Here is a 64,607-nt window from a genome sequence, read left to right as displayed (position 1 = left end):
ATGATTAAATACAAGCACGTATACAAATAAATTAAATGAAATACAAATATCTGTTGTGAACGACAGTCTTTCCTGCTGTGACTTCGTATAACATAGTAGCCACACTGATCAATTATGTGGGATGGGTCAAGAGGCAATCAGCCAATCAAAATCAGATAGCTACTGATGCCAATCCTTATTATCATTGAATCAGCCCTCCAGCACCCACAAGAGATCTCCTCCTGACAGCTACAGATGTGTCTGCGTACAGGTCCTACCACAGTCGCAATTTTGTAATGTATTTGGCCTACTCTCGCCTGCCTCTTCCCTCCCTCCATTGCACCTCTTTAAGTGTACTGCGTTGGAAGTTTAAGCTGTGACCAACATGCATACGGATGCACATGCGTGATATGGAAATGAGAGATATGAAAACAGACGGCTGTCCAATTCTATATTAGCCCCCAAGTATCCTTCAACAGAGTAACCCAGGTTCTTAAGAGGCATCAACTCCCTCCTTATACTTCACCACTCACAGAGATTACTCAGATCCACAACTTATCCACATAGATTGATCACCTCAACTCTCCTACAGAGATCAATGTAGCCCAGACACTTTCTCTCTTTAGCCCAGACAAATCCTCTGCCTATAATTTCCACACCATTCCTCTGTTTCCTTTCCTAACAATAACCTGTCCAGAGAAGAACATTAAAGTAACTTTTTACAAATTTAAAGTTAAATTTAAAGCAAAAATAGTGATATTAAAAGCAATTATACAAAGGTTGAGACACAGACAGTGTTACATTGTTTTATTGAAATGCAAGATTCAGTTATTATTATTTTATTATTATTATTATTATTATTATTATCTTTAATTTATAAGGCGCCACAAAGGGTCCACAGCGCCGTAAATGGCATACCAAAAAACAGTGACCCATGACACAACATAATACATAACAAAATATAAAGAACAGAAATATATACACACACACGTAACATGGTAATGCAAATCAAATTATTTCTGGGACAATGAGTGAAAGTGATGGTAGAAATCAGCGAGAAGTAGGCCGAAGCTTAACAAAACAAGGCTAGGGAAGCAGGCCAAGAGGTACAGAGGGTGATGGAATAGTAGAAGGAGCACACAAGGAAAGAGGGCCCTGCTCCTGAGAGCTTACATCCTAAAGGAAAGGGGGAAACACAAATAGGGTGGTACTAACTGGGGGAGAGAGCTGGGACAAGGAAGTTAGGAGGAGGACTGATAGACTTGAATAAAGAAATGAATCTTAAGCGCACGCTTGAAGCCTTTGAGAGTAGATGCTAACCTGATGGAAGGTGGAAGATCGTTCTACAGCTGAGGAGCAGCCCAGGCAAAGTCCTGGAGACGGGAGTGGGAAGAGGTGATCAGTGAAGTAGTGAGGCGGCAGTCAAAGGCAGAGCAGAGGGGTCGATTAGGAGTGTAGGTAGAGATGAGATTGGAGATGTAGGGAGGGGAGGATTGATTAAGAGCTTTAAAGGTGAGGGTGAGGAGTTTAAATTTAATTCTGTAGGCCATGGGGAGCCAATATAGTGACTGTTGGTAGGAGACAGCAGAGATAGAGTGGCGGGAGAGAAAAATGAGGCAGGCAGCAGCATTGAGGATAGACTCAAGAGGGTCAAGGTGAGAATTAGGTAGGCCAGAAAGAAGGAGGGTACCGTAGTCAAGGTGAGAGATTACAAGTAACTGAAGAAGGGTTTTTGTTGTTTCCGTGGTGAGAAAGGGGCGTATCTTGGATATATTCTGAAGGTGGAAGTAGCAGGATTTTGAGAGGAACAGAATGTGAGGTTTGAAGGAGAGGAAGGAATCAAGGATGACCCCAAGGCATTGGATTTGAGGTCGTGTTATTAACAGAAATAGAGAGAGGGGGAGGTGGGAGAGTCCTGTAAGGGGAAAAGATGATAAATTCAGTCTTGGAAATATTGAGTTTATGGAAGCGTTGGGACATCCAAGATGAGATGGCCCAGAGACAGCAGGAGACACGAGACAAAAGGGAAGGAGTGAAGTCAGGGGATGAAAGATAAATTTGGGTATCATCAGCATAGAGGTGGTATTGGAGGCCAAAGAAGTGGATGAGGACACCAAGGGAGGAGGAATAGAGGGAGAAAAGCAGGGGGCCAAGAACGGAGAAAACTGGATTGGAGCAGGTCAAGGAGTGAGTGAGAAGAGAGAAAGAAGGTGAGACGGTTGTAGACAACCCGTTCAAGGAGTTTGGATGCAAAAGAAAGAAACGAATAGGGCGGTAATTAGAGAGAGCGGCGGCGTCAAGGGATGGTTTCTTGAATATGGGGCAGACAAGAGCATGTTTAAAAGAGGAGGGGAAGATTCCAGAGGAGAGGGATAGATTGAGGAGGTGGGCAAGGTGGGAGCAGGCCTCAAGAGGAAGCGAGTGGAGGAGGTAGGAGGGGATTGGGTCCTGTAGGCAAGTGGAGGGGGGTGAGAAAGAGAGAAGGGTATGGACTTAATCTGCAGATATCGAAGTGAAGGAAGAGAAGGAGGGTGAGCTAACAAGTGGGGAGGGGAGAAAGGAGATAGCAGCTGCAGAGGAGGGTGGGAAGGGGGACAGAGTGGGCAGGGAGGGAGGAGAGGGTGGGGTAAGAAGGGACTTCTGGGAGATGTTATGACGTATTGACTCAATCTTGGAGGTAAAGCGGGTAGCAAAGCCGACAGCAGCGAGCATGAGGGGGAATGGGAGAGGAGGGAGTTGAAGGTGGCAAAAAGCAGACGTGGGTTGGAGGATTGGGAAGAAATGAGAGCCTTAAAGAAGGATTGTTTAGAGAGCGATAGGGCCGAACTGTAAGACGCAAGCATGAACTTGAAGTGGAGGAAGTCAGCATGAGTGCGTGACTTTTTCCAGAGCCGTTCTGCACTGCAGGAGCATTTTTGAAGATAGCGGGTAAGTTTTGAGTGCCACAGTTGAGGCAGGGACCAACAAAGCTTGATGGTGACAGCCGGGGCGACAGAGTCTAGTGCAGTGGTAAGAGTGTAATTGTAAAAGGAGACAGCCTCATCGGGGCAAGAAAGAGTTGTGATGGGGGAAAGGAGCGAGCCCAGGGAAGAGAAGAATATAGTAGGATCAACTGTGTCAAGATTACGAAAGTAACCTTGGTGGATGGGGACGGCGAGAGGGGTAGAGAGATGCTAAAAGAGAGGAGATGGTGGTCCGAGAGAGGAAATGGTGAATTAATGAGGTCGGAGACAGTACAGAAGCATGAAAAAATAGATGAAGGGAGTGTCCCCTGCTGTCGGAGGCAGAGGAGGTCCACTGAGGGAGACCAAGGAAGAAGGAGAGGGAGAGAAGTTTGGAGGCAGCAGGATCTGAGGGATTGTCTATAGGGATATTTAAATCCCCCAAGATGAGGGAGGGAAGGTCAGAGGAGAGAAAGTGAGGGAGCCGTGTGGCAAGTGATCAGGGAATTGAGAGACACGACCAGGAGGACGAGAAGCAGAATTAAGAGGGGACTTGTCAACAGACAGGAGACGGGGGCAGGGGAGCAAGAGGTAAGGGAGGAGTGGAGATGGAGCAGATAAGGGGGTTTATAAATGGAAGAGGTAGAAGGAAGGAGTGATGTGAGGGAATAGATTTCCTGTGAGGAAAGAGAGGGAGGTGGTAGGTAGGAACAGACTGACGCTGAGAGAAGAGCAGTGAAGGGGACAAGAGGGAAAGGGAGTGAGTGGGGGAAAGGAGGAGAGAGGGAAAGATGGTGGAGGGGGCAGCGAGTCAGAACAGGGGCACAGAAGAGAAGAGAGGAGTGAAATAGGGAGGGGGATGGGAAGGGAGAGGGGTGGAGTAAGGAGGATGAAGACTATGGAAAGGTTGGACAAGGGAAGCAGGGGTATAGAGGGAAAGGCAGACGTGAGAGAGGAGCAAATCGTGATAAAGCTAGAGAAGGTGTGAAATAGGCAGTTGAAAGCAATACAGAAATCAAGGATGGTGAGGGCTTACAAGTAAAGTGAGGAAATGGTGAGAACAGGTAAGATGAGTAAAGCGAGAGAGTACAGCGGTAGAAGGAGGGAAAAGAGGAAGAAAAGATGTAAAGTATGAGCTAAGGAATAGGAAGCAGTTAGGACAGTAGAGACACCAGATGGGTGTGTTTAGAAAAACAGTTAAATTAGACAGTGACATTAGGCATGATTGGAAGGCAAATGTATAACATAAGGCCTAATATGTAGCAAAAAAATATATATATTTTTTTATTATTATTATTGCAGTACCGTGTTAGCCACAAAAATCTTTGTGATGTTAAATACTTTTGTGTCAAAAAAAGACAAAAGTATTATAGTAGTGATACCTTTATTGGCTAAAATATTATTATGTTTGCTAGCTTTCAGAGCACAGAGGCCCCTTCATCAGGCAAGTTTAAAGTGCTTGATACGTGTGGTTTTGTAAACATGGACAAGTTGCATAATAAAGAGTATCTTTCTGGCTGATCATATCGTAGTATGTATTGACAGCCTGTGACGTGTGCTTGTCACAGACTTTCTATCTGCTGATCTTAAACATAACGCCAGATTGTCCAGCTAGACATTACATTGTCCATATTTATATAACACTACACATATTTCTCATTGTTCTTTCATTCTATAACATGCAATACTTTGGTGTAATCAGAGGCTTAAAAATTTGGGCTTAGGCCCCACAATTTCCACGTGCACTTAAATACATCTCTCTCTGCAATTACCTTACACTCCAATTGTAAAGCGCTACAGAATTTGCTGGCGCTATATAAATAAATATGATGATGATGATGACACTCATTCTGGTGACTAATTTACAATACAAAGTCCATTATGGTGGCTAGTATAGAATACTGAGCACATTCTGTTGCATGCTATCTTGTACTGAACTCCAATTGAATGCCAGAGTTCAGTGAAGGACAGGAAATAGAGCCTATTAGTCCTGCAGGATTTCTATTCTTCATCTTCTCCCTTGTGCACTAATGTTGTTACAGCTATTGTGAAAGAACATTCACCTCTCCAGTGGCCCCTTCAAAGAATATGCCTGTTGTCTATTACTGGCATGGTAGTTCTTATCTGGAAGAACTAGTACAGTTATCAGACTATCACCACCTCCCTTGTCTTACTAATCAGTCCTTGCAGAAGTATTCTACGTACCCAGGAAGATCTAATGCTGCTATTTTTTTTTTTCTAGGTACAGTATTTTCAATTGGGCTAGGTGACTGAATTGATTTAAATGTAACTGAAACACACATTTTACATTGCTAATACTCTATTGGAAGGTCCTTCATAAAGATATGTTAATAACACATAATACACAGAACGTGGCACATCTAGAGGGGTGCTGTACACTATAGTTTGTAAGAACCCTGTCATGTATTGAAGGCATCAGAATCCTATTAGTCTCATGCAATACATATAAAACCCCAACTGTCATTGAAGACATTGTAATTCTTATTGTTGTCTGAATTAATTACCTAACACAAAATGTATATTCATTAAAATAAAGGAATACCATTGATGGTAAGGGAAGATAGCATAACAGTTTAAAAAGCTACAGATAAAGTAAGAGGCTGACTTTTATATATACTATAATAAAGAAATATAAAATACGTTTTCATATAAGGCAAGTATTGTAACAAAATATATTTTGTTACACACAAGAAACAAAAACGACTTTGTTGTTTGTGTCTTTTATTCAGCTGTTAATAAATGCACATATAGGGACTGAGTCATTAAGTAGAGCAAAGAAGAAGAAAAAAAGTTATAACCAGGGCAAAAGCATGTTGCATTGGAGTGGGAGGTAAATTTAAAATGTGGGGACAGATTTATAGTTAGGGTAGGGTATGTCCTAGATCAACTTTAAATTTCAGTGTAAAAAGAAAGCACTAAGGGCCTGAGTCATTAAGGAGAGCAAAGCATAAAGAAGGAGTAACATTTGCACCTGGGCAAAACTATGTTGCATTGGAGGGGGAGGTAAATTTAAAATGTTGGGACAGATTTATACTTGGGGTAGGACATGTCCTAGATCAACTTTAAATTTCAGTGTAATAATAAAGTTAGTAAGTATTTGTGTGCTAGATGAAAAAACAGCCAGTATTTAACTTATGTGCAAAATAATAAACTAATTTGCACAGCTTAAATTGTAACATGGTTTGTCCCAGAGAACATTTACTCTTTTTTTGCCTTAATGACTTAGGCCCTTAGTATTTGTGTGTTAAATAAAAAAACAGCCAACTTGCATGCAAAATAATAAACTAATTTGCACCCCTTGCATTGTAACATGGCTTGTCCCGGAGAACATTTACTCCTTTTTTTGCCTTGCTCTCCTTAATAATTCAGGCCCACAATGTTCTCTTCATTAATGCCAATTGGAGCCATGATAATGAGCTGAAAGATCGACTTGTTCTTTTTTTTTTTTTCTAACATCAATAGTTTTTATTGAAAAACTTTTTTTGTAAACATGTGGTACAGAAAGCAAACAGGGGAATAAGAAATGGGAATAACAATTGGGGAAGAAAAGGAGGGGGGACAGTAATAACTGTATACATATAGAAATGTAGTATAACACCATAGCTACCAAAATCTATGGTCAACAATATTCGATAACAATCACATAATGTCTTACAGTTGTGGTGGTTCATTCAGAGTGAAGGCTAGGAGGTCAGAGTCATTCCTGTATGTGGAACCCTCTCCGTCTGTAATAAATTCATGGTCATTTAATAATAGGCCATGCTGCAGAAGTTGTATATAGCACTCCCGTTGTTTCTATGAGGAAATTAAATTGTACCTTAGTTTAATGATCATCATCATCATCATCATTTATTTATATAGCGCCAACATATTCCGTAGCGCTTTACAATTGGTGACAAACGTAATAAACTAATAAACAAAGTGGGTAAAACAGACAAAGAGGTGAGAAGGCCCTGCTCGCAAGCTTACAATCTATGGGACAATAGGAGATTGACACATGAGGTTAAGTCTACATTTTGCATCTTGGCCCAGCCAGACTGCAAAGGTAAGGTGACTCATAAGCTAAATGATCCTGTCACACAACAATGTTGGTCCGTAGCACTCCCGTTGTTTCTATGAGGAAATTAAATTGTACCTTAGTTTAATGATAAACCATGGATTTTAAGTACATGACTGAGTCTGTCTAATTATTTTTATTTATTTGTTTGTTTTACATGTGTGGACAAGCATTACAAAACCCAATGAAATCTATTCACTTTATTTTCCCGCCATCTGTATGAATTAGAGTGACTGTTTCTCAGTTTACAGTTTAAAGTTGGTGCTTTGAAATAGATTTTTAGGCCTGTATCTATGGTTAAAATACCTATTCGTGTAAATTTACCATTCCTTATTTTAGGTTATGATTACATGTTTTATGTACTTTGATTGGTTACACTTAATGGGCTTGATTCATTAAGGAAAGTTAAGCAAAAGTAAGTAAGGCAAAACCATGTTGCATTGGAGGGGGGGGGGGGGTAAATTTAAAATATGATTTATATTTGAGCTAGGGCATGTCCTAGATCAACTTTAAATTTCAGTGTACAAATAAGCTACCAAGTATTTGTGTTCTACATGAAAAATCATATAGTATTTTCCTTATGTGCAAAATAATAAACTAATTTGCACCCCTTGCATTGCAACATGGTTTTGTCCAGAAATCTTGAGTAAGAAAACTTACTCAATTATTTGCTTAACTTTCCTTAATGAATCAGGCCCAATATGACTTTTGGTAAGTCTCATATGCAGGCAAGTTTAAACTATATTTAAGAGATGTCTGAAGAACATGTTCAGATGGGCTTTTTAAGATTCCATTGTTTTCTGACCAAGAGAGGATAAGCTGAGGTTCACTCACTGAGTTTAACATGGAAGTAAATGGGAACACTGTTCTCTTGTCACACTGTAGCATTTGGATGGCGGAATCGCTATAGTGTAACGAGGGAACAATTCCCAATTCACATCCATGTTTTGCTGACTGAGGGTATCTCAGCTTATCCTCTCTTCAGAATGTAGAGGTTTCCTGGTCAGAAAACTGCTTAGTGTGATTAAAAACTTATGTAACCTTTAAAGATAAAACAATCCACAAGTTGGCATACCTACTGTACCAAAGATGCAATACAAACCTTGATGCCTACCTAAACGTGTTCTTTGAATTCCTCTGTATAGGTTTCATGTTAAATGTTGAGATTCTGTTGATATTAGCAGAAAGTTGGAATGTGCTGTGTTCTATCTCAGATCGGGTTACTTATGACAAACTAGCAGTTTTAGCTGTAGTCAGTTGCCTAATCTGCTCAGTAAAAAAGCCAATACAAAAAAACATCCACCAGTCTGAACTGAATTGATGTTTTTTTTCCTGACAATTTTATGCTCAGAATCTTTGCTCTAGAATAATTTATTATTACTGGTCAATTATTTATTACTACTTACTTATAGCAAGACTGATTGAATCAAATAAAAGTTTCATCTCATTGACAACCTGCCACAAATGGTGCTAGAAGTGGGATAAAGTCATTGGGTGCTAGAATCCTGATGAAAACTCCTGCATGCTATCGTTGTGCATGAGGCCCATGGCCAATTATGTTGGTATACTTTAAGACATAGGTGGAAACATTTACATGACATTTATGTTAAAAGCCTGTGTGTACAGTTGTATTTTCTTTCATGTTACAGGCACAGCTGTATTTAGAATTATGGCATTGTGAATGTAAATATGCCTTATATTAGGAAGCGTGCACCCCACATCCTTAGGCCTCTAAATCTAACATATCCTCATCCTTTAGTATTATAAGAAAAATAGTTGGTAGAGACCAAATAGTAAAAAAGAGAATTAAAAGAGAAAAGTAACAGTAATTCATAAGTCAATAGGGACTCCTCTTATCCTATGAATGGAAAAATAGCTCAACCGGATGCAGGGATAAAAAAAGCTGGGTTTTTTTCTGTTGGTTTAGGTGTTTTGAAACCTACACATCACCAGCGGTTTTACATTCAAGCATCAAACAACCTACGTAAATATGACGGTGTTGAGCATTAAACCGCCAGTCAATGCAATTTTTAGTAAATCTACCCCCAAGTCAACTTACATAGTCTTACACTAAAAAAAAAAAAAAAAAAGTCTGTGCCAATTACCAGAGGCAAAGCCACATCATCCATTAGGCAACCTAGGCTGGTGTCTAAAGCCCAGTGGCCACTGATCCAGTTTTTATGTGGATTTTTTTAAACAAATGATGGGTAAGTGGGCTCAAAACCTGTATTTTGCGTAGAATCTTAATCAGGCTCTGACCAAAGACACAAAGGGTTTACTATCTTACACTGATCCTAACAAACAGAATAATACTCGTGGAAAAAAACAGTGAAGGAAAAGTAATACAGCATGTTGGACAATTGACAAAGCAGACTGAAAACATTACAAATTGTATCCTCTAAAGAAGAAGCAGAGAGTCCAACAAGTGTCTATAAACAAAGAACAACAGTTTAAATCTTCTAGACAAAGGGAAGGCGCAAACTCTTGTCTACTTGACAGTGACCATTTGAAATGATTTGCCAGCTTAGTCCTGTAAATTATAATGTTAAAGCACCAGGATGCTGCAATAGAGAACATATTTATTAACCCCCTTTGTATCCATGAGTATTTTTTAATTTTGTTAACAGAGCATAATGACACACACACACACACACACACACACACACAACGAGCAAAACTGTCACTGCCAGAATACATGAATTTAAGAAGACATTTGTTTGTGCTTTTTTTGTCCTGATTATCATTCGGGAAGAACAGTGCAGACCCAAATTCTAGTATGTGGAGGGGACATAGTCCGGCAGAGGTCAGGGATAGGGTGATATTCCCGGTACAATCTTTGACCAGGATGAGGCTTAATTGGGGACCTTCCATTCTGTCTTTATCCACTTACAGTATTTCCGAGTCTCCTGCAATTACATTTAGCTGCACAGTATAAAGAACATATAATTAACGATAATGAGCTTTGCACACAGCACCTCAGTTATGTACACGGTTCAGCTAAGTTATGATGTTTAGAATTTTATGGCTTTCAAAGCTGTTGAAAGAAATGTTAGTAACTCATGCTGTCACAGAAACACTAAAATCAGCATCTAGCCTTATACATACCCTATAATATATGACATAGCTTTTTCCAGGACAAATATGGCTTTATTGTAATATAGCATATTGAACAATATCCCATCATTTTTATTATACAGATAAAACTTGAAACAAATATGAAAAAATTAATTTATGTGGTCTATAAACAAGCGTGCATATATTTGCTTTTAAAGTGTAATTTTTTTATTCCACATGATACTATGACTGCAAATGCTCCACCTTAGCAGAACAAAAGTGAATCGCCTTACCCTAATGCCATATAGAAAAGAAGATATTTCAATCTAGTCATTTAGAGCTGTTGTGAAATTCTGGAATAATGTACTTTTCTCAATTTCATTGGAAATGTATGTAAAAAAATATATTTTTTTCAGTACTGTTTCATTTCAGTGTTTTTTTGTCTGTGCCATTAATATATATATGCTTTACTTCCTATATACCATAGGGACCAATAACAATGCTATTCATTTTGGTCTACAGTGGTCCAATATGGTACTATATGGTCTTTATTATCGTACTGTCCTTAATATCTGAAATAGGCCCGTATTGGCAGCTGCACACCAAGATATTCATATAGACCAGTGGTGGGCAACAGGTGGCAACATCTGCAGCCCCCCAGTCGGCTTCTCCCAATCATATTCTCTGCACAAAGCAGATTAACGGCAGAACTGAACAGCTGACTTCTGCATCATGTGACCTTTGCACATTGCAGTGAGGTCAGGCAGAATACCTGGAGGCAGTGGGAGTTCAGTGTGCTCTCCCTCCTTTTCCTATGTGGCATGTTTGAGCGCTGGAGGGCCGCATGGTAAGAAAAGTTGCCCAACACTGATATAGAGGTATATTGTAGAACTAAGTCCTCTGGTTATCCAGGTTTTCCTGAATTACACTAAAAGCTGGTGCAAACATTAGATTAAAATTTGCAACCCAAACTTCCATGTAAAAATGTGGTTGCAAACTTATAATACGTCCAACTCAAAATAGCAGTATTTCTCATTCACATATTCTTATGCCTATCTATAGCGTAGATATGCAGTTTGACGGTGTTAGCCATAACTAGAAATGTCTCATTACCCTATTTGTATATAATATAATTTAATTTGTTATAATCAGTGGTGGAAGTGGGGGTGTATACGGTGGTACACCATAACGCCACTTCTCCTACTGCCTTCATTATAAAACTAATTCAGTATATTCCCATTACATTTTTCATAGCACCACTTTTAAATTTCCATACTGCCACTTCTACATTTCCACTTTGGTCACTGGTTATAATTATGTCATATACACAAGAGAGTTTCATGTTATTATTAAATGTGAGAGCTGCATTTTCCATATAAAATGTAATTAAATACAAACACCCACATGTCAGTCGTTTACCGCTTCATAAATCCAATGGAAATATTCTGCAAGATTCCAAATGGAAATAACAAATAAGAAATCTGAATATACGCCCATTACTTGACACAACATAACCCAGCGCTTATGATAGTACTGGAGGAGTCAATCATAAGCTGTCTCATAATCCGTCTCATAATCCTACTGGTCTCATCATTATCATCACATATCTTTACACCAGGCCTCTAATACCCGGAGAAGATTTGCCTTATAGGAAGAGTATCTGAGGATGTATCCAAGTCTAAATAAGGCACATCTGAGGGGCGGGGGGGTGCTACACTTTTGTATACATGTCCTTATGTACTAAACTTTCCCACCCCATTCCGCCTCTATAGCGTAAGGGGCCTTAAGTTTACAATATGCTGATAACTATCTATGGGCACATTTTGGTATGATTGTGCAGTACAGAAATGAGAATCGTTGTGCCTTAAAAAATGACTTGCGTCAAACTGGTAATAAAGTCTCAATGGTTTAATTCAGTGGTCTAATTCCATGCACACAAGACAGTGGGGAAATGCAACCCAACATGTCCAGGGATAATTCTACTATGCTTGGGAATACCCATGTGTGTGCTTTACTCACTGTTCTTGTCCGAGGGCCTGGGAACACTAGTGCTTTTTCGTTAACTATCTACTTCCATATTGCCTTTGTAGAAGCCCTGAATTACCAGGTCCAAGGTCTCTGGGCAAAGTGTGCAGTGAGGCCCTACACCCACAAATTAACAGACTATGCAAGCTGTTCAATGGGACCCTAATACAAATTCAATGGACATTTGAAACTTCGGAGTGGGGAGCGTGGGGTAACTAGTTTTTTGTCCTTCAAGCTCCTATATGGCCTACATTTATAAACCATCCACCCACCATTCATGGTACTTCCGCTAATATGATTGTTCTATTGCCAATCAGTGAGAGTCCCAACACTGGTCCCATATCAATTATTTTATATTTATTTACACTTGCAGTCAGTGGTTCACAGTGGAAATTTAGAAGTGACGGTATGGAAAATGTGATGGGAATGTAAGTAAATGGAATATGATAGTTTTAAAATTAAAGCAGTGGGTGATGTGGCAGTATGGCAGTATGGCATACCATCATACACCCCCCCCACTTCGACCTGGTTGCAGTGATCTGTTCCATTTTTTGCACCTTTGACAGTTTAAAATTGATTAAATAATTTACCTTATTTGTAGCACTCTATTGGACAGTCTGATCCCCCATGGGATGTGTCCTGAGAGAAAGGTACCTAATGGAAGTTTTCATTCTAAATTAAAAATAATATTGATGTATGTATCCCAATGTTGGTACTCTTATTGATTAGCGTTAGGACCACCCTATTGGCGGAGGCTTCTTGAAAGCCGTGGATGGCACACATGTGCATTTGCAACCATACTGCAACTAAGACTTATGCTTTTACATTTTAAAAAAGATGTCCTTAAGCCATAGATAATCTGTGTAGTGCTTTTCAATAAATAATCAAATGTAAACTGAAAAGCACAGAAACCAGTGTGAAGTGGGAATTAAAGCCAATTTCTGAGTCAACAAGTAGAGCGCTTCTTACCTGTGAACTGTAACTGTAATGAATCTGGAGATTAACACTCTCTGTATAAAGTTGAGTTGTTATAGTACACAGCTAGCTTAAAGTGCAGGATAGCTTTAGGCTTTACATTGGGTCTATTTGCTGGCCGGCAGTTGAGTACAGGGGGATCCTGGTTCTGTTTCCCTGAAATACTAGACGTACTTGTACAAATATGGGCAGCACAGTGGCTTAGTGGTTAGCACTTCTGCATCACAGCACTGGGTTCATGAGTTCGATTCCCGACCATGGCCTTATCTGTGAGGAGTTTGTATGTTCTTCCCGTGTTTGCGTGGGTTTCCTCCCGCACTCCAAAAACATACTAGTAGGTTAATTGGCTTCTATCAAAATTGACCCTAGTCTGTGTGTGTGTGTATGTTAGGGAATTTAGACTGTAAGCCCCAATGGGGCAGGGACTGATGTGAGTGAGTTTTCTGTACAGCGCTGCGGAATTAGTGGCGCTATATAAATAACTGATGATGATGATGATGATGATGATATGGACACATTTGCTCTGTGGTTTTCCACTTTTGTGGTTAATGAATGACCTTTAATATGTGTATTTATGAAAAATAAAAAGTCACACTAAATAACGTTCTTCCGTTTAGACCTTTTATTTAGAATAATAAAATACATCTTTTTCAGCCATTGTCATTATAGCAGGAGCCGGGTATGGCGGCCGTTGTCTAAGGAGTACAAAATTAGATTCTGACATGGGCCATACACAAGGATGCTGCAGCATAACGACTGGGTTCTCATCTCCCTTTTAGCCTCTGTGTTAGAGATCTACTGGCACTGCAGCTGGGATTAATCTACACCTTCCATGATGCTAAGAGATTAGCCAAGGGTTCTTGTGAAATAGCAGAAGCTTAAAAGGGATTTTCCACTTCAAATAAAATTTCTAGTAAATCCCCTCCCAAGGAATCCCAACCATTTGCTCCATTTAGCAGGGTTTCATCACTCACATATAGCCAGGCCTCTGCCCATTACCTTTGGCCCTGCTTGGTACTCTTGTGGCAGAAGCAATTATAAATGAAAGCCAGACGTTGACTAGAGGAGTTCCTGCTCCTCCAACTAGCCGTTGGCCTTCATTAACCGCTGAGTCGGATCATTCCTGCTATCAAGAGAACCGAACAGCAGCGAAGACAATCGGCAAAGGCCCGGCTAAATGATAAATACAGAAAATGGTGACGCTCCAGGGGAGACATCCCCACCAAAGTCATATTATAGGAAAGGGATTCACTAGAAATCTTATTTAAAGCGGAAAAGCCCTTTAAAGCTATCCATCCTGCCCACTTATCCAGCACAGCGCTACAAAGATAGCACCAGAATAACCATTATATGGCTGTGTGCAATATTGTGTGTGGCATGCACCAAAATACTTTAATAAAATGCAAAATAATACACACCACAACAAAAGGCATTACACTAAAAATAAGAAAGTAAAATGAAGAGATAGTACTAATTAACCTATAACTGCTGTATAAAAAAAGACAGGAATGGTATTCCCAAATAAAGTGATGGAGAAGTCACATCATAAAACTGACAAGTAGAGATACTGTTTCAATATTTGTTGTATCACTTATTTGAACTGACAATTTTCTATAAAATGCCCTTTTCTTCTTTTTAAGCCATTACTCTGAGAAAAGTAGAAATTTTCCAAGTTTTGGCAAAGTCCTTTATAGGGAAGTGCATTGAATCCTGAGGATCCATAGTGAGTCATTTATTTTTATTCCTGCTGCAGCTTGTTTTTTATTTTTGGTGTGCATTATTTTGCATTATAGCACAGTACGTTCATATAACAACAGAAACAACTTCAACAAAATAGAAAGGATTTTTCTTAAAACGACCATTGCATTATGTAGCCAACATCAGACATAAGAAACGCAGGCTGGCAAAAGAGGAGAATTTAAATAGAATGGGTTATCTACTTTTTTTTTGCTTCCTATCATCTCCCACCTTGGAGATAATAGTGTATTCTATCAATACCTCAATAGTCACCGTCTTCAGATGTTTTGTTGCTCACTGTGATGCCTGGAACACTGCAGAACTCATGGCTGCATAAGAGAATTCCCTGAATATGGCTTATGTTCCCAGTTCGTTTCTGACTCACAGTAATATACTATACTGTGTACGACATCATAGAACATTCTGCTACCACAGGATAGCACATTATTGTAAGCCAATGTCACATGAAGGAGTCTGGGAAATATGGAACCTGGGAACTGTTTAAATGGAGAAATGAGCCATAGTATCTGCAGTGTTCTAACCATCAAAGTCAGCTCTAGAACCCAGAAAGATGTATGTTAAAGAGAGACTATTACATTAAATCTACCTTTAAGACTGCACCCATTATATTTTATTGTTTTTCTATTGTGTTAAAAACTCCCCACACCTGGGGGTAAATGTATCAAGCTGAGAGTTTTCTGGTGGGTTTGAAAAACCAATCAGATTCTAGCTATCATTTATTTAGTACATTCTACAAGGTGATAGCTAGAATCTGATTGGTTGCTATAGGCAACATCTCCACTTTTCAAACCCGCTGGAAAACTCTCAGCTTGATACATTTACCCCCCCGGTGTAAGTGCTTGTCCAATCCCGTATGTAATGACAGGTTAATCTCATTGATGCCAATTATTTTAAACCATATGAGGAATAGATGTAATTAGGCTACAAAGCTGTAGTGTGATTAAGGAAGGAACTCCTTAGCATAACGCAATCTTCCTGTGCTTGGTCCAGCACATAATGCCAAAGTTTTATATATTTATAACAAACAAAAAAACACAGTACTTTTGTTTTTTTACAATAACACTTGTGATGTGAATTATAATAAAAGCAGGCATGGGTAACCTGTGGGACTCCAGCTCCTGTTCAGCTATAACACTCAGAAGTACAGGAGCAGGAGACACAGTTTCCTTAGCTTGCAATAGAGGCATCTTAGGCGTATTCACATAAACAGAACAGCAGGTTGATCACTAGGCACTGTAAAATTATATTACAATGAAGAGGTAAAAATAACCGCTGTCAAACACACACCTTCTTCTACCATCTAAAGCCCCCCAATAGTGTGGTCATAGGGTTATTAAAAGAAGCACCAGGTACAATCCAAAATGTACAGAATTCACAAAAATAAAGGACAAGAGACTCCTAGGGAGCCACAGTCAGGAGGCCTTCCCCCCGCAGGCTCGGCAACAGGCCTTCCGGTAGTACCAGTGTGAGCACAGCTTCACCTTCAAAACCAGGGAACAGTTAGCAGTTGCCTTGTCTTCACAGCTTTCATCTGGATGGACAGAAGAAGACAACAGGTATCAGAGCAGTGGTGAGCAAAAGAGATTAATTCAGTTGTAAAGGCAATTTGACAACTGGCAATTAAACACAGTCACTGTGAGTAGCGTCCGCTGAGTGTATTATTCTCTATCAATGTGTGCCCTGACAACTAACACTGTGTGCCCTGACAACTAACACTGTGTGCCCTGACAACTAATACTGTGTGCCCTGACAACTAACACTGTGTGCCCTGACAACTAACACTGTGTGTACTGACCCCCACCAATGTGTGCCCTGACAACTAACACTGTGTGCCCTGACAACTAACACTGTGTGCCCTGACAACTAACACTGTGTGCCCTGACAACTAATACTGTGTGCCCTGACAACTAACACTGTGTGCCCTGACAACTAACACTGTGTGTCCTGACAACTAACACTGTGTGTACTGACCCCCACCAATGTGTGCCCTGACAACTAACACTGTGTGTACTGACCCCCACTGCTGTATGTACTAACCCCCACCACTGTGTGTCCTGACAACCAACACTGTGTGTACTGACCCCCATTGCTGTATGTACTGACCCCCACCACTGTATTCTGACCCCCACAGCTGTGTCCTGACCCCCATAGCTGTGTGTACTGACCCCCACCGTTGTGTGTACTGACCCCATCGCTCTGTGTGCTGACCCCCACCGTTGTTTGTACTGACCCCTACCGCTGTGTGCACTGACCCCCATCGCTGTGTGCCCTGACCCCCACCGCTCTGTGTACTGACCCCACCGCTCTGTGTCCTGACCCCCACTGCTGTGTGTCCTGACCCCCACCGCTGTGTGTACTGACCCCCACCGCTGTGTGTACTGACCCCCACCGCTGTGTGTCCTGACGCCCACCGCTGTGTGTACTGACGCCCACTGCTGTGTGTACTGACCCCCACCGCTGTGTGTACTGACCCCCACCGCTGTGTGTCCTGACCCCCACCGCTGTGTGCCCTGACCCCCACCGCTGTGTGCCCTGACCCCCATCGCTGTGTGCTGACCCCCACTGCTGTGTGTACTGACCCCCACCGCTGTGTGTACTGACCCCCACCGCTGTGTGTCCTGACGCCCACCGCTGTGTGTACTGACCGCCACTGCTGTGTGTACTGACCCCACCGCTGTGTGTCCTGACCCCCACCAATGTGTGTACTGACCCCCGCTGCTGTGTGTACTGACCCCTATCGCTGTGATTCCTGACCCCCATCGCTGTGTGTACTGATCCACATTGCTGTGTGTACTGATCCACATTGCGGTGTGTCCTGACCCCCACCGCTGTGTGCCCTGACCCCCATCGCTGTGTGCTGACCCCCACTGCTGTGTGTACTGACCCCCACCGCTGTGTGTCCTGACGCCCACCGCTGTGTGTACTGACCGCCACTGCTGTGTGTACTGACCCCACCGCTGTGTCCTGACCCCCACCACTGTGTGTACTGACCCCCGCTGCTGTGTGTACTGACTCCACCGCTGTGTGTCCTGACCCCCACCACTGTGTGTACTGACCCCCGCTGCTGTGTGTACTGACCCCTATCGCTGTGATTCCTGACCCCCATCGCTGTGTGTACTGATCCACATTGCTGTGTGTACTGATCCACATTGCGGTGTGTACAGACCCCCATCGCTGTGTGTACTTTCAACCAAGACTGGGACATATTCATGAAGCACAAAAATGACAAGACACAGTGCAAAGTACTCTTCGGGGCGCTGTACATCTCAATTTCCACTAAAGCGCAAGTGTATGTGAAACAAGACAGCAAAGGAGATGACGTTAGGAGGTGCTGGGACGTGTGAGGGTGCACCCTGCTAAGAGTAGCTTCACCACTGCATATAATTTTGTTCAGCAGTGCGTAAATGAGTTTTCATTGTATTGAACAAGACTATTCAAATGATATACGGGGTAGAGAGGTTGTATTTTTCGGGATTTTCCTTTACTTGCAGAGGAGGCCATTGCCATTTCCATTTCCACTCTGCAAAAACGCTAGAACTTTGTACCGAGCTCAGAACTGGTGGACATTTGGTCCTGCCCTATGCATTAAATTAGACATATTTTGCACCTTCCAGATGCACTCAGCAGAGAAGAAAATTTTCTAAACTCATTTTGCCCAATCTAGAAAAAAGAAAAAAAAAAAAACAGCTTCAGAGCAACAAAAATGCCACAAGTAACAGTAAAAGTCCCAATGTCTCCTTACCGTCATGATAACATTAAGCTATAACTGAGGCTAAACTGAGCAGTAGAAGAATGTATATATGGGTTCCTCGTATGTCCCCCAAACATTGAATAAATAACCAAACTGGTTATAAACCACTGGGTGTATGGGCCCAAAATCAACTGGAAATGAACATATGGTACATAAGAGACTGATCAAAAGGCAATCTGAACTAACGGAAAATGTGGTCACCTGATGACCGCTATCTGAAGTATGTGCAATCCTCAGCCAACAGCAATAATGTGGCCCTATGTGATCCAGCCAATCAGAGTGAGCCCTGAATTATAGGAAATATTCATTTTGATCATTTATGCATTGATCCAGTTGCCCCACACACGCCTCACCAGCAGGGGAGGGCTGGCAAATTTTAGCTCGGGGGGCATGACCCAATTTAGCAGCCTATTTTAATGGAAAAAAAATGCAGGTGGCCCAGTGACCCAGCCCAGGTAGCCCACTATGGGACCGGCCCAGGCGGCAGCTACCCCCTTCCTCCCAGCCCAGCCTGCCCCTGCCTAGGACCTTCCTGTGTACTAACAGGTTTTGGCTTAGCCCTCTCTACCTCTTGATGCATCTAGCCTTATTGTGGGTTTTATCTGTTAGATATTATAATTTCCTATTGATTTTTATTTTTATGAGATTATTGTCAGTCCAGTAGCTCTCAAATTGTGAAGTGAGCCTCACTGGTGACACAATATGATAAGAGATATAGGAGATTTAAATGTAGTTAACCCACCAAACATATTTTGTTATGTTGTTTAAGGAGAATATGGGTCCAATGCCTTTCCAATAATGCAAAGAACAATCATAAATTGTTCACTTCATGGTGCCATAATTCTGTCAAGAATCTGACTTGAATCAATAATTAAACAGGCCAACTAGCAGCGACGTATTCTTAACCTCATTTACATATCACACTGTATATAAAGTAGACAATCAGCAGTGCCCCACCCCGCTTGCTAAATATAGCGTTTTATGTCTACATTTTGACTGTCAATATTACAACCCTGTCTGCATTTTACACGTCAACATTTTACTATGTTGGTATTTTGACTGTCGACCTTATGGTGTAGACATTTACATGTCGACTTTACATACCCAACCAGCTACAGTAAGGCTACAAATAAAAGGTAGCTGGGTAAAAAGTCTACAATGTGCTATCTGGCCTAGTCTACTATAATTCTGAAATTAAAACTGGGACACCCATGCGACCTGAAGCTTGCACAGACCATAAAATCGTCAGCATGTTTCTCTTTTATAGGTAGGAGAATCTATTTTGCTCAAGCCTTGTATGCTGATCTAAAGCAGCTTGGAGCACATGAGACAATAAACCACAATGCAATGTGGTGACTTGCCTTTATCAAGTGTGATTATATCCATGTGAAACAACTGTTTTCCAGAGGTCTCTACTCTTGTTGTCACCTGTTCTGTGATAGTGCTAAAGGAACTATCAACTGCAATATGGTGAGCGTCACAACTACTCTCCTGTAATACATTACTGTTAGGGTAAGACATTTGTTAAGATATTTTAAAAACCACAAGCACCATTCGGTCACAATTTCTTCAATTTCAATCTTTCAGTCTGACAAATTGAGCAGGAAGAGAGTGTGATAAGCCAAGTGATGTATGCCAAAAATGGGGCTGCAAACAGTCCAGATTTCGGGTTATATATACTTGACAACAAATGTGCTAATCACAGGCCTGAGATATTTGACAGAGCAATCCAAACTAAAACAGATATAGAGGGAGAGACATACAATCTGGTCTCTCTGCAGCCTAAGTTTTCCAGAATCACTTTTCGCTAACTACAAAACCTCTGTACATGTTTTATTTTCTCTGGGGTCTGTCAGATCAGTATGTTTAGATGTTTCCTCCTCGCACAATCTGTGTACAAACTGTTTATGTTTTACTCATGGCGTGAGTGGCGAGGAGCAATCAAGTCTGTTTACAGTTTCATTGTTTTCCTTCCAAATCTGCGTGGGCGCACCTTAACACACATGTTTTGTGTTCCACTTCAGACTTATCCAATTACTTTAGGTTTACAGTTCACCAAGTTTATTCATGTTTTATACTGTACTTTTTATGTAACAGCTGTAATATGAATTCTGGTGACATGAAAATGGTTTCTAAGAGCTGTGATGAGTACGTTGACCTATTTCTATTATTTTTGTACATACGGGGTCATCCCTAAAGGAAGCAGCTTTGACAATTTAGGCAGGACCCTGGGAGTGGTGACAATAAGTGTATTTGATCTTCATTTCATATAGCACACTTTCTATGTATCAGTTTGACAGGAGCCTCACATCTCTAGTCGGTGCTGTTGGGGAACTCTGCTCTTTTCACAATCTAACCCTCAGTCTGTGGCTTCCCTCCATTCCTCTGCTCCCATCGTGACACTGCCCTGTCACATGAAGCCCTGTCCTCACCGGGGCAATGTCTCTCACCAGATCAGCACATTCATCTCAGGCTAGTGTGAGCAGTCTGATTACCCGATGGTCTATGGGTTATTCTATTTACACCTGCTTTTACCCTGGGTACACAGATGAAAAGGAGATGAACATTAATACAAATAGGGGGGCTCAGACCCTAGTCAAATGCACCACAGTAACAATCTAATGATTATGGGGTACAGTTTTGGGCCCAAACTCACTTGAACATAGGACAACTTGAGAAGGGCAAAGACAGGCAAGTCCTTATAAGGGGAATGGAATGGAAGTTATAAAAAATAGATTTATTTCCTTTGGAATCAAAGGGTCATTAGAGGCAACATAATTAAAATGTATGAATGCATTCAATACAAATAATTGTCTAAAAAACTTTTCATACCAAAGTCATTTAGAAGACAAGGGGTTATTAATAGCAAAGTGAAGAAAACTGGCATTACTATCAACATAGGAAGGGGTTCTTTACTGTAAGGGTGGTGGTTAAGATGTGAAACCCCTTACTACATGAGGTGGTGATGGAATAGTTGCTAAAATAATTTAAAATGGATGAATGCCTGTCATACAGCAAATAGTATTTGTAGTAAAATTAGTAGAGACCATTATGGGGAAGATTGATGCAGGGAATTATCTGCTATGAGGATACCTGTAAGGCTAGATTGCCAACTGTCAGGGACTTGCCTTTCTCTGGATCAACACATTAATGTAACTGTATAAAAGGTGTGTTCTCAAATAAGGCCCCACCATATTATACAGTTGAGCCAATGCTACTGGTCATGTGACCCTCGCTATCAGTGGATGCGCTTGGTCACTATTTTCCCTCATATCCCTACAGGTGCTGGCGGTCACTGCTGAGGCCAGTGAGGACTTCAAATGGCAGAAACAGTCACTCAGTGTGAGTTTGAATGATTAGTAGTAATGCCGGCTACTATTCAGGTCTGGGGATTGAAATGCCTGTTGTTGGGTGTATTGTAGTGGTGGACAAGCATATACAATGAAAAGTAGTAAACAAGTAAAGTAAAAATAAAACTATGTAATTATTGTGTCAAAATGTGGGTCTGTTAGTGTGTGGTTTATTTCAGTGTATGTCTCTGTGCTATAAGTTTGCATGTCAATGTGCTGCCCCATTATTTTATAAGTGTTTTTAGTAAATTTAAACTTAAGTATTATAAGAAATTAAGTAATCCCATTACGGATATTAGAAATATCTTCAAATCCCATTATCTTTAGAGAAACAGGTGACTTTTATATGATCATATAACTCCTCAGTGACCTTTAATATACTAATAACCTACTGGAGTGGGTTCATTATCCCATATATAACAGACAAATGACATTAATATATGTAGAAATACTATATATGCAGAAATACTGTATATCCTTATCAGGGCCAGATTTACCGCTAGGCAACCTAGGCACCTGCCTAGGGCCTAGTGGCTCTCGGGGGGCACAGCTGGGGGAAACAGGAGCAATTTTTTAAAAAAAAATAAAAAAAAAATCGGCCCCTCCCCCGACTCGGGGGGGGGTGCCGCGAGTCGGGGGAGGGGGGAGTCGGGTGCTGCGAATCGGGGGAGGGGGTGTCGGGTGCCGTGAATTGGGTCCCGGCAGCCTCTTCTCCTCTCAGTGTCTCAGTGATAGAGAGAGGGGGAGAGGCTGCCGGGACCCGACGAGCGATCACGTGACCTTTTTTTTTTTTTTTTTTTTAAATCTGGACTGACCGAGGAGGAGCAGCGCGCTGGAGAAGAAAGGCAATAGAAAGGTAAGTAAAACAACGGAGGGACAGAGGTGGTGATGGTGAAGGGGCACAGAGGTGGTGATGGTGATTGGCACAGAAGTGGTGATGGTGAAGGGCACAGATGTGGTGATGGTGATTGGCACAGATGTGGTGATGGTGATTGGCACAGAAGTGGTGATGGTGAAGAGGCACAGAGGTGGTGATGGTGAAGAGGCACAGAGGTGGTGATGGTAAAGGGGCACAGAGGTGGTGATGGTGATTGGCACAGAAGTGGTGATGGTGAAGGGCACAGCTGTGGTGATGGTGAAGAGGCACAGAGGTGGTGATGGTGAAGAGGCACAGAGGTGGTGATGGTGAAGAGGCACAGAGGTGGTGATGGTGATTGGCACAGAAGTGGTGATGGTGAAGGGCACAGAGGTGGTGATGGGCACAGAGTTGGTGATGGGCACAGAGGTGGTGATGGTAATGGGCACAGAGGTGGTGATGGTGAAGGGCACAGAGGTGGTGATGGTGAAGGGCACAGAGGTGATGGGGAAAGGGCACATGTGATATTGTGAAGGGGCAAAAGTGACAATGAAGGGGCACAGTGTGATGATAGAGGGACAAAAGTGACAAGAGCACATACTTGGATTTATGCGTATTATTTTTGCAAACAACTTAAGTAAGTATTTCTGCCCTGACTTCAATATTTATTAAGTTGTTTTGACCCAACTACTTAAAAAAACGGGACTGCTTGGAAATTATTTAGGGGTGCCTTTTTCTGCAGCAGGGTGGCCTTGCTCTTTTCACATGTTAGGTACGCCCCCAAAGATGCAAGCCACGCCCTCACCTCCTTTGGCGACGCAGCGGCGGCACATGCTTTCATATCTACTTAACTATAGGGGTATATGGTAGGCATGCGGCGGCACATGCTTTCACTTCTACGTAACTATAGGGGTATATGGTAGGCATGCGGCGGCACATGCTTTCACTTCTACGTAACTATAGGGGTATATGGTAGGCATGCGGCGGCACATGCTTTCACTTCTACGTAACTATAGGGGTATATGGTAGGCATGCGGCGGCACATGCTTTCACTTCTACGTAACTATGGGGGTATATGGTAGGCATGCGGCGGCACATGCTTTCACTTCTACGTAACTATAGGGGTATATGGTAGGCTGCAAAAATATAGTGCTATGGATTGTTTCAGGGAGGGGGCCCAAAAACAGTATCCTGCCTAGGGCCCTATGAGGTCTAAATCCGGCTCTGATCCTTATATTTGGTGAGTAGTGATGTCATCTCTCCCACATACGTATTGTAAGAAATGAAATATCTGGATATTGATAACATGAATATTAGAAGTCCCAAAAGAGTTCTGTGATCTGTATTAATAGCACTTGTCCTGAATCTTGGTGCCTTTAAATGGTCACGAAACCCATCTGAAACTTCTAATATGCTTATATTTATCATTATTCCTTATATAATATGCAAGCTGCTAATAAACGCATACAATCTTGTAAATATCATCTATATAAATGGAGAGTTCTAAAATCCTCACATTGTTGATCATTAGGAAAATGTGTATATACAAAGAATGACTGTCCCCAACTGTACATTATTACGGATAGCAGAAGTCACCTTGTGTGTCTAGTCTACAAGCACCTACAGTATTGGATACATTATCCAACATCTAATCAGTGAGTAATGACATCACCAGTTCTAAGAAGGAAGTTGTATGGCATTGTTTTAGTATACAAAATAACATTTTTTTATAACTCAAATTTTTATTAAATCAGCATGGGTGACAGCAAACATACAAAAGATAGCAGGTAAATAATACAAAATAAAAAAAGACAATCACTGTCACAATACATGTTAGTAATTACTGTTCATAGCAACATATGGTACAAAACTGAAGACACAGGCAATATCCTTATTATTAAAAAGGGTAATGGGTGGAAAGGGGTAGGTAGGTGGGTGGGTGGGAAGCTGGGGGGGGGGTTCGTCTGTGATAGTGAGATAATACAGGTCGGTGTCTCAGACATCAGAGGGAGTAACTTTATCTGTAGGACTAATATAAGCAGAAGTATCTGGCACGGACGAGTCAACCTATAGGAGGGTAAGTTTTGGGGGCATTACTGGTGTAACCAGGGGACCCAGATTTGGTAAAACTTGTCGTCTTTATCTTGCAGGCAGAAAGTGATTTTTTCCATGCTAGCAATGAACCAGACATATGATTTTAGAGAGGAGACACGGGGAGGTGCTGCACTTTTCCAGGATTTGGCTATCAGGCACCTAGCAGCCGCCAGAACATTCGAAGCCAATTTTGCAGAGTGAACGTCAGCGTCTTGTATAGGATAACAGAGGAGAAAGGACCAAGGATCCTTCTGGATAGGGAATTGAGGAAGGGAGGAAAGGAGTGTAGCTACTTTATCCCAGAAGGAGGACATGACAGGGCAAGACCACCAGATATGAAAGAGGGTACCCTTATGTCTGCATTCCCGCCAGCAGGCAGGGGAGGCAGTTGGGTACATTTTAGCAAGTCTGTCAGGTGTAAGATACATCTGTAGAGAATCTTGTATACATTCTCTTTAATTAAAATGGAGATGGAACTAGAAGCTACATTTGATCTGATGGTCTCCCAGCAGTCCTCCTCCAGGGGGTGGGGGGCAAATCCCTCTCCCACTCTCTCTCGTGGCTACTCCCGGAGATCAGCAATTTGTCTAGAAGTAAATTATAGATTGAGGAGATCATGCCTCTCTGAAGCGGTGAGGAGAGACAGAGAGTCTCAAAGGAGGAGATCAATGTAGGTGAATTGCCTGACAGGAGAGAGAGGCTAAAATGTATGAATTGTAAGTATTGATAGAATGGTGGGTTTAGTTCGGGGTATTTGGAGCGAAGAGCGTCAAAGGTTCTAAGTCCTCCTTGATCTAAAAGATCGCCATCAAATCGGATCAATATAACATTTTTAAATCATTCTTAAATACTAATTTCAGCTGGGACATTACTCCCCTCCCAACTCTACATCTGTTCACAAACTTTAACCCCACAACCCGCAGTGCAACATGGTTTGGCCAAGATGCGTAATTACACCATCTAGTTGGCTTTGCTCCTAATTCGACATGAGAGCCCGAAATGTGTAACTAGTAACACTTGAGCAAATATATTATCCATAGAGAGATTTTCATGTCCACATAACTCATAGAGACACAATCAGATGATCTCCCTTAAAATGACAGTATATACATTTCTTACCCGGGGCCTCGGTGGGGCACGGTTGAAGCTGGCAGGCCTGTCTACTTTCTGGTTTAGTAGATTGATCACATCCCTGGCTCAGATCTTCGCCCTGATAACATTTCACTTCTCTAATCTGATGTCCAGAACCGCAGGTCTTACTGCACTGTGTAAGAGACAAAACAGGTGGGAAATACACATCAAAGGATAAACAACAGCCATTCACCTGCAAGCGCACTAGCGAACTTAGGATACTGTTAAACTCTGGCACATGTTTACCATATATATATCCATTGTGAGAGGACTGCATTGCATTGGAGACGTGTAAGACTTGAGTTACACACATCTATTATGTTCCTGTATGTGCAAAAACATGTATTAGTAGAGGGACAAGGCTATGTGCTGCGGAAAGCATGGCCAGGATTGTACCTTGGTAAGGCAGCCGGAGCACCCAGTAAAAAGAGGCGAGATGTGCATTTGATCCCAACCACCACCACGACAGCGCTGCCCCCTGGTGGAATTTCCAATGCCATCCATTAGTCTCCTACGCATGAATAGCACAACGAAAGAGCTTTTTATGCGCTTTTTGAGTATACTAAATGCAAAGTTAGCAAATGACTCACATTGAAAGATTTGTTGGATATAATTCAATCACAGTGACAAATGGAAACCAGTATCAATTCATGTTGTCTCCTAGGCCCCAAAAGCTAAATTGTTAGCAGACTTGGGCAAGGAAATTGTGGCTAACATATTTTATATTAAATTATCTATGTTATATGCATTGTATAAAAATGTAAATAAACTAATAATAAATGGCAAAAAGAGGACTAATTTATGCAGGGTATGAACTCTCTTTGTAGTGTAACCTTATTTCCTAAAGCACGACCCCTACGGAAATCTATGTGCCACAAAACAAAACAAACTGCTAGCTAAGTGACATATCCATAATTAAAACTTACCCCTTCACCCTTTTGATAGTAAGATATTGAGGTGAGATAGAAAAGTTCAACAATATTATAACATTTACGCTGGAAAAAAAACGGGTCAATTTTCTGTCTGTATATTTTTGGAATGTACCAGTTTTCATAAATGTCTTCATATTGTTGTATGTACAAGCAATGTAGCTTTTGCCAACCACAATGTATGGACCAGTTTAATTGTTAACACGAAGACTTAACTCCACTTCTTATGTAAACACACTGTTAACATCATAAGAAAAGATGCATCTCCTAGGAGGATGAATATATCTCATCTGAAAAGGTATTTATGAAAGCAAACCTTTAAATCATTGTCATTTTCTAGGACTGGCAGAAGTATTAAGTGCAATTTTGGCAATTGAGGTTGCAACGGACACTCTCGATTGGTCCGGATGTCTACAATGGTTTAAACTATAATACAATAAGCCTATAACAAGATGTACTTATCTATCAGTACGATTAGAAATAAATGTAGACAGTCGAAGCATCTGGTTATATTGTACAATACTGTACACTAAATTACTAAATAATAAAATAGAAAAGTAGACAGATTAGTGTCAGTTCACATTGTACTTTTTTGCCTCTATGAATACAGAACTAATAAACATTTTGTACAATTGGAGTCATATAAATGTACATGTAAAATATTTTTTAAATAGCAACAACACTCACTGGTCCCCACTCAGTTGATGTCCAGTGATGGTCACAGGGTGGTCCCAAACAGGACTTCTCAGGCGGAGGCTTTAAGCTTTCGTCACAATGGCTGAGTTCTGTAGAGCATTTGATTTCCCTACTCACAACTCCCTCAGATCCGCAAGCAGCCGAACACTTCACCAGACACAGAGGGAGAAAAGTAAGGTGACAGGAGACCGAAGACGGAGGACAGAGGGCATAGGGTAGAACATACAAACAATACATTATGAGCACAAGATACATACAAATTTAAAATAGAGACATTTGGAAAGACTATTATTTCCTTGTGCGCATTTAAAAATGAATATTCCCAACACACTGTTTAGATTTGGCAGTACAAGGATGAAATATTATATAGACCAACTAGTTCCTAACCTTTGTAGGGGATGTATCATTCTTTTATAAGAAGAAATATGACTGGATCCTAGTGAACTCATAGGACCCGATTCAATTCACTTAGGGGCCGATTCAATTCTGCCACGAATAACGCGGCGTTAGCAGTATTACCGACATTACGGTAAAACTGCGCATAATTAGCCTTAATATGGTAAATTCAGCGCTGGGTTTTTACTCGCAGCTCCCTGAGCCACGGGATGAAATCCAGGCTCAAATTACTGTATTAGCGGTAATACTGTTAACGCCGCGTTATTCGCGGCAGAATTGAATTGGCCCCTTAGAGATAGGAGCAAATCAAAAAAGGAGGAAATTTGCTCCTGCATAAACCATGTTGAGGCACAACTGGTGCAAATGCATATTGCAGGGTATATACTGGTTGATTTTGCAAGTAACACACACAATACTGGACAGCTTTATTATTACATTGCAATTTAGAGTTGAAGCAGGACACCTCCCCTCTAAATCTGCCCACACAATTTAAATTTGACCCCCCTCCTAATGGTAAAGGAGACCTATAGCCTGCAATCTCATGAATATTTCTTCAGGTTACAAAATTCCTGCCATCACTGTGTATAAGAGACGATTGTGCTTTAACTACATAGAGACATATGAGTATCCAGTGGGTTAGTAATTGGACTGGCTGTATTACTGCAAGGAAGTGCGTGAGTCCCCTTTTGCTCAATTCTTCAGAATCCCATTGCCCATCACAGAAAAACAAAACAAGCAGATTCACATGAAAAATAAAGGTGAGTGGGGCCTTAGACATACCTCTGACCATTCTGAGAACTCCCACTGAGGTCCACAAGGTTTGTTCTTACATACTTTTCTTTGAGGAGGTCTTGGGAGCTGGGAACCTTCACATTGTTCATCGTACACAGAACTGTCAAGCCCTGGTGCCAGCATTTTCCAGCATCGAACAGAGCGAACCTGGACTCCTTGCCCACAGCTCCTTGAACATTCACTCCAACCACTAGACTCCCATCTCCAAAAAAAACACAAGTATGTCAGGTCAGCACACAGGATCACTCCATGCCAGCCGCATTGCCCCATGCAGATAAGAACAGCACTTTTAGAGATAATCTCCCTTTGCATCTCTTACCTAGGCATGCACTCTCGTCCTGAACAAAATTCCTGAGTAGGCTCTGGCCTTGTCACTGGATCACAGTAAGACTCATCTACTTCTCTGCCATCATAGCGGATACACAGAGCATAGGTAGAACTGATTCCTAAAGGGAAAAACAATGGTTTATGCTTGGAAAAGACATCTAGGGGTAAATGTATCAAGCTGCGAGTTTCCGGAGGGTTTGAAAAGTGGAGATGTTTCCCATAGCAACCAATCAGATTCTAGCTGTCATTTTGTAGAATGTACTAAATAAATAATAACTAGAATTCGATTGGTTGCTATAGGCAACATCTCCACTTTTAAACCCGCCGGAAATTCGCAGCTTGAGTAAATTATGGTATCCAGGTGAGGTGCACAGCCAAGATGGTCCATTTCTAACATCATTACATCTATTTTTATTTCTTTTTTTCTCCAAAACAGTGTTTAGAAGCACAAATGCCTATGGGATCCAAAGAGAGTTTGACTGGATTATTGGTGACTTGGGGTCACCTATAATTAAATAGGTAAATTGTATGTGCTTACAAAGAAGGTTTTATATGGCTGTTAGGCAACCCCAATACTATAATGCACTAAAAGATGGGATGCCTGGTCAAGCTTTGCATGGGGTCGAAGAGTTGTTCTGGATTTTTAGGAGATTGGTAAAAGAGCAGTTCCTCATTACCTGAGCTACAAGTGGAGCTGCACGGTGAATAGGCAGAGACCTTCCAGCGATACATGTCAGCACGGCTGATGTCCTGACCAGATACTGAATCACTGCAAATACATATAGCGTTCAGAGAACAGGAGCTTGTACTCACTGCCTGCAACAGGGGGATGAGTAGATGACTTTCATGTGAACATTATTACCAAACAACAGCAATTCTTTTTGTTTCTAGCAGGTTCTGGGAGTTTCATGGATACCAGTTTTCAAAGTAAAAATGCTGTATACGATCATCAAATATTGATGTGAACAGAAATATTGGTGACATGGAGAAAATAGGATATTTGTACTTACTGTAAAATACCTTTCTCATAGTCCATTGGGGGACACTGCGATACATAGGGGTATAGTAGGTGGTACCAGGAGTTCAGGCCAACTAGGTTAACTAACCACAAGAACACAGTCAACCATACAACATTCAGAGCAAGGGTGGGCGCGCAGTGTCCCCCAATGAACTACGAGAAATGGATTTTATGGTGAGTACAAAAATCCTATTTTCTCTTACGTCCTATTGTGGGACACTGCGATACATAGGGGACATACCAAAGCTGCCCCTAAAGGAGGGACCGCTCTGACACGGCTGCACGCAAAACCTTACGGCCAAAGCTAACATCCCGAGATGCAAAGCCCTGCAACCTGTAAAATTTCACAAAGGTGTGGACAGAAGACCACGTAGCCACTCTGCACAGCTGTTCAGCTGAAGCGCCGAGATGCATCGTATAGGAGGCATCTACCGCCCTGGTTGAGTGACCAGACAAACAGTCTGGCATCGGCCTAGCTGACCTTGTATAAGGCAACTTGATGGTAGAAGTGGTCCAACTAACTAAAGACACCCTCGAGGCAGGCCAACCAGGCCCTGACCTCGTCCAACAATACAAGGATGGATCTAAAGACCGAGGATTCGGAGTGAAAGTAGGAACTATAATTTCTACAATCAAGTGGAAACAAGAAACTATTTTAGGAAAAAGGGAGGGCTTGGTAAGAAGTACCGGCCGGTCCTAATGAAAAACAAGGAAGGGGGAAGACACAAGATAACGCACCCAAATCAGATACTCGCCGAGCCAAAGACACTACCAGTAGAAATGCCACTTTCCAAGTGAGATACCAAAGATTCACAGAATCTAAGGGTTCAAATGGTTCTTGGACCAATGCTTGAAAAATCAGGTTCAAATGCCATGGCTATACTGGGTGTATGAACGGTGGAAGAACATGAAGCCTCCCCTGTAGGAAGGTGTGAACCTCCAGCAGGAAGCAAGCTTGTGCTGGAAATAAATAGACAAGGCGGAAACCTGCAACTTCAAGGAGGCTAAACGCAATCCCTTGTCTAAATCAGCTTGGAGAAAGACAAATAACCTGGAAAGGTTAAAAAGTGATGTGTGAAAATGTTGTGTTTCGCACCAAAGAACATAAGCCTTCTGTAATAGTTGGCCGCAGAAGAGGGCTTCCTAGCTTTGATCATGGTTTTCACCACAGCCACAGAAAACCCTTTAGCGGTCAGAATCATGGTTTCAATAGCTACGCCGTCAAAGCCAGACGATTTAATGAGTTGAAGAGTGAGTAAGTCTGGTTGGAGAGGCAATCGAAACAGAGGTTGTATTGCTATTCCCAGGAGGTCCAAGTACCAAGCTCATACGCAGCCATTCCGGGGTCACCAGAATGGCCGTTACTCGTTCCCTCTTCAACGGCTTGAGAACCCTCGGAAGCATTGGAAGAGGAGGGAATAACTAGAAGAGGTGAAACCTCCACGAAATCACCATGGCGTCCATGAATACTGCTGCGGAATCCTTGGATTTTGCGCAGAAAAAAGGAACTTTGAACAACCCATGATTGCATGGCCTTATTAACTAAGGCTGTGGACACACCACGTCTGAAAATACTACTTCATACGCCGCTGGAGCCAAAACAAAAAATCACATTTCTTGTCCATGGCGTCTTTAAGTGAAACTCCCCTGTGCACTGTCAAGATAGTTGTTCTGGTCAACCTGGCTATGGGAGGGTCTACTTTCGGGAGAGCCTCCTACTTTTCAGAGTCTCCTACCGATAGAGGGTAGAGAGCTTTAAATTTTACCCGGCATCTGAAAACGGCGATCAGGCTTGTTCCTTGCCCCCGCTATCATGCCTTTAATTGGGGGGAAAAAGGCAATAACCTGTTTCCTCTGCCTTCTAAAGAGCGAGAAACCAGCAGCAGGTCAAACTTCTGGGTTAGCAAAACCTAACATTTGTCAAACTCCTAGCACCAAATGCTCCACCCCTTGAACAGTGGATGGGTCGTCCACGCTAACAGAATCCTCATCACCAGAATTTCTGTTAATTTCTCCCTCCTCTTCCGGTGAGAGATCTGAAGTTAAGTCTACCATTCTAGCCTCCTGTGAGATCTGACGCTAATGAGATGGTCTTCGAACACCATTTAAAAGGCGTTCCAGCGAGGAAGTGGCTTTAACTAAACCCTGGGCAGAGGCCGCAAGAGTTTGCGCCAAAGAGGATTCCACCTGGGACACCTCTGCAAAGGGCTGTCCAGATTGTGAGCCTGACTGGTGTGATGCAGAAGTAAAAACGTAAGATTGACCTACCTCACGGTGTGATATTACTCTCCTGAGGTCTGCTAAGGTCGATGTCAACGGATGCAGCCAAGTAGGTTCATTCGCGGGAGCAGACACAGACCGAGTCTGGCTATGGTCCCGAATCTCCGATATCACGGACTGCACACAGGGCCTCCGGGACAGACTGTCCACAAGACAATTTAGAGTTTTGCAAAATTTGCACAATTATAATGCGCAACCGATTTTGCAGCAGTTCCCTTTTTAGAGGTCCCTTTGTCAGTCATGGTGAATATATATATATATATATATATATATATATATATATATATATATATATATAGTATATAGGGATATATAACACCAGATTCTGTTAACACAACACTAAATATATACTCCTTCACAGAGAATATAACAGTGATTTTATCAGTTTTGCAGGAATGTATTTACACATATTAACCAGGGCCCAGGATGTATTTAAATATCTATCTGGTGACCCCCTACTGTTTTAACAGCTTCTGCAAAGTGTACAAATTATATCAGATCCTAAGATGGATATATTTGTAATTCTGGTCAGAAAACTGATCTCCAATCAAAAAAAATTACAGCCTGACGCACACACTTTAAAATCAGACAGTAGCAGAAAACAATGTTACAACACATTTTAAACCTGTCTTGTATGAGGGGCACAGCAGAGATCCGACTGGTAGTGCTGGAAAATGGTGCTGAGAGCTCCGGTGAAGGCGCCAGGAAGTTGGGGGAGGAGTCCAAGACCTCCACTTCCTTTACTTGTGTAATGGCTGTCCCCACGCTTACAACAGAGATAACTCCGTTCTGGCTCCTCTAGTGTGCGTTGCGCCACAGCTGTGCTCTCCGATTCAACAGAGATCTTGCTGTGGCTGCTTCATGTCTCCCTTCAGTCTGGCAATGCTCACTGCCTAGAGGGGAGGCAGACGCCACCGCAGCACCTTTCTGCGGTCGCCGCTGTCAGCTAAATGCGGGGTGGCTGTCTTTTACATTAATGTAATGGCCTGCAATGCTGGGGGAGATATAGTTGTCAAAGCTACTCACCCAGGCTAAGGGACCCGGGGTGGAGGAAGGCCACAGGCTGTCCACCCCCTCCCTTAGCCCAGCAAGGTTTTCATCCCTAATAAAAAGTTAATTAAATAAAAAAATAATAAAGTAAACTCCAGGATAGGAGCCCTGGAAAACATGCCTGACTCCTGAGGGCACTAAAACCTTACTTGCCAACTCTCCCGGAATTCCCACGAGGCTCCCAAATTTCTGGGAGTCCTCGCGGACTCTCGGAAGAGTAGGCAAAGCTCTCGCATTTGCCGAAATTCACAGCAGTGAATGGAGGGGCGGGGCTTAATCGCATCATTAAGCTCCGCCCCTCCATTCAATACTCGCAGACTTAACTGTTTAAGTGCCTGAATTCCTGGTACCACCTACTATACCCCTATGTATCGCAGTGACCCCCAATAGGACGTAAGAGAAAGAAACATATAATTAATACACTGCACAAAGCAGGGAATGCGCCAAAATTTCTCTATTTGCACCCCAACATCAGTTACCCAGTTAACGCGGTCATCTGGATAATTCCTTATGTTGTTTCGAAGACACAAGCTTGTTGGGATGAAAAGTTTATTTTGATCTGGGCCCTAAATCAACATGAATCTGCTGCAAATCACGGTGAATTTAAAACACAATAACCCAGACATATATGGCAAGGAAAGAGAATGAAAACCTATCAGTTTGCATCCAAGTACACTGTGCACAGATGGCGTACCTGCTGAACCCGGGTGCTTGTAGCGGCTGTGTCCCGGGAATAGCTCCAAGATCATCATAAACAGCTGGCAGCATGAGGCTGTCCCTGAGTTGTTCTGCTTCGTGTGTGGACTCTGCTAGGGTCGGACCCCCAGGACTGCCACCGAAGAGAGATTGGCAGAGAGCTGAGTGACTCTGTTGATCACACAGCCTCCATAACTCACTCTGCAGTAATCCCTGAGGAGCATCTGTGCTGGGGTGGAGGCCTGAAACAGGGGAATGAAGTGGTGCTGACAGGTTACACAGTATTTGACATTGCAGATCCAACGCATATGGAGGAGTAATAAACCATTCGCCCCCCCAAAAAAATTCCAAGAAGAGCTCTAACGTTTCTTTTTAAGTTTTCAAAGTGTTCTTTAATAAGACAAATATACCACAGGGACCGACAGATAAACAATATGGTTCCACTAGCAGATGAGTATGCGGGTATATTTGTAATAACATTGTTGTAAGAATTTAGACGTTAATGATCAGTAAGGGAGTTAAGGTCTCACATTTAAAGGGATAGTTTACTGAAAAATTACTAGATTTTAAAATAGTTTTATTTGGCTATTTAATCATAGACATTCTATGATTTTTTTCATTTGACCACTAGATGGCATATTTTTTTTTACTTTTATTTGTTTATAATTAATTTCACCACAAAGTGGAATATCCAGAGAAATAAAGTTATCTGCGCAGAATGACTTATGCCCAAAGGTTTAACATTAATAAGATTATAAATTACACTCAACATTGTTCAGTGTTACCCTAACGTTCCATTACAGCTGTTTTAAAAAGCCAAATATTATCTCCCCAGTATAGTTGAAGCTTCTCCCACATATTATAGACATTGTCCTGATGTAATCTCATACACGTCGAAAAGCTGATATAGGAGTAACTGTGACATGACTGGTTCTGCCTCTATGCATGAAGCAATAGTGTATTCTGCACATTAAGTATGCAAAGCTGTTACTCACATGTGTTATAGTAGTTAGAGCATTCCACTATCGATACCTCTGTGCAACATTCTACTCTAGATGGCACTCTATTGTTCTATGTCTGCTGTTAACAAGGCAAATATTAATTTTATCTCAAGCATGATTATGAGCATTCTAATCTGACCATAAGCCATACATTTCAGCTGTTAGGGAATTTAGACTGTAAGCTCCAATGGGGCAGGGACTGACGTGAATGACAAATATCCTCTGTACAGCGCTGCGGAATTGGTGGCGCTCTATAAACAAATTATGATTCCTGGAAAAGAGGTGATCAAAATTTTAACTGCGAAAGGCACCCTTTAACCTTAAATTAGCTGTGCGTACTCTTCTATATATATGTTAATACATTCGAAAAACCAATCCATCTTCAAGTGTCAATGTACATAGTCAGATCAATAGAAGGCCCATGCAAACAAAACTTTATTACAGTAACTCCTAAACCTTAAAGCAGCAATACAATATAGAAGGGTTTATTCTGTAAGTAGTAAATTAATACCTTTTCAGCACACACTTTATATTTTCCTTAGTTGTCCTCCTACAAATCATTATACCTTTTCAAAATTTCTCTGGAGGGCAGTACAGCATGTCATGTGAAGCAGAGGGTGGAGAAAGAGAAGGAGGATATTACATTGCAGAGCTAATGAAGGGGGGGGGGGGCATCCCAGAGACTCTCTTTCTACTACATCATGTGCCATGTGACAGTGGTTCCCATAGTAGTCACATGACACTTTGAAACCTGTGCAGAATTATAAATCTTTAATAGCTGCCTCAGGAAACAAACCAAAAAAACAAACCAAATCAAACATCAATTATTAGGATTCTTCTTATAGCCTGCAACAGTGATTTATATATATATATATATATATATATATATATATATATATATATATATATATATATATATATATATATATATATAAAAATAAAAATAAAATTCATGTGAATACTGACTTAAGCTTAAGGAGATGTCCACCTACATTTTTTTATATATAAAACCTCCTCCATCTCTTATTTATCCGCACAGCAGGGGATCAATGCCAGCAACCCCGGCAATTTATTTATTTACCGAGATAAAGATTTGTAATATTAAACTTAATAATAGAAGACACACTGGGGTGATTTAGAGTTGCATGTAGGTTTTCAAACCCATGAACGAGCAAATATGCACGGATGCAAGGTAAATATGTCTCTATTTAAACTTGCATTACACTTTGGCACATTTAATTTGCACATCACCAATGCACAAGTTGATACTTGCATTGCAAGCTTAGAACTTGCGCCTCCTTTGTGTAGTCACAAAAAAGCCTAGAAACCATAACTTTAATCCGAAATACATGTGCAAATCAGGGATGCGTGGTTAACTTGGGTTTCCATGCTCTGTGAATGCTCCTGATCCGACTCGCGAAGCACAAGGGGCTGCAAGTGTAAACAGTGCAGGTGAAATTAGTAGTGCCAGCTGCACACATGTGCGTGCAACAAGTTTCATGTGACACGCTAAATTACGTCATACAAATACACTTGTGTCCAACTCTTAAGGAAAGCCTAAGGGCCTGAGTCATTAAGGAGAGCAAAGCATACAAAATAAGTAACTTTGCACTTGGGCAATACCATGTTGCATTGGAGGGGGAGGTAAATATAAAATGTGAGCACAGATATATAGTTGAGGTAGGGCATGTCCTATATCAACTTTAAATTTCAGTGTAAAAATAAAGTATATCAAGTATTTGTGTGCTTTATGGAAAGCAGCCAGTATTTCCTTATTTGCAATATAATAACGTAATTTGCACCCCTTGCATTGTAACATGGTTTGTTCAGGATCAAATTTACTCCCTTTTTTTGCCTTAATTTCCTTAATGACTCAGTACCATTATGTCTATACGCATCTCTGTTTGTATATGATATACATACAAAATGATGTATTAGCGGAGCAGGACCCTTGATCAGGAGAGAACTTACCCTCTGTTTGGTCTTCCTCTACTATCTCATGTTCTTTACTAGATCTCTCTTGATGCAAAAATGAGTTGACGGCTTCTTGAGCATTTCCCCAGTTCCAGGTGTCAGGTGAATCGGGCAAACTGCTGTCAGATCCTCGCTGGACCCCACTTTGTATATTGCTTGGAGCTTGATGGACAGTTTGTATTGGTTCGGAAAGAAAGGGCAGAGGTGCTTCTGGGGCACGAGGTACTGTATATTCAAATGTTATGTGGGGAATCTTTCCATTGAAGTTATAGTACTAAATGCAAATAAAATATAGACTAATTAATATATACTTTTAAAGTACAATTATGTGATGTCCACAGAAGAAAATTTGCTGAAGTGCTACAATTTCAAAATCACAAAGCTTGACCGCAGTATAAAACAAACATATAAATACTAGAGACATTCACTGACCCCCGTGTTTTGGTTTTGGATCTGGATTAACTTTGTGTTTTGGCGAAACCGCCCTCGCATGTTTTGGTTTTTGGATCCCGATTTTTTTCTAAAATCCCTATTTTTATTTTTTTCTAAAATCACATAATTTGGCTCCATTTTTAATCCCTACATTATATATTAACCTCAATAACATTAATTTCCAATCATTTCCAGTCAATTTTTGTCAAGTGACAAGAACACTGCTTACACTCCTGTTTCTGTGTGAGCAATGGCACTGAGCAATGTCACTGGAGACTGGAGAGTGACAAGAACACTGCTACCCCTGTTTCTGTGAGAGCAATGGCGCTGGACGGAGGTACTTATGGAATCCAAAACCCGCGAGATCCGACAACGCAACAATGTTTTGCCTCGATTCAGATCCGAGGACGTGCAAAAGTAACGAGCCGGCTAGCGAGCCTACTCGGATCCCTAAGTTCGGGTGGGCTCAGTTTTCAGAAAACCAAGCCCGAGCATCTCTAATAAATACAGTCATCTACTTATAAACACACATCTAAATATAAAAAAATATATATAAATAAATGCTTTTACACTCTACCATTGCTGGGTTATTAAATAACAAGTTGTTGAGGCCATTACAGCTCTTAACACTGTTCCTGAATACACACATTTTTTTGGGTTGCCACTGACCTGCACTGTTGTTTTTAATAGGGATGTCTACTTTTTATATATTTTTTTTTAATCTCATTATTTTTCAAGTTAAGGCAAGGGAAATAGAACTGCATAATGGAGACGCATAGGAAGAGGATACACACAGATCTAGTGGTGTTGGCGATACACAAATTGATGGATGTCTGACAAGATGCTGTTCAATTTTTCTTTAATCTCTAATCTTTAGAGACCCTTTTCCAACCAATTAATCTCCACTGTCTATGTTGCCAAATAGGGCGTAAACTACACATTTGGGTGAAGTGGGGTAATTTGCTTGTTCAGCAAGGACTGTGAAGACAAGTGACCAGTGAGCTGGTCAGTTCTTCAAAACTCCTCTGCCTTCAATCTATCCCACCAATTGTGTTTAATAGTACCCACATTACAGCTTCCCCTAAAGCAAAAAGAATCTGGTAAAAAAAATATTCATACCTTTTGGAGTCGCATACAATTGGATAAGAATCTTGTACGAAGTTTCACGCACTCCAACACTCACTGAGGGGGATTCTATAAAAGCAGGGGAAGCGGGAACTGGAGGTTAACTGCCATTAAATGGAGGTCAATTAAATCTAAATTGTAGATTAATACCATTAACTTTACCTCCAGTTTACCATCACCTATGGTTACAAACTGGAGGTAAAAGTGGTGGTTTTTAATAGAATATGGAGTTAATTTTCCACAATTTAAAGGACAATTTACCTCCACTTTCTGCCTCCTCCACTTTTTTTAGAACTCCCCCCCATTGACCGGATCCCTACTCAGATGGACTGAATCAAATGATACTTTTGGATGTTATAAGGTACCAGACTGGAGAGTACACAGAGGGGTTGGGGTCTCACACACACACCATGACACTGAGGGACTGGTTGGTTGGCCCCGTTGTAGTCAGATATTCCAGTCCATTGCTCTGCACATTCGGTGGTCGCCGATACTTGACTAACGTCCCAGCGACACGGAAGTTTTGAGGATTGTCCATCATCATGTTGCCATTAATGTAATAATTCCCGGCAGAATCTGCCAGAGCTGAGGAAACAGAAACAATGTTATGAGAATATAGAAAAGGAAAATGAACACGTGTGAAAAAATATTCTGAAAATAATGGATGTAATGTTGTGTAATTAGAATTAAAAATGAAATGTGCAAATATTGTATCTCCTAGAGAAGTAGAAATAGGTAGATGTGTCTGGTTAAATGGATGGTGGCTCTGTCGGCTGCCCGTACTGTCCATGTCCACACAGGAGTTCATACTTCAACCATAACTCACAACATTCTTGATTGAAAAACTGGGACAAGTTAGGCAATGTCATGGAACAGCCCAAACCACGCCCACGCCCCACCCATTTCCCATAAGGCTACACCCTTTATTCTGGCACGTCGTGTCTAGAACTCAAAATAAGTTAAAATAGGCACGGACTGCCAGAAAACAGTGTGTTGCCTTGTGGGAAATGGATGGGGCATGGGCAGATGTGGCGTGGCTTGGGCTTATTCAATAATGGCCTCTTTACCCTTGAATTTGAATGTATTTTTCATTCTGATGCAATGACTTCTGGAGAAATTTCCAGAATACTTGCACCAAAGATAAAACATGAGTTTGAATAAACACACCGCACACACATAATACCACCCAACTGGGACCAGTCAATCCGAAGGAACTCACAAAGTCAGGATCAAACCAAAACGTCCTAGCCACTCATTCTCACCTAGAATATTTTCAGTATTTCTTTTTTCTGTGATCAGTATGTCAAAAGCGCCCACTGGAATTCTTGTGATAAGAGCATATCCTGAAAAACATGAACAAGGGACATGATGGATAGCTATGGCATAAATTAGCAACAAATAACTTTATTTGAATTGTGGACAATTCATATAGATAAATACTAATCCTTTTCCTATAGTTGCTGATCTTGACTCAATGCTATCTGCACATACATGTGATGTGTAAGTTCTATTATTGGGAATTTGCTGCGTGAAAACTCTGCACAACCTTTTATGGCAATGTGCACAATAGACATAGTTAAAATATCTCTCTAATAGCACTATTGAACCATCCCCTTCGTTAATTTCAGCTTTTACTTTTTTCTCATGAAATATTTTTGGTCGAACCTCATTTATATTTAAAACAATTGCATGTGTCACTATCATACATTTGAATGTTTTTATTACACTGTAGAACTGCACCTACGAATGAGGCTTTCCATATAAAGTGTACACAAGTAGTGTCCAACTAATAGTAGAGACCGAGGTCTGATCTCCAAACACTTATTAAACTCAAGTCCTTTGGCATGGGAAAAGGGGCACTTTGGCTCACTGTTAATTTCAGGACCTTGAGGACCTTGTCAAGGTCCTGAAAGGACATCCAGACATTGCGAAGAGGACCTTAATCGGGTTTCCAGCATCAGGATCAGAATGGACAGAAGACTTTACTGCACAGAGGAAACATCTGACAGGGTAAGGCAGAATTGACTATAGCGTTGTTTCTCCTCTGTATATGCTGCACAATTACTCACAATGTTTATCCTCAATTTTTTCAGGTGATTTATATAGGTGCGTCTTATACAGTGGAGCGTCATATACATGGGGAAATACGGTAATATTTGTGTGCTACATGAAAAAACAGACAGTATTTAACTTATGTGCAAAACTAATTTGCACCCCTTGCATTGTAACATGGTTTTGTCCAGGAGACAACTTACTCAATTTATTACTTAACTTTCCTTAATGAATCAGACTCGTAGTCATACCTCATACATTAATTTGTATGTGGAAACTAGTGTAAGTTGTTATTATTACCATTTAACAATCACATCAGTCTCTGCCTCATTGGAGCTTACAATCTAAATGCCCTACCAACACACAGACTAGAGTCCATTTTGACAGAAGCCAATTAACCTACTAGTATGATTTTGGACTGTGAGAGGAAACCGGAGCACCCGGAGGAAACCCACGCAAACACGAGGAGAACATGAAAAATCCTCAAAACTTTTCAAGAATATTTTAGGTTTATTTCATAGACTTATTTTGAGATATTATAGACATATTGCAGAACCCAGAGAAGTGACCATTAGTCATAGTGCAAGAATACTTCTCTTGGGGACTGCTGGGGCAGAATCTAACGGGTTTGCCAGTAAAGGGTAGGGAGTTGATCTATAAAAAAAAACTGGCTTGATTATACAAAAAATATTTAAATTTCAGCATAAAACAAGGAATCCACAATCTCCTTTGACATTTCTGAAAATTATTTATTTTAACTAAACCCACAAAACAAAACATGCTCTGTTTAAACAACACTTTATAATACAATACCTGAGGTAAACGGGTATGTTTATACTTGGGCATGGATAAGTAAATTCTGACAGGAAATAGTACATATTTTCAAAGGTAAGTAGGCATTTATTTTCACTAAATACAATTTTATAAAATATAGTCAACCTGGGTTATTTGTGAATGATTTTGGTTCCCCCCCTTTTCCCCCCCAGAAATTAGCATATTTGAAGTAATTTATAACTGTTAGCACAAAGGCAGCTTTAAAGCTTTAAGGGTTTGGTTCTGCATTTGTACAGTTGTGACTGATTATGTAAAGCCAAAATGGCGTTTTTGTATGACTCCTGCAAACCCAGATAGACCCAGTTGTATAACAGACAGTTTCATCATCACTAGGTGTTATTAGCGTTGTGTCTGGTGGGGAAACAAAATGGTACATGTATATCATAGAAATATATATAAAATAGAAGGTTGATGACCTAACAGACGAGGGTATGTTCGACTATTAAGTGAGGGATCAAAGAGCTTATTCAGAGATCAAACGGCCTGATTTTTTACATATGGTCCAAGATTGCTTTTAAGCAAGATTTGTCATGGGAAACAATTCTTGCATGTAGATGCATGTGTTGCGAGTTGCATACAGATGGATGCAATGAACAAGTTTTATATTTATTTTAAAGCACGTATCTGAGAAAAACACATTATCCTAATCCTAAGTCAGTGGCTTTATATTAATTTGACAGGAAAATGAGCAGAAAAGCTCAAACAGTAAGACCATATTTATTTAAATTAGGAGGCCAGTCTAATGGATGCATGATAGCAATGCTTAGATGCCTTTCTCTAACGCCTGGAGAGCTGCACCACAAACTGGCTCAAAATACGTTTTAGATGAGCAGTATTCATAGACAAATGTTTGAACTAGTTTTCAAACATAAAACACAACCGTAAGTGCAATAAGTGCAAATAAAGATGTACAATTTTGCACTGCACCTGTCAAAAATCCCTGATTATCCAAATTCTGGTGTATATACTTTAAGGACCTCATTTAGAGTCGGACGCAAAATCTGTTTAAGAAGTGTAGGAGTGGGAGTGTGCCGCAGCGTGGTAGGGTATTACGAGTGGCAAGCAACCCCAGTTGCGTCCCACTCTTAATATCCTATCGAGCTGCGAGCAGTTCCTGCAGCTAGCTAAAGCTTGCGCCACCTAATTCCTGCTGCACAGCTTTAGCCCTGTTTTGACGTGTGTTGCGTCTGCGCCTCACTGCGACTAGGATGTATTTACATGGTCACGCCTTCACAATTCCGCGTTCCTCCCATTCTCTTGTAATGAGTTGCAAGCTGTCACAAGTGTTAATTGCGTCCAAGATGCAGGCGGATTTGGTGCTTTCTGCACATGCGTGGTAGTGTTTTTTGGTTAGACGCGCCTAAAACGGACTTTGTGTCCGACTCTAAATGAGATCCTAAATCATTCAAATACGTGGTACATTAATGCCTGTCAGATAGAGGACAGTACTTTGCAGGGGTGTAACTAGACATTTGTGGGCCCTGCAACATACCTCTTGGTACTATGGGTATATTAAACTGATAAACAAATCAGAGCAATGCAGCAGTCAAGGTAAGCTTGGGAGTCCTTGGGAAGTAATGTGTTAATATTATCTCTATTTATATATAGTGAGTGGTAAGGAAGAGAATTTTAGTCAGGGTACTGACACTCCCCGCAGTAACAGGGTCAATATAAATAGGCGACCTGGAAATATGTCAACATGCTGGGGATATGTAAAGAGTTTCCAAGTTTAGAACTGAGCATTTTATGTATTCCACATTTCTGTAATGGAGGAAAAAGAACCTTGTACGATGATACGTTGTTCTGCACTATATTTAGAGAGAGTCAGGCCTTTATTAATGGAACGGCAACTCCAGACCAAGTTCAAAAAATAGACACTCTGGGATTTTCGCCTAAAGGGTTTGTCCACTTTGGAAAAATGTTTCCGCTTTACTAAGAATCTCTTTACAAAATGTATGAAAAGACTCATACAGCAAGACACACAAGTTACAGCAAGGAGATGAATTTACTGTTTTAAAAAGGATGAATGTATTTATTGAATTGGGAGGGGGTATGATTTATCATTTGTTAGGTATGACGTTCTTTATTTTGGAGAAAGTACTTACTGCACTATATCGCTATATGCAAAATAACTTCTCTTTCTTAACAATGGTAATGATTTAGTATCATAAGCAAATTTCGAAACATTTGAAAAAATGTATGATTTAAAAACATGCTAAAAGAGCTAAAGATGGAGTAACACAAACTTGGACAAATCAAGTGCCTGCCTCTCGGTGTGCCTACGTCTGACTATGGCACACTCACATAATAGTACCATGCAGTGGGTGTTGGTACCACTGCGTAATCTGCCACATCATCCTCACTTCTAGCGCTGCCAGTATGCACCGTTTGTGGAAGTGATAACTATACATCCCCTCCCCTTTAACCCAGAATTGGATGGGTTTTAGTCTATACAGACAAGGGGCCTGATTCATTAAGGAACCTAAATTAAGAAGTTTCTTATTTAAGTCTCCTGGACAAAACCATGTTACAATGCAAGGGGTGCAAATTAGTTTTCTGTTTTGCACATAAGTTAAATACTGTCTGTTTTTTCATGTAGCACACAAATACTTGATAGCTTATTTGTACACTGCAATTTAAAGTTGATATTTGTGTGCTACATGAAAAAACAGTCAGTATTTAACTTATGTGCAAAACAGAAAACTTATTTTCACCCCTTGCATTGTAACATGTTTTTTTCCAGTAGACTTAAATAAGAAACTTCTTAATTTAAGTTCCTTAATGAATCAGGCCCAAGATGTCACTGTGAAGAAGTTTATTCAGCTCTTGCATAACTTACCCAATACGCAGTTTCTGAAGCTGCCCGATACCCGGTAACATGTACCCCCATCGCCACCACATACACCACATCGATCCAACGATCTGGCTGAGTGCAGCTTCCCATCACATCCTACTGGCTGCAGATAAAGAGAGATATGTTCACATGAAATGTGATGTTTGAGGTTTGCAGTAAACGAAGTGTAACAGTGTAACTAACTAACTCACTATATAAATTAGTGCTAGCAACCTTTTTAATCAGACATTCAAGCTAAATTGAACATTTTGATATATTACAGCAAAATTCTTTTTATTTTAATCACAAATCAATAACAGTTTGATCAATAGAAATTGCATTATCTCTAAAAAAATCCAACTCAAGTCAGTTAAAGGACCATTAAAACAAAGAAAATAAACCTTTATCTAAAACCGATGCCTGTATTCATCAACAGGGAATCACTGTTTACACTTGCTATCCTAGAAGCTGCCTTCAATGAGTTGACGAGCATGTAATGCCCGGCCTCTTCCCTCTTTTCTGGTGTTTAACCACAGGTGGGGGACTATGCTTTTGATCACTGTTATGAAACAGCCTCAGACCGAAAAGCTTTAGACCAGGCTTGGCTAACCTGTGCAATGCCTGCCTGCCTTTCCAGTTTCTAAACCAAAGGGGTTACATCCTGGGAATAGATACCCAACACTGCAAGAGTCTGATGTGGTATTACAGTGGAATAATCACAGTCTAAAGCAGGCTTGGCTAACCTGTGGCACGCCAGGTATTGTGAAACTACAAGCCCCAGCATGCTTTGCCAATATATAGCAGCTTATTGCTGGAAGGGTATGCTGGGACTTGTAGTTTCACAACACCTGGAGTGCCACAGGTTAGCCAAGCCTGCTTTAAACTGTGATAATTTCACTGTAATACCACATCAGAGTTTTCCAGTGTTGTGTATCCATTCCCAGGATGTAACCCCTTTGGTTTACAAATTTGAAAGACAGGCAGGCATTGCACAGTGCAAGCTTACCAGCCACAGATGCTCACAGGTAGAGCAAGGGGAAATGGTGATGCCAAACTAGGGCCAACCCTGGCTGCTTGGTCATGTAGCTGGGGCAGCAGAAATAAATTTGGAACTAAAAATTTAAATATTAAACTAAATGTTATTTTAAATGTATTTGTTAGTTATATACTAAAATAAAAAGTTCACTGTGTTACTAGCAATAATTATTATGAATTAGGTATGACCAAATTGGGTTTCGGTGACTGTTGAACCCAAAACTTTTGGGCAAAAGAGAAATAAAATGTTACAAAAAAATACAGGTGCTTGTTTTGTTTTTCAATAAGCAGTGTAAAAATAAAAAGTATATGTTACAGTTTTTTTCTTTTTCTCTTATAATTTGAAACATGTTAATCCCATTATAGAAGTCGTCACTTAGCAAACTGGTGCAACAGCTGACGTAAGTAGGTTAATATTAATAGGTCAGTATTTTAATAGGTATGAAATGATTCCTTTAGCATGGTGTTTTATTTTCATGTTTGAATTTAACTTCCTTTGCAAAAGAAACCTAAACATCAAGTTGCTTCATATAAAGAGCTACTGATATAACTGAATATGTATATATATTTCATGAGCCAATCAAAATATACTGTGTTTGCAATGAGGCTTTAATTATATGGAATCACTTTTCTCATGCATGGTATATTACTAATCTTACAAGATGCCTTTCCATTTGGAACAAGCATGTTTTTATGGGGGTACCAGGTTCCTTTAGTAGCCAGACAATCCAGATGTGCTTGAATTCTTAGGCAGATAGTTGCAATAGTTGCCTGTATTTTCTATGCTGTTGCTCTACCTCTGCCAACTCCGTAACCCAAAGCTCAACATCAGCTGTGGCTTCTGGACCAAGCAAATTCATCATCTGCTTGTATAATTCATGAGCAAACAAAGTAATTCCCAAGTCCATTACTCTGCCTGGGGAACCTGCTTGTAGATCTATGTGCTAGGATCTCTTGCTGTTTTCTGCTGTCTGCCACCTGTTGTCAGGAGACACCAAGGTCTGTTCTTTGCCATCAGTAGTCAGGAGACACCAAGGTCTGATCTGTGCCACCAGTTGTCAGGAGGCACCAAGGTCTGCTCTATGCCACCAGTTGTCAGGAGGCATCAAGGTCTGATCTGTGCCACCAGTTGTCAGGAGGCACCAAGTTCTGCTTTATGCCACCAGTTGTCAGGAGGCACCAGGTTTTGCTGTCTGCCACCGATTGTCAGGAGGCACCAAGGTCCGCTCTGTGCCACCAGTTGTCAAGAGGCACCAAGGTCTACTGTATGACAATAGTTCTCAGGAGGCACCAAGGTCTGCTCTATGCCACCAGTTGTCAGGAGGCACCAAGGTCTGCTCTTTGCCATCGATTGTCAGGAGGCACCAAGGACTGCTGTCTGACACCAATTATCAGGAGGCACCAAGGACTGCTGTCTGACACCAATTGTCAGGAGGCAACAAGGACTTCTGTCTGACACCAATTGTCAGGAGGCACCAAGGACTGCTGTCTGACACCAATTGTCAGGAGGCACCAGGGTTTACTGTTTGCCACCAGTTGTCAGAAGCAGCAGCCAGACAATGAGGATAGACTGAACTAATTTACTGACACTCCCAACATAAATAAACATATACAAGGAGATGGCCTCAACATCAATCCCGAATACCCTGTCTTATAGCAAGTATAAATGGTGGTAGTATAAATGGTGGTAGTATAAATGGTGGTAGTATAAACTGGAATCCTGAACTACTCTCTCAGTAGTGAATCAGAAACTTTGATCTCTGGTGATGTCTCAGAGGGTCATTTATATGTAGTTTATGTTGCTCTTCTATTCAGTAGACCCAATCCCTGCTTTTAGGATAATTCTTAAAACAGACCTCTCATTGTTTTTGCTTCTGAAAACCAGAACACTCACTACCAGACTTTTACATAATTACACTAGATATCATTAAACTAAATATTGGCACCTGAGCCGAGCACATTAATTAATTATATGCTGGAATACAAATGTTAATAATAATAATTAACCATAAAGGCCAAAATGCAGAAAGAGAACAAAATCAGTTAAAAAAAATCATAACACAAAGTGCTTTAGACCCTTTATCGCAACCTCCCCCTTTACAGAAATAAGCGAGTTGAAAGGACAACTCAGGCTTTTGGACATTTCAACTACAATCATCCAGTCTATGGGCTCCATTGATCACCCCATAGGAACAGAGAGCAGAAGTGTTCCAGAAAAACTTAAAAAAGGGCTCTGCAGCGAGAAGGATGGGTCTTTTGGAAGCAGACAATCAGAGAAAGTGGGTCTTCTAGTCCCCAAAAAGTTCCATCAAGGGACTCCAACATAATCCAGTCAGCAACAAGGATTGCCCTGGATCAGGATTCCAATTACAAGTTTCAATTCTTTAGACTTAGGTACAATCTCTTCAAGCCCACAAAGCTTGCCTTGTGCCCCAAAGTCCACTTAAGCTCTATAGTTAGGTGCACCTCTAACCAATCCCTCCCAGCCCCTGAACCCATATAAAGCTGCAGTCCACACATTTAGTCCCAATAAAATACATCAGGAGAACCCCACAGTGAATATAGTGATCCAAGCAGTATGAAAATCTTGGGGAAATAGTGCTGGCGAGTTCCCTGCTGTAAAGGAGTCATTCCACAGGCTGAAGGATAGGCGCCAAGGAACAGCTCTCATCTTCCTGGGCAGTAGTAATGGTTTCTGGGTCAGAGCAATGTCCTCCTTCATGGTGATGCTCCTCTGGTGTTCCCAGAGCAGGATCCTAAGTCCTTTAAAGTGAGTTGGAATCCTCCTCGCTGGCATAGAGTTCTTCCCAAGAATTAGCCAGCCCTAACCTTTATTGTATTGTGCATGGTTCTATCTGAGGTGGCATCTGGCTTTGAAGCAGGTGATAGTTCGTTGTTTGGATCATCTGTGTAATCTGCTACACCATGCTTTTGAGGTTGGTGGCAGAAATTGGCTTCTCTTCCTCCCTGAGACCAGCTATCTCAAGGCTGTCTCCTAGCTCACTTTTGGTATCCTTGGATGTATCCTGTCTAGACACACTGACATGTCCACTTTCAGATTCATAGTTCAGTAAGGATATTATCCTATGTATATTACCACTGAATGGAGACTGTAACAGCTAATTGTAGTTCACAGAATAAGTAAGAAACTCTGGGCTGAGAAACTCTGAGATTTGAGCCATAAATTCTGAGACCTTCAGAAGTACCTAAAATCCTTTGACTCAAGGACAAACCCTGATAGATTCCAGATATGATAACAAGATTCAGGCAGTTTAATATAAATGTAAATCTAGAATATAAAACAAGGATTGTACCATTCACAAAATGTATGCATGAAGTATACAGCCCCAGTGATACCTCACATTTGCCGTTGATACAAACTCCCTGATATGTTCTGTCTCTACAGCTTGTTCCATCATGGGCCGGTACCAAGAGCTGTCTCTCCCTGTTAGTACTGGTGCACTGAAGATCACACGGCTTGCTGGAGATACTGGTGTAATCATCTGAGGGAGAAATAAAGCCACAGTTATAGAGGAATCTGAACCCAGGCAGATGATGAACACTGAAACATGCAGCCAAGTTGATGCAGACAAAAGCATTACAAAGCTGACTGACCGCATACAATAACATTAATAGCAGGTCCTGCTAAGATGCATTGCAGAAACTGTGAAGACATCATTTTCCCTGAGTGTAGCTCTTAAATGCTTCTCTACCAAAATGCTCTTATGGCAGTCAAGTCTGAGCGGTTATTTAAACCTGGCCGGGAGAAAGGCGTGTAACTAATGCAGCACCTGAATGGACAGAACCCACAGCCAATCCAACGTCCCTTCAGTTACATCCACAACTCTACTTTCTGTGACCACAGCTGCAAACACATATAGATTCATCTTCAGCAATTTGTGTTATTGCCGTACAATGCGCCTTTTTACTTCTGCGCAAGGGCACAATGCAGTAGTAACAAAACAACTAGTTAGTGGGCATTCCCAGATGTAAAAAAGCACAGTGCACACCGAAAAAAATGCAAATTGCGTTTAACTCAACATGAGGCTCATACTGTGGGTGTTCAGCGGGTATATTTAATAAACTGCAGGTTTGAAAAAGAGGAGATGTTGCCTATAGCAACCAATCAGATTCTAGCTATCATTTTGTAGAATGTACTAAATAAATGATTATTAGAATTTGAACAGTTGCTATAGGCAACATCTCCACTTTTTCAAAAACTCAGTTTAGTAAACATACCTCCAGGAGGGGAGTACTACTGAAATGATGCTATAGAAAAAGAAAGCATTATCCAAGAGTAGATAACCTGTATAATTAATTAAGCTGCAGTTACATCTCAAAATGACATAAACAAAACAAACAATAAAGAGGAAAATTTAAAAATTTACCCAAAAATAAATAAAGAAATAAATTTGTTTACACTGTTTATTTTGTTAACAAAAGATAAATATCAAATATAGTTAACATCAGCAACTCTCTTTAATAGAGTGGTTAAAATGAGACACACACTCTGCATACATACAGATGCATTCTATTACAGCTATAATAAAGTTTTTCTTAAGCTCTGGTTGTAAGATGTCAAAGTAACACACAGCAACTGACCTGGATAGAGTGGCACCCAGCGGTGATACAGTTTCCCAAATGCCTTTGCGTTAAATGCCGAACACTGATACTGTTTGAAGCTTACAGAGCCAGCAGGACAGAGCTGAAGCCAGAGAGAGCAGATCATTAATTTATGGCATGACTAGATATTGACATTACACACAGATAGATGACTTCTAATTCTAATAGCAACTGAATGTTGCTCAGCATGCCCTTACCCAATTATCACAATATCATTTATATGGTGAACTGGGTATTCCACCAATGATACATTTAATTCACCAAGGGAGGTATTCAATTGTCCGCAAGTTTTTTTTTCCCGCAGCATAAAAAAAAAAAAATCTCCCACGGATTTTCAACTGCAATAGCGACCGTTTTTAGTTAGCACAGCGAGAAAACTTGTGCAATTTAATTGAAAAAAAAGGGAACGCTGCCCACGCATGTTAAACATTGTGTTTGCGAGTTTTTAGGGGAGTTTTAATGCAGTCATGTATAACACAAAAAGAAGGTTTTGCATACATTCCCATACATTAGATTGCATTACACATTGATAATATCTACATTACAGTACTTTCTTAAGCATATTTTTTAACTGAACTATTTTTTACCATAGCATCATCTATGCCATGTCAAAACACATTACTACATTCATATCTGTACCAAAAACATCCATGAAATATAATTAATTAGTGATTTTATTTTATTATTTTTTTGTATATATTTATTTTATTTCATTATTTTTTCACAAGAAAATCAACTTTTACATGTTAGGCGTTAGTGATAAACATAAGTTTAACTTTTTTTTCACATTATTACATGATTTCAAATACCATTTTTATTTTTAACACACAAAGAGGTGCGAGATAAAACAGCATATTTGCCTGTTTAACACGCCACGTTAAAAAACAATTGAATAGCTTTTAACGCGGCTGCCTCTCGCACACCCTATACTTTCAATATACCTTCTACTGGACCGCGAGAGAACTGTTTCATGAAAAAAACCTGAGTTTTAAAAATGGAATTGAATCACGGGTAAAATTAACTCGCTCGAAAATGATTAAAAAAAAACAGCGTTAAAATGACTTAATGCGGTCAAAAAAAAAACTCGCTGACAATTGAATACCCCCCCAAGAGTCTTCTGAAATATACAGTAGTCTCAACACAGTTAGCATTTACACAGTTTGATAATGACAAACGGTTAAATGGATCTGGAAATTGATGGAAATTCAGCACAGGTCTATATCACACAATAGAGTTACAACAGAAATCCTGAATCTGCAACAAAGCCTATTGAAGTACTGCATAATGAAAATATACATTATTGGAAAAATAAGGCATTTGAACAATGTTTACCAATGTAACAGAATTGTTGGAAAAGGGGTCAAACCAGGTCAACAGTTCACATAGGCACGTCATAAGCTCTTACACAGAGGCACACCATAAGCTCTTACACATAGGCACACCATAAGCTCTTACACATAGGCACACCATAAGCTCTTACACATAGGCACACCATAAGCTCTTACACATAGGCACACCATAAACTCTTGCACATAGGCACACCATAAGCTCTTACACATAGGAACACCATAAGCTCTTAAACAGAGACACACCATAAGCTCTTACACAGAGGCACACCATAAGCTCTTACACATAGGAATACCATAAGCTCTTACACAGAGGCACACCATAAGCTCTTACACATAGGCACACCATAAGCTCTTACACATAGGCACACCATAAGCTCTTAAACAGAGGCACACCATAAGCTCTTACACATAGGAACACCATAAGCTCTTAAACAGAGGCACACCATAAGCTCTTACACATAGGAACACCATAAGCTCTTACACATAGGCACACCATAAGCTCTTACACATAGCCACACCATAAGCTCTTACACATAGGCACACCATAAGCTCTTACACATAGGCACACCATAAGCTCTTAAACAGAGGCACACCATAAGCTCTTACACAGAGGCACACCATAAGCTCTTACACATAGGCACACCATAAGCTCTTAAACAGAGGCACACCATAAGCTCTTACACATAGGAACACCATAAGCTCTTACACATAGGCACACCATAAGCTCTTACACATAGCCACACCATAAGCTCTTACACATAGGCACACCATAAGCTCTTACACATAGGCACACCATAAGCTCTTACACATAGGAACACCATAAGCTCTTAAACAGAGACACACCATAAGCTCTTACACAGAGGCACACCATAAGCTCTTACACATAGGAATACCATAAGCTCTTACACAGAGGCACACCATAAGCTCTTACACATAGGCACACCATAAGCTCTTACACAGAGGCACACCATAAGCTCTTACACATAGGAACACCATAAGCACTTACACAGAGGCACACCATAAGCTCTTACACAGAGGCATACCATAAGATCTTACACAGAGGCACACCATAAGCTCTTACACAGAGGCACACCATAAGCTCTTACACATAGGAACACCATAAGCTCTTACACATAGGCACACCATAAGCTCTTACACATAGGCACACCATAAGCTCTTACACATAGGCACACCATAAGCTCTTAAACAGAGGCACACCATAAGCTCTTACACAGAGGCACACCATAAGCTCTTACACATAGGCACACCATAAGCTCTTAAACAGAGGCACACCATAAGCTCTTACACATAGGAACACCATAAGCTCTTACACATAGGCACACCATAAGCTCTTACACATAGCCACACCATAAGCTCTTACACATAGGCACACCATAAGCTCTTACACATAGGCACACCATAAGCTCTTAAACAGAGGCACACCATAAGCTCTTACACAGAGGCACACCATAAACTCTTACACATAGGCACGCCATAAGCTCTTAAACAGAGGCACACCATAAGCCCGACTAAACACGACCACTGCCAATAGACTATTCTGCTGCACAGTATGTGCACTGATATCAAATTGTGGGGCAGAGTTACAGGGAATGTGGCTGCAATAAGGCTTGTGGGACACATTCTACCACTTCTCAGCCAATGAAATGTGAGGCCCTTGAAATGTGTTAAGTTGCCCCTTAAGGGTCATTTACTAAACTAACTATGCAATATATGTAAGCACATTTCATTTAGTTTGTGTACATTTATACATTATTTTTACACTATTTGACTGCTGTGTACACACAGTGGTGCACACGCACCGTTTCTTTTTCAAATTCTCTCCGTGCAAATGCTGTTTTGCAACTATTTTCAGGATTGCAGGGCCAGATGTGAATATGAATGTTGGCAAAAATAAAAATCTTGCTTCAAAGTCCTGTCTGCTAGCCCTTAGGACCACCAAGAGTAAGGGTACATCAGTCTACATTTCAAATGTCATATTTCTACTTTTTATTAGAATGGTAGATTTGCACTAATTAATGCACTGCCCCATTTAAATTGTGCCTGGCTAGTGTCTCCCATTAAAGCATTAGCCTAGCTGACAACTGACCCTAAGTTCCATGGACAGTCCTGAAATTTAGAGATTTGTCACTGTAAAATTTTGTCCCTGAAAATGTACCTGATATTCAATACTGATCAACTGCACAATATCATTTCTCTTTTTCTGCCTCTTAGATGCAATTTTTATCAGATACTTATAAGTTGAGATTGTTTGAAAAGGAGTATTTAGGAAGCAGAAAGTATGCTGATATAAGATTCAGTGAGCGTGATATAGTGGGTATTGTAGTGCTCCGGGGTCTGCTGAGATAGTTCTGCTCACTTAGAAACAGAAGCAGTAAAATGCTCAGAACTATGCTTCATCATAGCAGCCTAACTCCACCACTTCTGTCTAAAAACTAGGTACATTTTCAGGGGAAGGGGGCTTTATGGCCACCTCTTAAAAGGGAATATACACTAAGAACCTAATTTAGAGCCGGACGCAATGTGTGTCTAAGACATGGAGGAAGGGAGTGTGCTGCAGCTTGGTAGGGTATTACGAGTGGCATGTAAACCCAGTTGCATCCCACTCGTAATACCCTACCGAGTTGCGAGCAGTTCGTGCAGCTAGCTAACTACTTGCGCCACCTGACGCACATTTTTATCCCTTTTTTGACGCGTGTTGCGTCTGCGTTCAGGATTTACCTACGGGGTCACACCCCCTGTGTCTATATTATCCAAGTTCACGCCTTCACAATTCCGCGTTCCGCCCTTTCCCCTGTAGTAAACCGTAAGCTGTCGTAAGTGTAAATTGCGTCCAAGATGCAGGCGGATATATGGTGCTTGCTGCGCATGCGTGATTGTGGTTTTGTGGTCGATGCGCCTAAAACAGACTTTGCATCCGACTCTAAATGAGGCCCTAAATGCACTATTTTTAATACTTGAAGCTCTTTTACGTATCTAATGCCAGAGCACAATATTTTGTTTTATCATGTGGATGAAATATGAGGCACATGATTATACCTAGCCTGCAGTCAGCAAAGAATGCCCAAATGTAATAAGCTCTTCCAATCAAAACTAGCAAAATGTAGCACTCTGCAGTTACAACCATCCTGACATGTTAAGATAAGCACATTCCGGCATAAATGAGCAAAACATAGGTGAAAATTGGTGCTTTACTCCCCAAGATGCCATTTACGCTGTGTTCAGGAATGTAAGGAGGAGGGGGGTGCACAGCAGGATGGCTACAGACGCTGTTCTGAATATTATGTCATGTACGGCGCTGCAGACCCTTTGTGGAGCCTTATAAATAAAAGATAATAATAAATAATAATGGCTCCAGGTGTCATTGATGTTGACTCTGATGCTGATATGCTGTATTGTCACAGTGGCCTAGTGGTTAGCACTTCTGCCTCACAGCACTGGGGTCATGAGTTCGATTCCCGACCATGGCCTTATCTGTGTGGGGTTTGTATGTTCTCCCTGTGTTTGCGTGGGTTTCCTCCGGGTGCTCCGGTTTCCTCCCACACTCCAAAAACATACTGGTAGGTTAATTGGCTGCTATCAAAATTGACCCTAGTGTCTGTCTGTATCCCTCTCTGTCTGTTTGTCTCCCTCTTTGTCTGTTTGTCTCCCTCTCTGTCTGTCTGTCTGTGTGTGTGTGTGAGTGTGTGTCTATATTAGGGAATTTAGACTGTAAGCTCCAATGGGGCAGGGACTGATGTGACTGAGTTCTCTGTACAGCGCTGCGGAATTAGTGGTGCTATATAAATAAATAAATGATGATGATGATGATGATTGTTCACAAGGCTGGCTGCTTGGTGGTCACATCAGCTAAGAAACTCTCTGTCATCCATCTAATGGAATGATCCTGTGCTTCCTGCAGGTTAACACATACTGGGCCTGATTCACTAAGGAAACTACTCATTTTTTGTACTTAAGTTTTCTCCTGGACAAAACCATGTTACAATGCAAGGGGTGCATATTAGTTTATTATTTTGCACATAAGGAAAATACTGGGTTTTTACCTAGATCAATTTTAAATTTCAGTGCACAAATAAGCTATCAAGTATTTGTGTGCTACATGAAAAAACAGCCAGTATTTTCCTTATGTGCAAAATAATAAACTCATTTGTACCCCTTGCAAGGCAACATGGTTTTGTCCAGAAAACTTAAGTAAGAAAACGTACTCAATTTCTTGCTTAACTTTCCTCAATGAATCAGGCCCACCGTGTTGAAAAGCATGTCCACCACTACAGTAATAGTATATACAGCGCCCGAAGTTGAAATTTAGAAGTGGCAATACATATATATATATATATTTATTTATAAAGCAATGGGAATATGAGTGAAAGGAATTTTACAATGAAGGCATTAGAAGAAGGGCCGGTATTGCATGCCACTGTATACACCCCCACTTCCACCACTGAGCATATATAGTTATAGATATCTATCTATCTATATAATATAAAGGGGTGCACGCAGGGGGGGGTTTCTGGGTCTACAGAAACCCTTCCCCTCCACTAAAAAAGTGCCGCGGCTGCTGTATAGTACAGTGCTGCTGAAACGGAGCTGCTCCGCATGCGCGGCAGCTCTCTCGCTGTTTTTCTTTTTGGGGGCTGGAGGGAAACCCCCCCTTAAAAATCCTCCATGCGCCCCTGATATATATATATATATATATATATATATATATATATATATAGATACTTGTGTCTACATATATATCAATATATATATATATACACATACACCTTTATATGCCGCTGTCCTGACTCTGAATCTCACGCTTCCTCCCCTTGCTAAGTGTTTTCCTGTCTGGCACATTTTTCTTCTTTCTTCTACAGCCTATTGTGCACTAATACAAACCCCGGCCTGCTTCAAAGGCCATACACAGCCCAGGCACTCCTCCAGGCTGCACATGGCTGTGAATGAGTTAGCCATGGTTATTTGCTGTCCATACAATGATATATGACTTAGACAGGATTATATGTGGGTAATTACATGCTTTACGTGAGAGTAATTACAGGGCTACGTGTGGATAATTACAGGGTTGGACATCAGTTGTGCAGAGTTATGTAGTAAACGTAGCGAGTAACAGTCACATCATATTCGCTCATTTAGTTTTCGACGGGGGTTGAAGTGATCACTTACAAGTTAGTTACCTGCAGTAAGCAGAGAACTGATCATTTATTTATTGATATGTAATGTATCTATTTTACTGTAATACCACCCGTATTTCTATGCAACAACCCTTGTCCCCTTATACCCCTCTGCAGCATATTTTGGCACTTTATAAATAACTGTGTTTAGGTTCAGCAGGAATGCAGACTGCGCTATGTATAGTTTTTGTGTGGGTTGCACAGGTCATAAAACAAGTACACAAATACACCATACAGGGATACATGATTATTATACTGGTTATGAATTTTAAATATCTTAAAGGCGAACTCCAGTTTTGGACATGTTCATGAGGCACACTGGCTGCCTCTTCTGCAGGCCTAATGAGAGGTCTGAATGTGAGCCGGGCTTAGGGCAGGTTGTCATATAGGCAGCAATGTCAGCTGCGGTGGGTGTAACGGGTAGAGATTCCCGAAAAGGGAACCTTCTGTCAAACAGAAAGCTAAACCAGAGATCTCCCGTAGAAGAGAAGTACTTATTGGCAGTCTTTACCAAACGCTCTAGTGGGACAGTATCTGAGTTGAGGTGACATTGGTATGTGCTCAGGACATGTTAAGATCCTAGCGATAGGATGCCAACATTATTATAGTTGGGCAAAAAGTTCAATGTGACTTATAAGTATTATTTTAGAAGGAAGGTGAATACAAATCTCAGGCGCTACGTAAAATGTATATAAACAGTACAGGCCTGCATGTAAAGAGAGATATCTAAGTATAATAAAAAGTCCAGTGTCCTTCTTTACCTGTTTCTGGCAGAGATAATATTGTTTAGACTGTCCTCCACATACAGTGCTATCCACTCCTGGTACTGTCTGAAGCCTACGGGAGATAAGACACAATTTCAGATCACACAACAAAACAATTTCCCTGGTGAAAAGGTAAAACTGACGTGATTGTTTCATTTCCGAGTTACCGGACACCATTGATATGAATAATCGCTTAATAGTTGTTTGTGGGTGTCCGTGCCTGAATCGTTGCACTAGGATGAGGTAATCCAGGCTTATGTTGGCCCATGAAATCTGATGCAATGAGCCAATTAGGTCACTTTCAGAATTGCTTTATAATTTGTCCCAAGTGATCACCAACAATTGATTCCCCAATCCAACTCTGATAAGATGTTAATCTGGAATATCAATGATGACCTACAAAGGTGGCCCAGTCACTGAACAAACAGATCTGATTAGTATGGGCAACATTTGGCGGCTCTGTCAACCCAGGACAAGCACAAGAGTATTTTACAAGAGTATTTTACACTTACAATCCAGGTGAATCAACATGCTTGAAAACCCTTAATATAATGAACTTGTGCCAATATCCCACAGTAGAAGCAACGTCAGTCACTCCGAAAAAATAAAGAATCTTTATACTTCACTTTTACTACTTATACTTTTGCATGTTAATTATTCGTATAATGTGCAAGCGAACGGACCATGATTCATAAGTAGCATTACATAGAAATAGCAGTACAGTACACACTTAGTCATAGTACTAGCCTAACAACACCTACCTCTGACGTAGGCAATGTCTTTCTCGAGACATCACTCCCCCACCGCAGGTTCTAGAGCATGTAGACCATGAACTCCACTCACCCCACCACTCAGTCACATCTTCATCCCACACCTCACTGCTGTCCTGACAAGACCAGAGAGCGTCAGCAAACAACACAGCACCACAAAAGCAAAGTAACACCAATCACAAAAAAATAAGTGTTTAGCATCATTGCACGGTGGCTAAGTGGTTAGCACTTCTGCCTCACAGCACTGGGGTCATGAGTTCAATTCCCGAACGTGGCCTTATCTGTGAGGAGTTTGTATGTTCTCCAAGTGTTTGCGTGGGTTTCCTCCGGGTGCTCCGGTTTCCTCTCACACTCCACAAAACATACTGGTAGGTTAATTGGCTGCTAACAAATTGACCCTAGTCTGTATCTGTGTATTAGAGAATTTAGACTGTAAGCCCCAATGGGGCAGGGACTGATGTGCGTGAGTTATCTGTACAGTGCTGCAGAATTAGTGGCGCTATATAAATAAATGGTGATGATTATGATCATATGCATTAAATTCAATAATTCAGCCACTTACTATACCACTAAAACAGCCATTTGGTTGGGCAATTCTTATGTTACTTTTGTATAGTACAAAAGAAATGACAAGTGCAATGAGTAGTAATACTGAGATTTGAATGTAAAGTAATAGCAATATGTCTCTAATTCACATACTGTAACGCATAACATACCCTGCTGCAGACTGTAAGAATATTTTGCTTTCTGTCTAAACGCCTCAGGGCCTTAATAGTTGATTACATTTACAGTAACATCTAATGTCCTTATACTCCATAAAAAGAGATACAATCTTCTCAATACAATACACAGGTAAAATTTACATTTTTATAAACTGTTGTAAAAATTTTAATAATACACCAAAGCTGTTAATACATTAGAAGGAATAATACATCACCTATAGTAAATTATCAATGATATTAGAAGTTACTTTTGATGATTTGTGTGACGAGTACAAAGGTACATGGATTGTAGCTTTAGGGTTTCTATCTATTTATCTCTCTCTCTCTCTCTCTATATCTATATCTATATCTATATATACATATATGTGTGTATCTATCTTTCTATCTATCTATATATATATATATATCTTAGTAATTTCATCTCAAATTTGTAGAGCACAGTAAAATAAGTAATAGGTCTAAGAACTTTGGTAGCATCTAATGACCTTAATTTACAATAGGTGCGTATTATATATACCTCTATACCTTTATGCAGCCTGCCAAGATAAAGTTTTAATAAAAAAAAATTACCTGGTAACAATTTTAGAAAGCCAAAAATGGGCAATAACTTTCTAATGTAAGCGAGGGCATCACATCAGCAAAAATAATTCAGCAATTGATACAGTTTTCTTTTAGGATAGTGAATTGTTTAAAATGCCAACCAAACCTGCCCCCTTTCCTCCTCCACCTCTCATGATGGTAGAGAAAGTTGCATCCACAAGACATGAATGGAATTTAGAAAACAATTAGAGAGAGGCTGACAACAGGAATAAACACACAATTCCTGGAAAGAACTTAAATATTAAGATTCATCATAAAATGTAGGGAGAAATCTTCCCTAAGTGTAGGTCATTTGTCTTCCCCCTTTTTTCTTCTTCCACTACCCCCAGGCCTGGTGGTGTTAAAAGCTGTAAACCTCTCCTCCAGCTAAAGCGTTTGATCTCCTACTTAAAAGGGAGGCCAGCAGAGTTACACCCCTTCGGTGCTGGAGGGGGCAAGAGCAGAAGGAAAGGATTAGGAAGATGGTGTGAAGTGATAGATGGGGATGAGGGAAATTCAGAAAGATGGTCAGTAAATGCTGGCAGATGGAGTATAATAGCCACGTCTGTATTCTGCAACCTGGGAATTTCTTACATGATAATAAATAAAAGTTGATTAATTGCTTTGCACACAAGAGAAAGGGTTAATCTCTGGAGAATCCTTTACCACTATGGGTAGAGTGGTAGTTGGCTGCATGGGGGGGCTGCAGAAAAGTCATGTGCCTTCTGTGCTAAGGGTAAGCTGAGGTCTTACAATTCACAAACCACTGAATTTGCAAATTCCTGCCTGATACTGAACATTGTGCAAGAATTTAAAATTTCTGAGCAAATGTTATGTGGCCCAATAACGCAGAACCTGAGAAACTTCTGCCCTGAGGCCAGTGACTCTTTTCATTTAATGAACGTAATCTGTGTGCTTTCCAAGGACTCATAGCACATACAGTACCAAGTGCATTAGTGTTGTCATCTGAGGTTAAATTCCCATTAACTCTCTGCTGCAATAAGGGGTCTGCAAAGTATTGCAGGTAATGTTATGAAGGGTTAGCAGTAGTTGCATTTATGGAATTTTCATACTTAAGGTATAACAGTGAACATTTACTAACTACACTGTCCTATGAATATCTGTGTATGATGTCATAAAGCCCACCATCTACGTGTGTATGTGTGTAGACAGCGAACCTGCAAATGAGATTTCTAACACTAACAGACCAAGGGGTAAATGTATCAAGCTGAGAGCTTTCCGCTTGATACATTTACCCCCAAAAGGAATACACAAGACTATATATAATACAGTACATTTTTCTATACAACTAAAAAATAAATTGACATGTGGAGTGCCATAGACAAGATAATTAAGCAGAGGGGAATTTAATATATATATATATATATATATATATATATATATATATATATATATATATATGTAGTACTGTAACGGGAGACATATAATTATAGACACACAACTATGCAGACACATGACTATTTTAATAACTATTACAGTATTTAATATGCAGTATATCATAATACATTCCACTACTACTATGGATATTATTTTAAAAAAACTAAAATAAATAAATATATATATATATAGTGTACTTATGCCAAGTTTTGAACCTGCTGCCCATGGACCTTGTCACAATAAATTAAATTTGAGAACGAATTTATATTATTATCATCATCACTATTGCTGTACGTTCAACTTTGTTCACTTATTAATACCATGCATCTAAATAAATCCGCAATTGTAGTGCACAGTTTTCATGAGTTATATTGAACATCCTTCTATTGTATGTATAATATAATAATATAGACATCATCTTACTGATAACGTCTTGTGGGGGACATATCCACTATAGTGTGATAGGTGGGATGCGTGTTACCTTAGCGCGGGAGGTAGATCCGGGGTGCAAGCATAGAAGGATGAGCAGCGGGATCAGCCCGGGGGGGCGGCGGTGAGAAGCAGACATCCCTGTACTGCAGCTGCGGCAGGAAAAGCCTCGGGACCGGCTGGGGCAGCCCGCTCCCTCCCCGCATGGCCAAGTAATTACAGGCTCTGAGCTGTGTGAGGCTGGGGGAGCTCCGAGCCGGGACAGGGGGAGGGGGAAAGGGGGGCACAGGAGGGACAAGGAGAGAGTAGAGGGAAGAAGAGATGGGTCAGGGGAGGGAGAGAGGTAGAGAGATAGGACGATAAGGGGGAGGAGGCCAAGGAGTGGTAAAGGGGATGGGGCAGAGGAAAGGGTTTAGTGTTGGGAATGAGTTTTGGATGGATGAAGTGGGAGAAAGGCTGAGATTTGGGATGCTGATATTGTATGAGTGAAGAGAAGAGGTGATTGAAGGGGTGTGAGGTAAAACAGAGGAGGTGACAGAGGAGGAGATTAAAAGGGGAAGTGGTTGGAGGGGTGGAAAGAGGTAGAAAAATAGGTTTGTAACATATAAGTGATTTGGTTGGTATTAATATTGGGTGTTGAGTGGGTTTAAATTTGAATCTCCACTAAGACATATGTGATTTATGTGAATATTTGTGGCATTGCACTGGGATGTTACAGATTACCTGACAGTTTGAGAAAAGAAAATCTGTATTCCAAACACCCCCAACATTCATGCCTAGAGATCAGGTTGTGTTAGGTGGGTGCTTTTTCCAATGTCTCTTTACAGTGTAATAGAAATGTATATTTGTCATGTTGGTTAGTTGTAACTCTGTATAGAGTGTAATAGAATTGCATTATGACCATGTGTAGTGGTCAGCTCATGTCAGGAGATAGTGTGTCCTAAGTCTGTATATACTGGAGTAGAATAGTATTGTGCCTAGATCCAGTGGTCAGATCATGATGTGTATGTGATGTGTCTTATCTCTATAGAATATAACTTATGTTATGATCGTCTTCAGTAGTTATCTTATAGTGGGCTTCTGCAGGGTTCTGTGTCTGTGTTGTGTTCTACACCACATGCATAGATTCACCTGCTCCTCTGGAACATGTCCTTGAAAATTACTTTTTCAATGTTCATAAAGACATACGAATACTAAGTCAGTGCACTTTGCGCTTGTCATTAAAAATAAACAAAGTACTGTATAAAAAAATATGGAAACAAAAGCTGGACAAATTCAAATGTTAGTCATTAAAGCCTCCTAGAACAGCTGATCATTTTTTGGTAGCTAAGCTATTATTAATTTTGCAAATGTATTATTACATTTTCTTAAATAAACACAAAACTCAGTAGATTAATGTAAAAATAGAACCCTCCTCCTCATCAACCACACTAATTGTTAAACATAAATAAGTACTCACATCATTTCTGTTAAGTTCTCTTGTGGAGTCTTGCCCAGTGTCCTGGCCTTTGGAATGCTGGAGCACAAGCGCATGGTTTCTTCCTACATGTATGATAAGAGACTGGATGTCAGGATACCAGGTTTAGGTTCAGCTCTGTTGCCGCTCAGACTAGTTGGTTTGCCTGCAGTCAGCCTTATGTGCTAGCTGAGGTTACCCAGTACCCTTCTGGGTTAGGAATCACTTAAGCAGACAACTGGCAAAGTACAAGTGTCCAGATCACATAAAGGTACATGCAATTAAAAAACAGCCAGGGGGTTCACTGCACAAGAAAGCTTTCTTGCCAAGGTGCCACAAGGTGACTAGGTACCCTGATAACTTAAGGTAACAATAGCCAATAACCACACATTGTCTCCTGCAGCCAGTAAAGGGGCTTATAGTTGGTCACTATGGAAAATTCTCTCCCACACATATATAGTTTGAGGGCCCATTCTATGGCAAGGCATTTTTTGTCAATGATGGTGTAGGCCAGTTACTGACCAACCAATTTTCGAGAGAGCTAAGCCAATGGGTGTTCATGGTGTTCTCTACCTGGCTTAGCACTGCCTCTAGTTCACAACCCAATGCAAAATGTTTGTTTGCATAATGAACCACGGTTGGAAGTCAGGGGCAGCTTACACTGGAGCCTGTGCTGAGGGCTATCTTTAACTGATTGAGTGACTGGTCACAGGCTGTGAGTCAAGTCATCTGTCAGGCATGCTTCTTAGAGGTCAGGTCTGTCAGGGGTTTGATGATGGAGCTATACTGAGCAACTTGTTTCTGGTTGGAGAGCCACTTGAAGATAGCCTCAATTTTGGCTTACTTGGAATGAATCTTGCCTCCACCAACCCTCCATCCCAATCTGGCACTTGCCAGTTCTGACAGTCAACCCTGCCTCGCTAATGCACTTAAGTACCTAACCCTAGATGTTCTTCCCATGTTGCGCTAAAGTTGGATGCGTCATCCGAGTATGCGTGACCAAAGTTTTGACACCCTTCCCGGATGTGATCCACTGTGCATTGAAAGGTGTTTGGGGAATTCTTTATTCAAAAGGGCATGGCAATAAACTCGAATAGTCAGAATGGAATGATGAAAGCAGATCACTCCTGCGCCTCCCTGGTAAGGTGTGTCTGTCAATGCTCCTTACCAAGATACAGGGTGGACATATAGCTCAATGTCCCTAGTAGGTTTAGTATCTACATTGGTCATGGAGTTAGCATCCGCCACAATCACCTTGGTAAGCCGGCTGAAGTCCTTGCAAAACTGGGTATTTTGGTCCTTCTTTGGCACTAGTTGAGGACTTTGGGGCTCATCCGATATGGTGGTTTGCCGAATGGGTCAATCCTCCCTGGTGTCAGAATGGTGCGCTCAAGATGAGTGCAGCCAGGCTTGGTGGTAAATTGGCACTATTGCTCCTCCAAAACATCCCCCATCTCCCTGCTCTATTCTTCTGTGAGCTGTGCCCTCTTCCTAAGTTCAGGAAAGGGGCCTATCTCCAGGTCATCCATGGGTGAGCAGAAAACTGCCTATGTTCAAACCTCTCTGTCCAGATACATCCTTAGTTGTTTGCCTGTGTTATCCAATGCAACGTTATAGTTCGTCGTGCCATGGTGCTACACTACGTTATAGGGACCGGTGCAAGTGGCCAGTTAATCTTTCCTGGCTGGGATTAACACCATCATATTCTGCCCCATTGCTGGCTAAAGGCCCCCGGATCGCCAATTATAGGCCTGCTTCTGGCAGTCTTGCACTACTCGCAGGATGGAGCAGGTCAACTCCATTAACCTCCTAAGCCACCGCTGCAACTTTGCAATGTACTCAATGATGGGTACCTTCGGCAC

The 64,607-nt window shown here is 40.9% G+C and overlaps 1 protein-coding gene across 2 annotated transcripts; it reads right to left on the bottom strand.

Annotated features, from left to right (window-relative positions):
* Nucleotides 1–13,667: 13,667 nt before the first annotated feature.
* LOC142099131 (ADAMTS-like protein 2) lies at nt 13,668–58,254 on the bottom strand. 2 transcript variants are annotated; one of them, XM_075182293.1, is made up of 15 exons: nt 58,153–58,254; nt 57,389–57,464; nt 50,066–50,168; nt 48,821–48,966; nt 44,435–44,552; nt 39,972–40,052; nt 39,119–39,294; nt 37,150–37,426; nt 34,176–34,419; nt 29,811–29,902; nt 29,126–29,252; nt 28,795–29,008; nt 27,610–27,765; nt 25,982–26,126; nt 13,668–16,342 (listed from the first exon to the last, which is right to left on the bottom strand). In XM_075182293.1, exons 1-15 carry the CDS (start codon nt 58,182–58,184, stop codon nt 16,224–16,226), a joined length of 2,106 nt encoding a protein of 701 aa, XP_075038394.1. In that variant the 5' UTR covers nt 58,185–58,254; the 3' UTR covers nt 13,668–16,223. The 2 variants fall into 2 exon arrangements, with proteins under 2 accessions (XP_075038394.1, XP_075038395.1); XM_075182294.1 differs by lacking the exons at nt 57,389–57,464; nt 58,153–58,254 and having other exon boundaries at nt 48,826–48,966.
* Between the last annotated feature and the right edge of the window lie 6,353 nt (nt 58,255–64,607).

This window comes from Mixophyes fleayi, chromosome 8 (assembly GCF_038048845.1).
Source record: "Mixophyes fleayi isolate aMixFle1 chromosome 8, aMixFle1.hap1, whole genome shotgun sequence".
NCBI classification, from domain to species: Eukaryota; Metazoa; Chordata; class Amphibia; order Anura; family Limnodynastidae; genus Mixophyes; species Mixophyes fleayi.
This window is presented reverse-complemented; position numbering and strand designations above follow the sequence as displayed.

What these genes read in the sequence shown, in the direction of transcription:
- LOC142099131 (XM_075182293.1), bottom strand. Translation starts at nt 58,184, where the DNA reads ATGTCTCGAGAAAGACATTGCCTACGTCAGAG. An exon ending in GTATCAACGGCAAATGTGAG is followed by an intron (nt 44,553 to 48,820) that starts GTATCACTGGGG and finishes CTTTATCTGCAG; the next exon opens with CCAGTAGGATGTGATGGGAA. An exon ending in CATCAACTGAGTGGGGACCA is followed by an intron (nt 26,127 to 27,609) that starts GTGAGTGTTGTT and finishes TCTCTTACACAG; the next exon opens with TGCAGTAAGACCTGCGGTTC.